Here is a 72,089-nt window from a genome sequence, read left to right on the forward strand (position 1 = left end):
TTATAGGGTTTTTTTGTTTTTTTTTTGTTGTTGTTGTTGGGGGTGGTTTGGGGGGGGGGGTTGGGGGAGGGTTATGGTGGTTTTCATATTTGTTTTGTGGCGGGTTGGGATTTTTATTGTTGTTTTTGTAATATATCTTTTCGTCTTTTTTTCCTTTCGTTTTTTTTTTCTCTCAAAAACTGGAGTTGTTTGCTGGGTTTTTTGTTTTTTTTTGGTGGGTTTGTTTTTTTTTTTTTTTTTTTTGGGGTTTTTTTTTTTTGTTTGTTGTTGTTTTGGGTTGGGGTTTTTTTGAGGGTTTTTTTGGGGGGAGGGTCTGTGAGGTTTTTTAATGGGGTTTTTTCATGGTTTTTCTTTTCATGGTTTTTCTTGTTGTTGGTGGTTTTTTGGGGAGGGTTTGGGGGGGGGGGTTGTATGCTTTTCTTTTTGACATTTTTCCACAAATGATACATTTCAATGTTTGTGCTTAGTTGGGCACTTAGATGCAAGTTGAAGTGATTGATATAAATACTAAAGTAATTTTGAAAAGAAAAAATGTCTGTGGTGTTATTGTTAATAACTATCATGTTCGTGGTCAATTTTCTGCACATCTGGTACGTCATATTTGATTTTTTCTTAATCATTGATTTTCGTTCTGTCAGCCTTGAAGCACTAAACATAGTTTTGTCTCTACATTTGACGGTAATGTTTCAGCAAAATGATAACTCTGTTCTCATGGGACTCAAGTGGGAAAGTATTTCAAATTACACGCAATATGCAAGACTCTTATGGCTAGATTATGGAATTAGCCATCTCCGCTGAAAATAGTCCATCAATTATTTATGGAAATGTTTTAAAATATTTAAAATAGGTTTTGCTTGGCCGCGCCATTTCTTCTACTCCAACATGCGCGTGCTAAAATCCAATGACGATTCTGCGTGAAAAGATCACGTGACCGCTTACCGAAGTCTCGCGTGAATTTCACGTCTGCGTTTATAGAAGAAGCCACTTGATGGTGTTCTGGAAATGCGCTGTTTCTTCATACATCTCGGCTTGAATAGTAAATATTGATGTTAGCAGAGAAATGTTTAAGGTGTCGCTCCACGACTTGGTTTGTAGTAATGATTTTTACCATACAAATGAACCGTACCGGGGACCTTTCAACAATTACGACACAGTACAATTTTGTTATTCCCTATCCTATATAATGTTTGTAACGTTTTGACAGACCCCCTCCCCCCACACCCACACCCACCTCAATTAGGTAATCGAAACAACACTCATATTACTGTCACCGTGACCGAATGTGACGACAATTATTGCGTTTTTTTTATTTGTTCTGGGTTTTTTGGGGGGGGGGTTTGGGGTTTTTTTTCACTTGAGAACTTTTCCTCCATTCTCTGTAACGTTCTCTTACGCAATTGTTGAACGGTTCCTTGTGATAGTGACGGGTCTGACGTTAAATATTGTTTAACGACACCAATAGAGCACATTGATTTATTAATCGGCTATTGGATGACAACCATATGGTGATTTTGACATATAGTCTTAGAGAGGAAACCCACTACATGTTTCCATTAGTAGCAAGGGATCTTTTATATGCACCATTCCATAGACAGGATAATACATGCCACAGCCTTTGATATACCAGTCATGGTACACTGGCTGGAGCGAGAAATAGCCCAATAGGCCCACCGACGGGGGTCGATCCCAAACTGACCGCGACATATTGTCTTATAGGAAACCATCTGCATTTTTCGATTAACAAAAAGGGCTCCTATGTTGGCACTTTCTCAAAGACAGGGCAACTTATATTTGGAAACTTTATAAACGATTTGATAGACCGACTGAGCTAGATCCCGTCTGCTGTGAAAGGTGTTGTTTTATATAATGTTCATGATAACCATGATGATGGTGATGATGATTATGATCTGTGATGATGATCATCATCATGATAAAAGTTATAGTTTGTTTTGTTTAACGACACCACTGAAGCACATTGATTAATTAATCATCGGCTATTGGATATCAAACGTTTGGTAATTCTGACTCGTAGTCATCAGAGGAAACCTGCTAAATTGTTTCTAATGCAGCAAGGGATCTTTTATATGCACTTTCCCACAGACAGGAAAGCACATACCACGGCCTTTTGTCCAGTTGCAGTGGCCTGGTTGGAAAGAGAAAAAACCCAATCAGCTGAATGGATCCATAGAGGTGGTGATCATGATAATGATGGCATTGGTCATAACATCATATCCCTCCCACTTCTATATTGTCATCAACCTTAACAATTATAATCGAAATGGTGTTTAAAAGGACTAACTTAAAGGTATATAAATCAAATCATACTCTAGAGTTTGTTACTATTAGTTGCAACGTGAAAACACGCCTTTAGACATATCTGAAATGTGCGAACACTTAGTGGTTTTCGTTTTGTCTTTCTTTTTTATTCTTCGTTTTAGCACAGTGGAGGGCTGAAGATACGTTTCAATCGAATACTTCAATTAACAAGTCACGCAAGACTTGCCCGGGCGTTGTGGAAGTATCCCTACACACCATCACGTTTAACAAGAACAACACCATTAGTGATCGCTGCCCGATATGCAAATTAACAACGTGACAGTTCGCTTTCTATCACTAACATAACCAATTACTTCACCAATTGCAACGTCCATTATTCAGCATTCAAATCAAAACGTGGTCACCATAAACCAATAAACGTAATATCGTAGTGAACTTCAAATCGACGGAATTACGCTAAACAAATTCGTGCATAATGTGGAAGAGTTTGCGTTATTGTTGAAGGAATTACAGCCTTGATGTTGCAGTGTTTATAACTTTAACTCTGTTTCCGCGACACAGTGCCATTATGGTGTCTTGAGGATTCGATTTCTTCGATTAAAATGACAAAGGAATAAAATACAATAGTTATTGACCTTATTTCGCAACCATCAATTTCTTACCGAGGCTTTGGAAAAAAAAATAGTCGATCATTGTTTACAAAATAAAACATTTCGTTTCTTTGGGCGTCTTCAGACAGACAAATGCATTAAAGGGACATTCCTAAGTTTTCTGCATTGTAAGATGTTTCCGACTAATAAAATAGTTCTACGATTACAATTACATATTAAATATATGTTCTTGTTTAGGATATCAGTGTGTATATTCAACGTGTTTCTGGTCGTCTTAATATTTGTATGAAGCCCAAAATGGATTTTGTCTTCAAATAATTTCGTACGTACGAAAAAATTATATTTTTGGAAATAAAATGAAATTTAATCTAGTACAAATATTAGAACGATCAGAAACACGTTTAATATACAGCCACTAATATTTTATGTTGAAAAATATATTTGATATGTATTTACAATCGTTACAAAGCCTCTGTTAGTCGATAACATCTTAAAAATTGCAGGAAACTCAGGAATGTCCCTTAAATAAATTAATTAATTGCTATTTGGGGTTGGGGGTGATGAGAGATGGTTATTTTAAGTATCTTTGTTATCAATAGTTCTGCTTCTTCTTGAGTTTCAACGCAAGATTAACCATTGTAAATTATAGTTTAGCTTTAATTCGCTATAAAACACTGACAAAATATTCTGGTTTGTTAATGTGAAAAAGACGATGGTGTTGAAATACTGGACACGTCAAAAAATTCGATACAGTTGTATTTTTTGTTTAAGTAATTCACTAAAATATTATAAATTTTAATTAACATAGCAAACATGTACTGTATTTGAATAACGTACAGCCCCCAGCGAGGTTATGAAGACGAAATATTGTTAATAGGGTAAAGCATAGCAGACTATAGTGGAAGTCCCGAGTCTTTCATGTCATGCTTATGTTCAAGCACGCTGTCCTGCCAAAACTCAGTTATTTGTGCTGTCTGGACAGGACAGTGAGTTAATTGTCAGTGTTTATTGATTAATGAGAGAGCGAAGGTCGTATGATGTGCGTACACTTCTAGATTAAGCGTTTTAAAACTCGCTCTGTACATGAACTCCATTGGAATTCAAATCGTGTACCTACCATCGTCAATTCTGATAGCTGAACCATAACGCCACTGGGTACCCCTAACGTGGAATCTTTCAAAAATATAGATCCATATACCATTGCATGTTTTGTTTGGTATAGTGTCCATTACTGGTTGGTTCTTAACATGGTCAACTTCAATTGGGAAAACGTCTTCCTTTGTAATTACAAATCAATGACCCCTCGTGTCGTACTGATAAAATCTTCCTCGGGAATTTATTTTGGGCACTTACGTAATTTTCACCGAGATAATGTCATCTCTTGCACGTGACCATTAATGAATGTCGGTGGTTTAAACAAAATAATTTATCAAACATAATGGAAATCAAAATCCATTGTGTTATTGTTCCTTGGAGTTGAAACTCCGCTACAAGACGTCACGCCGTGATGTAGAAGATCCATACTCGGGCTGAAGAAACGGTCTTTGTATCAACACATCACTTAAACAAAGCGATATAACGATGTATCGACTGTCTATGAAAATCGGAGGCTAAACTGAATTGGGACATTTAGATTTGTAGGGAGACTTAAATGGTATTTTATATGGCCTAAAGTGAAGATCAGATAGCGTTGATTTAAATGTTATTTTTGTCCTTTACTTATTTATAATCTCAAAGGAAACGAAATATTAAACGTTTCAAGACTTTCTGCACAAGACAGAGTCAAAAGGAAATTTTTACAATATCACTAGTAGGACTGCCATTTCCCTGGACGACACATCCTTCCTACAAATTATGTAAGAGGACTGCCACTTCCAAGTCTAAACTTCCACAACCGTAAGATCGCCACTGTGAAGAATATGAATGTATATAGCACTACGTGTGTATACCAATTTACAAAAATGTGATAAGCGTACGGAAGTTAAGTAGCAGTTCATTAAAAGTTATCTCCCCGAACATGTGTAAACCCATGTAGAGCCGCCATCGCCAATGACATAATTATTTAGGTAATTTTGTGTATACTGATACAAAATGAGATAAGCTTAGGACATTAAGCAGCACTTCAATAAGTATACCCCCTCCCTCCCAGTAAACTTTCAAAATTGAATTTGTGTTTAACGACACCGCTAGAGCACATTGATTTATTAATAATGGGCTACTGGATGTGAAACATTTGGTAAGAGGAAACCTGGAACATATTTTTACATTAACAGGAAGGTATATTTTATATGCACTTTTCCACAGACATAACATAGCATTTATTTAGTACGGAATGTATGCCAATCCAAAATGTCATAAATCGATGTTTTGTCGAATCAGTTGACATATTGATGCATTTGGTTGTGTTGGTTGTGTTGGGTGTATTTGGGTGTGTTGAAAACATGTTTTCATTTCAGCTTATTTTCGCGCTTATATCAATTAAGGTTCAAACACGCTGTCCTGGGCACACATCTCAGCTATCTGGGCTGTCTACACCAGGACAGTGAGTTAGTTGTTAGTGGTTAGTGAGAGAAAAGAGGGTGTAGTGGGCTTACACCTACCCACTGAATCGTTAAAACTCGCTCTGGGTGGGAGTCGGTACCAGGCTGAGAATCCAGTACCTACCAGCCTTATATGCGATGGCCTAACCATGACGCCGCCAAGGCCGGTGTTGAAAACAAGATACGTGTGTCCACCAGGTCGTGTGAACTCCGCGTAACCCGCCCGCCCCACATTTGTCACCTGTGTGTTTCAACATGTGTCCCAGGTCTTCTAGTGACGTCTGCTCGGTCCGCTGCCGCCGCGTGCCTCCGCCACCAGCAGACGGCACGACCAAACGACGGCTCGTGAGAACTCGGCTTTTGTTTTATTTGTTCCAGCTTGTTAAGGAAGAACTCTGATCCACAGTTCGTAGAATGGGGCAAACAAATTTGTTCTTTTGTGTTGGTAAATTGTCAAATGTTAAAAGTGAAGGCGAACTATTCCCAAACTTGTTTCATATGGAAAACTGAGTGTGAGAACCTTGTAAAGAGGCGTGGTAGTAGATAAGCACAGAGTTGTCAGATTTTGGATTCCAAAACTTTGGGAAACTAAGTGCCTGCTTTCGAAGTCATTAATGCAATGTTGAAAAGACCACCGAGATACAAATATCAATGACAATTCAGGTATCATAATCAAAACTGCATCTCCGTGCAAACATCCCTCCCCCCACCCAATTTTTTTTTTTTTTTTAAATTAAATTAAATTAAAAATAATAAATAATAATAATAATAAATAAATAAATAAATAAATAATAATAATAATAATAATAATAAACCCAAACAAAACAACACAAAACGTTTTGAAATGGTTGTTACTGTTCCTGTTAAATATAGTACACAAGAGTACCTTCTACACAACCCCCTTCCCCTCCATGGACGATATCTATTTCCTGTGTTACTGTTTAATCTTCCCCAGGCTTTTCTACATAATTATAGAACTATGCCCTTCCTACAGTCGCCCGTAAGGCAGTGTTAATATTGTGTTGTTTCTCCTATTTGTATTTATCTCGAGTTTATTCAAGATGATAATTTAACTGCAACATACACGGACGCGATTAGTAACTTCCAAGTATTGTTAAAAATAGAAATGTAACAAACTGGCACCGGAATCGTCACAGACGAAAAAAGAAACAGTCTTCGTTCGAGCACGCTAATAATATACCAGACTCTCTACAAGAGATAGACCGATCAAATTAGTGATAGAAACCAACTAACATACGTCATATAAAAATATCAAGATGTTGTCCATATAAGTAATACTATAAATAATAACAGTATATGCATATGTATATGTATATGTATATGTATATGTATATGTGTATATATATATATATATACATGTATATCTGAACAATAAAACTCACTGTGATTAATGTGTATATAACATATGCACACGACATAGTACAAGGTATGTTTAACCAAATCGTGACTGCATGATAGTACAAGATATTTACGAAAGGTGAGCGTATCATGCTATATTTGTATTTTTAGATTGGATGGAGTTGCATTATTCGGTATTATCATGTATCCTTCAAATAATCTATCACGAAAGGCAAGATTTAAGGATTTTTTTTATATCTAAACCTATTTTAGGACGATTTTATTAAACGATGGTGGTCGGTATGAGGGTCCTTAGTAATTACTATTACCATTGGTGCAATTTTGTAGGTTTTTGGGGTTTTTTTAATACACACCATTCCCAGTTTCTACATTTTACTTTAAAGGGTGTCTTCCATAAATGATTATTTCCCTAGTAGCTTTTAAACTGACAATTTGTACCATTTAGCCCTACCGCAATGGCATTCGAAATTATTTTACAAAGCTGGATCCGTTGCCTGTTATTACAGATGAATATAAAAAGACCTTCTCTTGCCGTGTCACTCTTCTTCAACAAAATCCTACTTTTTGTCCCTTTAGAATAAGCGTAATTTCTTTTGATTTGTTTGACTGGCATACAATTAATAAAAGAAAGCCTGGAAGTTGCATGATTTCTTCTCACATTGCCGTGGTGTCGTTCCCGCGCTGTCAGCTTCACACAAACATGACACTTTGATGTGCACGGAGCTACTTTCTGATCGCTAGTCCCCGGGGGTAGGCCCTGTCTAATTAGCATAGTTGCGTCGCGCACGAAGCCCGACACGTGTCCAATTTGGCCAAATTCCTGGAAGCTACTCACTGGTGACAAAACACAGAGACAAGCTAGACAAAAGGAAATGCGATTCTCAATTTATTCCGTCATTCTTAAAATGTAAAAACACACATGTTAAGGCAAAATAGTTTAATTCCTTGAACCAAGTAAATGCGTAACAGTTGGCTTTTTAAAGAGGACCATTAAAAAGAGTGCAATGAAGCCAAAATGTACTTGCATGTGCACAGGCATACGAGATAACATTTTACTTGGGGATGAGGTGCCCTGACATATTTGCGCATAAGCACTACATGTAGCATGATATAAAGAAGGTTATATAATATATTAGAAAACAGTTAACCCACATAACGCAATAGAAGCAGTACAAAGTATGTAACACTGTTACAGCAGAAGGACCTGATTCAAAATGTTCAGCGTTGTCCTTGAAACTATTTAGTTTCTCTTGTCTTGACGTTACCCCCAACCCCTCGTCTTATATGCCTATGAACATGTGCACGTTAGGCCGTTGTTAATTATTTCAACTCGAGCCAATTTTACAAAACATCGTGAGTTTACGTTTTAACATTTGCTACTGGCAGTTATATCTGTCATACGTTTACATATGTTGGCATGCAGAAAATTGTATCACTATAGAAGGTGGATCAGTGTAAGCAGAGAGAGAATGACCTGTCGTTTAATCTATTCAGTTTTACGTGTTAATGTAGGCTTACGATATTCTATGAAATTGGTTCCTGCTTTGTAAGTAACTATTTTACTCACTGCCAATTTGTTACCAGGATGAGACAAATAGTGACAAACAGACAACACATTGTATAAAAAGATCATGGTAGAAATATGAAATATGAAATAATAGCACTTTTAGCACCTGTATGATACATACCTATATACACCAACGTAATAATCACACAGTCACATCATTATATTATTGTCACATAACGCGCGTGTTAGATTGCATATCTCTATTTGCTGTTAACAGTGATAGTGAATCAACATTATTTTTGTTTTAATGTTAATATTATCGGTAATGGAAAATGATTTGGTGTTTAGGAACCTTGTTACAACAAGAAACTTCCCCAACTGACACCCATCAATTTTTATCTGACACCATTGCATGCGTAGCAAACGCAGTTACAAGTTGTTACAAAAAAAAGACAACATCGAACATTTGCATCCGTATCAGTGTGCGGGGTTTTAGACGTGATTCCAAATAAAAGTGACATATTAAGAAACCATGAACGAAGAATCGTTCTGGGTTTTATCGACATGCGTTGTTGATCCCCGCGTAACCGGAATGACCGGTCTCGGTGGTGTTGACGTCTGTAAAAAAAATTGTAGTTATCACACGACAGCTATAAGAATCACGATATGTAAACAACTTCCTCCCTCTCGCATCACGGCGATCAATCACGATGAAAATACAGAGGAACGTTTCGTGGGGAGATCGATAATAATATCAAGAGGGGTATACAAAACCTATAAAATAGCGGTAAAAATGTAAAGAATGAATGAACACATGATAACTAGCTCGTTGATAAATAGATATTAAATGATATAGCATTGGGTAAAAATTCCGCCCTGGGTTGGGTCTCTGGAGAACGCCAGACACCGTGTCCAGAGCGGACTTGCATCAACCATAATCGGATATTAAAGAGAACCTACCAACCTATACACTGGATAAAGTTTAATATCACGAAGATTAAATCAGGATAAGATATTTTGAAACTTTAAACATCTTGCTTCGTTAATAAACGACAATAGAACACATGGCGTGAAAAGAAATGCAGTTTTGATATACACATAGCATTCGTAAAATAAAATACATTTACAATAGGTCATAATATATTAAAATATCTTTAAAAATAAATACGTTTGCAGATAAGATTATCGTGAAGACAAGTGCTGATTCATTGCGGAAAGTATTCGATTTTGTAGCACAGGACAAAGAGTTAACTGAGCAGGTATATTTGTTACTAAGGCCAACGTCTTAAAGGGACATTCCTGAGTTTGCTGTAATGTTTAAGATGTTATCGACTAACAAAGACTTTTTAACGATTTTCTGATCGTTCTAATATTTGTACTAGGTTAAATTCCATTTTATCTCCTAAAATATGGGTGGTTTTTTTTCGTACGTACGAAATTATTTGAAGACAAAATAAAGTTTGAGCTTCTTACAAATATTAAGACGACCTGAAATACATAGAATATCTAGACACTGATATTCTAAACAAGAAAATATATTTAATGTGTAAGTTTAACAGTAGAAATATTTTATTAGTCGGAAACATCTTACAATGCAGCAAACTCAGGAATGTCCCTTTAATTAAACTCAAAAATACATTATAATTATATCATAAAATTGCATCTGCAACTTTATGTAACTGTTTTACAGGTTCTATTAGTTTGTTTTTAAAGACACGAGAAGAATACAAAATGGTCAACTCTTCAACATCGTATAATCCCCAGCGTCCGGCCTGAATCGGTCTTTGTCCGTACCACTAACTCCTAGACCAGTCTTAACAAACGTTACGTGTCGGTCTTTCGCTGGGTTCCTGTCAAAACCGACGTCTGAGAAGTCTGGCGGACACGGATCACGCTCCAGAGTGCCGCTCGAATATGCCTCGGGGTTGGTGTGGATGGACCGGAAGCAGGGACTCCTCTGCTTCTCCGCCATCTTGGGACTGGCAAAGGTCGTCAGTATGCTGGTTTGAGTGACGTGTGGAGGCGGGTCGACGTTAGTGGAGTATGAGTGGTACGTCCCTTTCAGTCCTGTTCAAAAACACAAAGATTCAATTTTAAAGACACCACTAAAGCATATTGAGTAATTAATCATCGGCTACTGCATGTCAAACATTTAATAATTCTAACATGTAGTATTAAGAGGAAATCTGTTACATGGGTGGGTTTCTTCATTATCAGCAAGGGATTTTGTATATGCACTTTCCCATAGATGTGACAGCACATACCACGGTCTTTGATATTCCGATCGGGAACACTGAACACAAAAGTCAGAGGATGGGTCCACTGAGGGGAGTCGTTGCTTGGACCCAAAAACTTCAGGCGAGCGTTCTACCAACTGAGCTAGGTTCCAACCCTTGTACAAGAACAAATAATACCTTTTAGAAGGATTACTAGATTGTATAGTACATTCAGTGGTAAAGTTAGCATCCGCCCTTTTGAAAAGAACTCACTGGCAACGTTGTACAGTTATTTGATAACAGCATCCTCAAAATCACAGATAATCACACACACACAACTCAAGGCTTCTAGAATTTTTATAAAATCCACTAGCCATGGGATCAATGATTTAAAAAACTGACTAGCCATGATTAAACATTTACTAGCCCTACTTTACTTTAAGTTAATACAATGTTACTAATAGTAATAATTAAATATATCACATAAAGAGGGAAATGGAACTTAAAATCACAAAGATGTGGGGGTGGGGCAGGATATTAATTTTTATAAAATAGACTTAAATGCAGCATTTGACAACTATTGTTTACTAGCCGTCGGACATGGCATTAGTAGTTATTTGGTAGCCCGATTTTGAACATTACTAGCCATGGGAGTAGGGCTACCATAATCTAGAAGCCCTACACAACTACTAGCTTACAACGAATTCAAATGAAAACCGATATAACAAAAACATTATTAAATTGAACGTCTAAGCAGAACTGATGCACCGTAGTTAACTTTGTTTAGAAATGTAAAATGTAGTAACAGCCTAAAGTAAAAACTATATATGTAAACCATATCAATTTATCACTGACTGGTGTCCGGTAATCTGCGAGTAATAATAAAGTTCTGCAGGTCACGGGCTCTGTAACCCCCTCTCCTCCTTTTAGCGACCTTGTCCATGGGAGCCTGATATAGCACCGCAGTTATAAGTCATCAGTATTGTGGTCACTGCCTCCACGTCGAGGTTCCGAGTGGAAAGTGGGGGTGAGACTAGCATGAGATGCGTACCATATCAAACTACAGTAAAAGACAAATTGATTCCACTTTATACCCATTTCTGTTCATCTTTTCCAAACTAATCTAAAAGGAATCAACATGTTTTATGCATATTGTTTTATCGTTCGCGATGCATTTTATATCAACTACACTGGATATAGATGATTATTGTTTGGCTACTCATTACCATTTCATCTGAAACACAAGCTCTTTCCATCCCGGATCGTTCTACGATTACCTCCGATGGAAACGAAGATATTTGCTGGTTTTATAAATAATTCATAAAGGTCTTCTATTCTTAAAAGCAAGTCTAACGTTTGCAACTGATATGTGCAGATATCATTACAAGGTAGCAGGGAAGTAAATGGACCAATTAGCGGTGTCTTACTGTCGAATGTACTACATTGCAGATAGAACCAATTTCTTCTTTTTACAAAGTTCTGTTAGTTTGCAAGCAAGTAAGGCACTTGATATTTCGCAGGACTATACCTGTATGTGATTCATGAGATTGTTAAATGAGATATCACTTCTCGTCGTCTATTTCTGTATAGCGAGTATGAATACAAATCAGGGGTCCAATTCACTAAACTCTCGTAACTTTGCGATCTTGCCGTAGTCCAATACAAAAAGACTGGCGAAGTTACTTAATAGAACTTTCTCAATTAGGTCCCTGGAGTGTAGTGATTTCTTAATAGCCGTGAAACGGCAAATTAGGAACTGTCTGCAGAATTGGAGTCCTGGGTTTTTTCCCAGATTTTGGTTGAACACCTAGGTCAGGTCTGGTCAGGTCATACGTTTTAACGTGCACATTCAGAACAAGCTGTTGTGGCACACGCCTGTCATGATTCCAGGTGTCAACTTTCGCCGGCTTCACCGTCTAGAACAGGAAAGGGTTTTTGTTCGGGGGAGGGTTCCCCCGTGCTGGCATGTGCAAGGGAGTGAGCACAAGCAGCCTGACCAGGGTCGGTAACGGGCGAGGGTTGGTTTTAGTTGCTATTTAATTTGCAAATGTCCCGTATGATTAAGTCAAGTAGAAAATGTTGCGTAATTTCGTGAAGGTAATTTTGACACATAATTTAGAACGGTTTATCGAAAATGGAGCTAATTGGTTGATTTGAACTAGTTGATCAAAGGTAGCTCCTTGCTGGAGCCTTGTTTCAGTTGAGGCCGTGTTCAGATACATTTGAAGCTATCATCACTATAGATGTGATTCACCCAGTATTCTTCTCTATTTTCTGCATTATGTTAGTATAGTGGGCGATCTTTCTTTCTTTCTTCAACTTATGTTCATGCTTATATCCAATTAAGGTTCAAGAACGATGTGCTGGGCACACACCTCAGCTATCTGGGTTGTTTGTTCAGGACAGTGGATCAGTTGTTAGAGGTTAGTGGTTAGTGAGACAGAATAGGGTGTAGTGATCTTACCAATACCCAGTGAGTCGTTAAAACTCGCTCTGGGTATGAGCCGGTACCGAACCCTGTACCTACCAGCGTAACCACTACATCACCGAGGCCGGTTTGGACGATCTATTATGATTTACTTCCCTGCCACCACTAGCCGTATTTATTGTGATTGTCTAAAGAGGATGTTGTTAACTGTTCAGGACTTTGCTTGAACACATTTTGTGTTTCAGGACTTGCTATCCAGGTTTCAAATGGGAATTACAACTAGAGCAGGGGCAAGACATAACCCAGTGGTAGATCGCCAGTATGCGCTACGATGGATACAAACAACAAAATAAACACGTTTTCCTATCAAGTTGGTTTGTAACAGTAATAATATTACCTTTCATTCTGGGTATCTGTACCAACTGAATATCGTCTTCACTACACCCACGACCACTGTCGCTCGCAGTTGTCTCCCCTGATGTGTCGCTACGGACGTCATCGATAGGGCTCGGGTTCTGTTTCTGAAATAAATTGTAACCAGCGATGACCATCTCACAAATTATTGTGTTTAGTTCTGTATAATTAAAGAAATTCATTAAAACGAATGCTTTTCTTCAATAAATTGCAGAAAAATTACGCTATTTATACAGTTGGTGACTGTTATTAACAGGGCCGTAGCTTGGGTTGTTTTGGGGTTTATTTTGTTTAGGTTTTTTGGGTGGTGGGGGTGTTGTTTTTGTTTGTTTGGGGTTGTTTTTTTTGGAGGAGCGGAGCAGATGAATTTTTGGAACGAATGGGCATGGAATGTGTAAAACACTAGGGGTCCGGGAGCATCCCTACCTTCCTCTCCTGGAAATGTTTAAACCTAAAAGGTAGGGTCAACTCAAACAAGAGCCTTATGTGTTAGAAAGATGCATACCCGGACCACCAACACATACTGACACTTTAGCAAATAAAAAACGCGTAATTTTAGAGTTAATAAAAAACCATGATTATTCCTGCTAACTGGGGGCAGCCATTTTGTTTCGTTTTTGTGACATCCGGTGGGATAGCTTGGGGCGAAGTGACGTCAGCTCCTGGCCATCTCCTGTATGTACAGTGTAAACAAAAGCAGTAGTTTTCGACAAGGCGCTTCTCTTTAATCAACCTGACTTGTAAAACAGCATAAATTACGTAATAATATAATAAACTATTTAACTAAATATATTTCAAGTTGCATTAACGGAACAAAATGGGGTTATAGTATTTTTCTCTGTTAAATAATCCAAAGGAAAAATGTACACTATTAGGCCTATTGATATGCTACGTTGGAGCAAAAACGACAACCCACGATACCCAAGTGATAATTTTCTTTTCTTTGGGACTACGTAATTGGTCAGTTCTGTGGTTTTAGATGGAAAAGTCTACTTAATCAATACCATTTAAGGGGCGACAGGTAATATTCCACAATACCGGTAAGTATTTTTGTGTCTAGACAGCGTCAATTAATTGGCTCGTCTGGTTACCAATCAAATACACACCTGCCAATCAGGAATCACAGGTAGAAGCAACTAACAGCATAGACCAATTAACTAAGAAAACACTCCGTGTAGCATTTCAATGCGTAGGTTAATGCATGGACAAAACATTGTTAATTATTTCAACTTGTTGTGTAGCCACTTTGACAATTGTATTTTATTTTGTATTGAAAAATAATATATATAGTGCTGGATATACTTATTGCTAGCTTACTGGGATGTGTATTATTACAGAACATTGCAATGTATGACTATTTATCATCCCGCAAAAACCAGGTAGATTGTGTTTCTCTACTTCTAAGGCTCATTCCTGACGTTACGCGTTAAGTATTACGTAACCACCAGCTCGCCAGAGGGCGTACTCACTGACATGGTACAAAATGGCTGCTCTCGTTATATATAATAGCCGTCACATTTAACCGTTTTATTAATTAACTATACGATTATACTTGTTGGTATTAAGCAATAATGTGCATTATATAGTGTTGAATATGCATGCCAGGCCAAATGCCTTAATTGTCCCTTCCTTTAAGGCTCTGAAATACAATTGTGCAGCCATTTCAGGGAGGTTACATTCTTAAAACGTCAATATCAATAACCAGTAGAAAAAAATTGCCTCCACCCACTCCCACCCCCTGTTAGCTACGGTCCTGAGTCTTAGTTATACATCTATATTTTTACACTAAAACTTACAAACAAATCTTACATACATTTACATTGATATCGAATGAATGCCTGGCTTATTACCGTTATTATCAACACCTACACTATACTGTGCGTCAGAGGGTTCAATAGGTCTTTACTTTACTTATTTATATGTATGGCTTCTCTATCTAGTGATTCCCTCCGGTGACCCCTTAATACACGGAGTAGCACGCGTCCATCTTGGCTTTATTTTGACCATGAGGAGTATGATGTATCCCCTTTATCTCCAGACATATCGTGTTGCTAATGACGCTGGTCTCCGTGCCCAATGAAGACTCGGTCAATATAAAACTGCAATGTCTTAGATCAGTTGTCCGTCTGTGGCGGGTGTAGTCAGTCTGATGGTTTAAATAACAATTATCAATGGTCTGTGTTCAACGAAAGCGAGTAGCCCTCACGTTAACACTGGCGAACGGTTTGTGTGTGTGTGTGTGTGTGTGTGTGCATTTGTGTGTGTGCGTGCGTGTGTGTGCGTGTGTACGTGTGTGTGTGTGTGTGTGTTTAATGGGTTTTTTGTGGTTTTGTTGTTATTATGCATGCGTGTGTGTATACGTGTGTGTGTGTGTGTGTGTGTGTGTGTGTGTGTGTGTGTGTGTGTGCGAGCGTTTGTGTGAGTGTATGTGCGTGTGTGGTGTGTTTTTTTTCTTTAAAAGAACCCCACATAAAACAACAAGAGTAGTACAATACAAATAAAACTATGACACAGTAATTTGGTGCACATCTAAACATTCAGGGTACTCTGTTATATGCTTTCGAGGGGAGGGGGCAGAAGTAAATTCAGAACTTGAACATAGTACTGTGCCGTCTGTAAACATTTCTGTGACTACTTTTACGTCGGTACCATTGTAACAAAAATACAAAAAGTATTATCATATATGAAATTGTATTCCTCTACAAAGCCATGGAGTCTTTATCAAAGACAACATATCATGTTTATCGTGTAGACAGAAACAGGAAGTCTGCTGAATCTTGTGCTAAGCACCTAAGGGCGTAATAAAGATGGTCATTAAAGAAAATGTCTGGTCAATATATTATTATTATTATTATTATTATTATTATTATTATTATTATTATTATACGATTGTGTTCAATGTTTAGGTGGTATTTCAAGATACATGACTTCTTAGCAGGTTAAGTGCTGATCTAATGCGCAGTTGGTCTGGGAACGATCCCCGTCGGTGGGCCTACTGGGCTATTTCCGGTTTTAGTCAGTGCACCACGACTGGTATATCAAAGGCCGTGGCATGTACTATCCCGTCTGTGGGATGGCATATATAAAAGATTCTTTGCTACTAATGGAAACATGTAGCGGGTTTCCTCTCTAAGTCTATATGTCAAAAGTACCTAATATCTCTAGGAGATCCTATACTGCACAATACATTCTGTTACAATCCATTAAATAGCCTCTATATCCTGTCCCACATGTGCAATATTTTCACTTTGCCAGACTTTCAACTCATACTGTTCGAGCATTCATTTTTCATTTTCTTTTAATAACAAGAAAGGTATATATTAATGTGATATTCTCATAATTATTACCGGCATTTATTGATGGAAATATAACAAAAGATATGAACGTAGTTAATATATACATGTACCAAAAATGTCAAAATAAACTAGAAATTATGTCTTTGCCACAATCGACAGACCAAGAGCCAGCATCCGTGTGTTTTGGGCCTAACATGCAGTCCCTAGAAAATCAATTACATTTTTGTATTCTTCCGCACTGGACTAATTACACAAGGGTCTGTGTAAGTGAGGTACAAACGAGGCACAAACTGTGCAGCAGACTGGTGCTAACTCTGATAAATTGGATAGGTCAACAACCCGTCGACGAGTTCTTCAATAAAAATGCATCGACATGAGAGTGCGAGTCTTCATTAATCAGTGGTCAGTCCGGACCGTGAGGTCAGGACACTGGACACAGATGGGCAGCGCTTATCTCTATACCAGTATGACACATAGTCTCTCTCTCTCTCTCTCTCTCTCTCTCTCTCTCTCTCTCTCTCTCTCTCTCTCTCTCTCTCTCTCTCTCTCTCTCTCTCTCTCTCTCTCTCTCTCTCTCTCTGTGGCGTAATAGGTAAGCCACTATGTATAACTGGTGGTTATTAATTTGGTAGATATTAATTAGTTCACAGCCCTGTACATCCTCCCACCCAGAGCGAGTGATATTCATATAATATTTACCTTTGTTTCACACCTAATAGCCGATGTCGTTTTTCGTGCTGGGGTGTCGTTTAACATTCATTTATGTTTATGTATTCATTCATTCATTCATTTATTGATGCCAGAGAGAGAGAGAGAGAGAGAGAGAGAGAGAGAGAGAGAGAGAGAGAGAGAGAGAGAGAGAGAGAGAGAGAGAGAGAGAGAGAGAGAATGAGTGCAAAGGACTCATGGGGGATGAGTAAGGCCATTAGACCAATCTGTCTCAATAACCAGTAAGAATAATCACTGGCACATTGTCGTGGATAGTTGAGATGTGCGTCTAAGTCAGCGTATTTGAATATTCATTAGACACAATTTAGACAAAATAACAGTAAATAAATAAATAGATAACCAACAAAAAATTGAGGTTAAAATGAAATGGAAGTTTTCACGCAGGCCATTCAGAACAGCAGTTCACCAATGAGACCAACTGTGTATTAGTTCCATTCATGATTTTAAACGGTTTTACACACACAAAAGGTTTTCATTTCTTGTCTTTCTTGTTCATTATAAATAAAACTATATCAATTTAGGCGATACTTTACATGTATTTTTTGTAATTTTCACTTCTGTCACACTTTCATTTTTGTTTGATCCCAGGTGACAGTTTCATTTAACTATTTCCCTTGATGGACGTAATTGGTTGGTCTCGCTACGGATGCTAAATGGCGCGACACGCGTGCAAAATAGGTTTCAGTCTGCAGAAAAACTCTGCTGTCAGACCTAATGGGTTCGCAGAGGGATCTGTCCGCAAAAGTTGCAAGGGCGCCAAATGATGTGCGCCGGTTCAATGGGCCGCTGTATCTTTTATTGACCCCGTCCACAATAGCGCTAATCAGGTTAGCAAACACTGCCGCCGAGCATTACACACCGCCAAACAGCAGCGACCGCTCGCCACCAGTGTGCGCATCAGATACCCAGTCCACGTAGTCCATCTGGCCGTGGTTATTTCCTCCTTACAATTCCACTCTCCATTGATCGTAAATCCGGCATTGATCATAATTTTTACAGTCTTTATGGAATTGTTTAACTTAATATTAACTTTGCGCTTGTGATGAACTCTATGAAACATACCCAAACACGCGGCCCTTTTAAGCCACTTCCTGTTGATTGATATTTATAGACTCTTGTTGTCTGAAATAAGGTCAGCCGGTGGGGATACTTTGATATATAAAGAAAGAAATGTTTTATTTAACGACACACTCAACACATTTTATTTACGGTTATATGGCGTCAGACATATGGTTTAGGACCACACCAGATTTTGAGAGGAAACTCGCTGTCGCCACTACATGAGCTACTCTTTCCGATTAGCAGCAAGGGATCTTTTAGTTGCGCTTCCCACAGGCAGGATAGCATAAATCATGGCCTTTGATGAACCAGTTATGGATCATTGGTCGGTGCAAGTGGTTTACACCTACCCATTGAGCCTTGCGGAGCACTCACTCAGAGTTTGGAGTCGGTGTCTGGATTAAAAATCCCATGCCTCGACTGGGATCCGAACCCAGCACCTACCAGCCTGTAGACCGATGGCCTAACCACGACGCCACTGAGGCCGGTACTTTGATATATAGCATAATGTCAACCAATTTCAACACGCTGTGATTTAATTTGAAAAGAAGACAGTAAGAAAACAACTAAAACACATGTACAAGAACAGTATATATATTTAATTTGATTTACTGATTTTTTTTAATGCAGAAAATATGAAAATCTAATATGGAATGACTATTGAAAAATCATACTGAATTGTGTGGAAGGTGGTGAATCACTCACTCATTCACTCACTCGCTCACTCACTGTCAGTCACCCATACCTCCAGCCATCCACCAATCCTGTCAACTGTTTCTCCAGCTTTGGAGCAATCTACTAAACCACTCCTTTAAATCTGCACCTTATTTCCCAATTAATTATGATATATCGGGTGATTCCAAAAACAAAACAAAACAAAAATGTACCACCTTGGAAGGTGAATAGCGAAAAAATGTATGCAATACGGAATATTAAAATTTTGCAAGAAACCAGTAAAAAATGTTTTTCATACATAGCTTGTTGTTAAAATCGTGTATAGTACAAATATTAATGTAAATTTGCAGTTGAATTGAGAAATTACTCGACATGTACTGTGTGCACTAAAAACCTTCATCTTCCATCACACACACCAGAACCACCCCCATCCCACCCCGAACCACATTACTTTGAGATCTCTTTATTTATGTTCCTCACGGAAGCTATTAATGATCACGTTTTTACAATATGGTTAGAGTTTATTGGTTTCCTTTTGGGGTTTGGGGGGTTGGGGGGTCGGTTGTGTGTGTTGGGGGGTGGTGTTGGGGGGGGGGGGGGGCTTTGTTGGTTTTTGTAATAGTTTTATTGGGTTTCCCCCCAAGTCAAATCAATAGAACATTTAAATCTTATTTTATTATATAACCGCTGCATGGTAGGTTCTTCCCTTTCGACGTGTCCTGTATCAAAAATACCGCGAATCAGTACTCCACTTAAGTTGTAAACTGCATACCGCGAATTATAAACGTTTAGCGTCCATTCATTTAAATACTCCGCAGTAATGTAACTTTATATTAACCCTAATTAATACTAATACACGTACATGGGTTGCCTGATTTATATTTTAGCGTTATGGAAGTGCAAGCTAACAAGCCGTGTTTTTGTAATGTGTTTTGGAAGCTCTCTGTAGTTATATTTCACTCGAAATATAGCCTTTGTGTCCAGTCTTGTGTAATTGCGACTAATGCGATATTTTAGGATTATTATCGTATAATGTGCCCGCTGCACTTACGGGATGCTAAGGATCGATTCGGAGAAACATTTGGCATTTGCCTTAACAATACCTTAATCTACTCATCATTACACGCTATACTACTTAATAGTTGTTAAACGACGAAAGTCCTTTAAGTATTCAATTTGTTAAAAGCAATAAAGATTTCCCTGAATTATTCATTCATGTTCCGGCAATCCGAGTTCGCGCCAAGTTCATGCCGATTCCACCAATGGGGTTACGGCTAGTAGGTTTAGTAAACACTAGCGCGCGTTATGACCGTGTCAAGCTCACAGTTTTAGAACAGTCCGCATTTACGTTTATTAATTTAGCATAATGGTATGGGCACCTGTTGTACGATTGCGTCTAGCTCGGTACTCACAGGAGAACAACAACATGTCACCGTGCTAACAAAATCGATATAACCGCATGCATAACATAGCATTTGATATGATTTTATTCCATAGAAAATCTATTTAGAAATTGCTTTTATATAATCCCAGTGGTGATGGCTAAAACACTGATGTGTGTAGCTCACTCACTGTTTGGCACAAAAGCAATAATAATATAAAAATGGTGAGCTTTTTAGCTGCAATTTGGAATATGTTTTTTTAATAATTTAAACATTCAACAGTTTTAATGAAATGACACCTCGTGGCTGGAAGCCACTACGGAATTCCTAAGTAAAAACAATCACTAAAATAACCGTGCACCTTGGGCTGAAACACTCACAAAAAAACAATATGCTTTTCACATGTTTACTAAATTACTATAGTCTTTCCCACGGGGAACGCCTTTTTTATACTATGGAATTACTACAAGTTATTTATTTCTGAGCCGATCGATTTCTACATTGCACACAGAGATAGTAGTTTTTATTATTTATTTCCAAAACACATTTACAAAAAACATTGTTCATGGAGGATGGGACGGATTATTGAATTTGTTTTTAATTAACATCTACATGTTGAAGAATGTGTGGGAGTCGAACACGTTTGGTATGCTTCCGTCAGATAATTCTCTAAGCATCACCGTCAAGCAGAAAGTAAGGGAGCTCTCTCTCTCTCTCTCTCTCTTCTCTCTCTCTCTCTCTCTCTCTCTCTCTCTCTCTCTCTCTCTCTCTCTCTCTCTCTCTCTCTCTCTCTGTGTGTGTGTATGTCTCTCTTACTTTCTACTTGACTCGCCTTTCTCACACGGGAGACATATATCACGAGAGAGAGAGAGAGAGAGAGAGAGAGAGAGAGAGAGAGAGAGAGAGAGAGAGAGAGAGAGAGAGCGAGACAGACAGACAGACAGACAGACAGACAGAGAAAGAAAGAGTCGGAATAGTTATGGGTGTTGATCTCTGTGTATGTGTATTACTGGACACACTCCTATGGTATTAAAATGCAGCAATACACCAGCTGAAGTAAGCGGCTGATCAAATATAGGGTTTTACATACAAACCGACTTATTAAGTGACACACGACACAACCAATCTGCCATACCCATACACATTGATAACAATCAGTCGCAGAGCATTCCTGCGAGTTATCTGAAACCACAACGGGTTCGTTTGTCCCGATCGATCCACAGACCTCTTCCCTACAAATTATGTTTGTCGCTCTGCCGCTCTTTGTCTCTTAATTTGCACTGTGACAGCTGTTTGCAGATTGCATTGTGTATTATTTAAAGAATGAAACAGAAACAGTATTGGACACGTTTACTAATAACCTGAAGAACCGCTTACACTGATGCACTTGCAGTGATGTTAAACTGCTGATGTCCGGAGATAACATGGGTATAACATGGACATGTAAATTAATCAAAAAACGTAACATCGATTCTGTTGGCTAATCATTTCGGTCCATCATGTCTAGCATTAATAGGATGCAAGACAGTAGGAAATAAGGTAAAAGCTGAGACAGGAAATTCATGTTTTAAATATTTCAGTAAGAAAAACATACTTCGACAAAGAATGAGTCTTATTTACCACAGCCTTCAGTCCTTCACCTGACAAAGAATGAGTCTTATTTACCACAGCCTTCAGCCCGACCTTCTCCTGACAAAGAACGAGTCTTATGTGCCACAGTCTTCAGCCCTACCGTCACCTGGCAAAGAATGAGCCTTATTTACCACAGTCTTCAGCCCGACCTTCACCTGACAAAGAATGAGTCTTATTTACCATAGCCTTCAGCCCGACCTTTATATTACAAGCAATGAGTCTTATTTACCACAGCCTTCAGCCCAACCTTCACCTGACAAGGAATGAGTCTTATTTACCACAGCCTTCAGCCCGACCTTCACCTGACAAAGAATGAGTCTTATTTACCACAGCCTTCAGCCCTACCGTCACCTGGCAAAGAATGGGTTTTATTTACCACAGCCTTCAGCCCTACCGTCACCTGGCAAAGAATGAGTCCTATTTACCACAGCCTTCAGCCCGACCTTCACCTGACAAAGAATGAGTCTTATTTACCAGTCTTCGGCCCGACCTTCACCTGACAAAGAATGAGTCTTATTTACCACAGCCTTCAGCCCTACCATCACCTGGCAAAGAATGAGTCTTATTTAACACATCCTTCAGCCCGACCTTCACCTGACAAAGAATGAGTCTTATTTATCACAGCCTTCAGCCCGACCTTCACCTGACAAAAAACGAGTCTTATTTACCACATCCTTCAGCCCGACCTTCACCTGACAAAGAATGAGTCTTCTTTACCACAACCTTCAGCCCGAATTTCACCTGAAAAAGAATGAGTCTTATTTACCACACCCTTCAGCCCGAATTTCACCTGACAAAGAATGAGTCTTATTTACCACAGCCTTCAGCCCGACCGTCACCTGACAAAGAATGAGTCTTATTTACCACAACCTTCAGCCCGAATTTCACCTGACAAAGAATGAGTCTTATTTACCACAGCCTTCAGCCCGACCGTCACCTGACAAAAAATGAGTCTTATTTACCACAGCCTTCAGCCCGACCTTCACCTGACAAAGAACGAGTCTTATTTATCACAGCCTTCAGCCCGACCTTCACCTGACAAAGAATGAGTCTTATTTACCACAGCCTTCACCTGACAAAGAATGAGTCTTATTTACCACAGCCTTCAGCCCGACCTTCTCTTGACAAAGAACGAGTCTTATGTGCCACAGTCTTCAGCCCTACCGTCACCTGGCAAAGAATGAGTCTTATTTACCACAGCCTTCACCTGACAAAGAATGAGTCTTATTTACCACAGCCTTCAGCCCGACCTTCTCCTGATAAAGAACGAGTCTTATGTGCCACAGTCTTCAGCCCTACCGTCACCTGGCAAAGAATGAGCCTTATTTACCACAGTCTTCAGCCCGACCTTCACGTGACAAAGAATGAGTCTTATTTACCACAGCCTTCAGCCCGACCTTCACCTGACAAAGAATGAGTCTTATTTACCATAGCCTTCAGCCCGACCTTTATATTACAAGGAATGAGTCTTATTTACCACAGCCTTCAGCCCAACCTTCACCTGACAAGGAATGAGTCTTATTTACCACAGCCTTCAGCCCGACCTTCACCTGACAAAGAATGAGTCTTATTTACCACAGCCTTCAGCCCTACCGTCACCTGGCAAAGAATGGGTTTTATTTACCACAGCCTTCAGCCCTACCGTCACCTGGCAAAGAATGAGTCCTATTTACCACAGCCTTCAGCCCGACCTTCACCTGACAAAGAATGAGTCTTATTTACCACAGCCTTCAGCCCTACCATCACCTGGCAAAGAATGAGTCTTATTTAACACATCCTTCAGCCCGACCTTCACCTGACAAAGAATGAGTCTTATTTATCACAGCCTTCAGCCCGACCTTCACCTGACAAAAAACGAGTCTTATTTACCACAGCCTTCAGCCCGACCTTCACCTGACAAAGGACGAGTCTTATTTGCCACGGCCTTCAGCCCGACCTTCACCTGACAAAAAAAGAGTCTTATTTACCACGGCCTTCAGCCCCACCTTCACCTGACAAAGAATGAGTCTTCTTTACCACAACCTTCAGCCCGAATTTCACCTGACAAAGAATGAGTCTTATTTACCACAACCTTCAGCCCGAATTTCACCTGACAAAGAATGAGTCTTATTTACCACAGCCTTCAGCCCGACCGTCACCTGACAAAGAATGAGTCTTATTTACCACAACCTTCAGCCCGAATTTCACCTGACAAAGAATGAGTCTTATTTACCACAGCATTCAGCCCGACCGTCACCTGACAAAAAATGAGTCTTATTTACCACAGCCTTCAGCCCGACCTTCACCTGACAAAGAACGAGTCTTATTTATCACAGCCTTCAGCCCGACCTTCACCTGACAAAAAACGAGTCTTATTTACCACAGCCTTCAGCCCGACCTTCACCTGACAAAGGACGAGTCTTATTTGCCACGGCCTTCAGCCCGACCTTCACCTGACAAAAAAAAGAGTCTTATTTACCACGGCCTTCAGCCCCACCTTCACTTGACAAAGAATGAGTCTTATTTACCACAGCCTTCAGCCCGACCTTCACCTGACAAAGAATGAGTCTTCTTTACCACAACTTTCAGCCCGAATTTCACCTGACAAAGAATGAGTCTTATTTACCACAACCTTCAGCCCGAATTTCACCTGACAAAGAATGAGTCTTATTTACCACAGCCTTCAGCCCGACCGTCACCTGACAAAGAATGAGTCTTATTTACCACAACCTTCAGCCCGAATTTCACCTGACAAAGAATGAGTCTTATTTACCACAGCCTTCAGCCCGACCGTCACCTGACAAAAAATGAGTCTTATTTACCACAGCCTTCAGCCCGACCTTCACCTGACAAAGAACGAGTCTTATTTATCACAGCCTTCAGCCCGACCTTCACCTGACAAAAAACGAGTCTTATTTACCACGGCCTTCAGCCCCACCTTCACTTGACAAAGAATGAGTCTTATTTACCACAGCCTTCAGCCCGACCTTCACCTGACAAAGAATGAGTCTTCTTTACCACAACCTTCAGCCCGAATTTCACCTGACAAAGAATGAGTCTTATTTACCACAACCTTCAGCCCGAATTTCACCTGACAAAGAATGAGTCTTATTTACCACAGCCTTCAGCCCGACCGTCACCTGACAAAGAATGAGTCTTATTTACCACAACCTTCAGCCCGAATTTCACCTGACAAAGAATGAGTCTTATTTACCACAGCCTTCAGCCCGACCGTCACCTGACAAAAAATGAGTCTTATTTACCACAGCCTTCAGCCCGACCTTCACCTGACAAAGAACGAGTCTTATTTATCACAGCCTTCAGCCCGACCTTCACCTGACAAAAAACGAGTCTTATTTACCACAGCCTTCAGCCCGACCTTCACCTGACAAAGGACGAGTCTTATTTGCCACGGCCTTCAGCCCGACCTTCACCTGACAAAGGACGAGTCTTATTTGCCACGGCCTTCAGCCCCACCTTCACTTGACAAAGAATGAGTCTTATTTACCACAGCCTTCAGCCCGACCTTCACCTGACAAAGAATGAGTCTTCTTTACCACAACCTTCAGCCCGAATTTCACCTGACAAAGAATGAGTCTTATTTACCACAACCTTCAGCCCGAATTTCATCTGACAAAGAATGAGTCTTATTTACCACAGCCTTCAGCCCGACCGTCACCTGACAAAAAATGAGTCTTATTTACCACAGCCTTCAGCCCGACCTTCACCTGACAAAGAACGAGTCTTATTTACCACAGCCTTCAGCCCGACCTTCACCTGACAAAGGACGAGTCTTATTTGCCACGGCCTTCAGCCCGACCTTCACCTGACAAAAAACGAGTCTTATTTTCCACGGCCTTCAGCCCCACCTTCACTTGGCAAAGAATGAGTCTTATTTACCACAGCCTTCAGCCCGACCTTCACCTGACAAAGAATGAGTCTTCTTTACCACAACCTTCAGCCCGAATTTCACCTGACAAAGAATGAGTCTTATTTACCACAACCTTCAGCCCGAATTTCACCTGACAAAGAATGAGTCTTATTTACCACAGCCTTCAGCCCGACCGTCACCTGACAAAGAATGAGTCTTATTTACCACAACCTTCAGCCCGAATTTCACCTGACAAAGAATGAGTCTTATTTACCACAGCCTTCAGCCCGACCGTCACCTGACAAAAAAATTAGTCTTATTTACCACAGCCTTAAGCAAACCAGTTTCTTTTGTCAATGTTCAATCAACTAGAAATTTTAGATATATAAATATCAGGAATCTGAACAAAACATGGCAAGACAGCAATGGGAAAAAGTAATATTGGGAGATAACCCACTAGACGTTAAATCGATGGCAACAGCATCGCACCTCCAGCAAACATCAAGAAGTCTATATACTGTTATACCATACATGTAATAGCTACGATGTATATTGTGTTATATTCCAGACTCTTTGGTTTGAAGAATAACCGAAACAGTCAGTCATGTGATGTGATGTCACGACCTTTAACAACAACAGAAAGACGTTTATCAAATTAGACTGATCCACGGTCGTTTGTACAGCATGCAGCTAGACGGTCTTCGAGTGAGCTGCATCCGGTTCCAGAGCATCAGCAAACAGAAATCCTCGGACGTCCAGGACAAAGAGGAAGGGCAAACAGTTATTCTTTGATGAGCTACTCGCCGTCAATACATGTATATAAAAGCTTTTTCAGGAGCTTTGGGTATAAACACGAAATTGTTTTAGATCATCATTGTAGTTTGACCTCTTTTCTGAAATATGATTTCTTGAATTACGACTTGACATGATTGAAACCTTGAACAGAATAATATACCATTCCGTCCATATTCCTGATATGTCATAGGCAAGCCACGGGACCGTATGGTGTTAATCAGCAGGCGCGGATGCAGGATTTCTGAAGGGGGGTGGGGGGGGAGGGGTACAAATGTGATGACTGATCTCTCCCTTTACACAGCGCGCCTCTTGCAGCTGAACACATCATGTTCGAATTTATGGTCGGTTTTCAAAAAGGGGGTCAGTAACCATAGATTGAGTTCTTTTTTATTTTTGTTTGGTTGTTGTTGTTGTTGTTGTTGTTTTGGTTGTTTGAGGTGGGGTTTTCCCAGTGTAATTAGATTTTTTTCCAAATTACGTGTCACAACAACTATTATTATTATTATTACTATTATTATTATTATTATTATTATTATTAAAATAGTTTAGTTATTTGTTTCATTGACGACTGATATGTATTTTCCTGTATGTGCTAAATGTTCGCATCTCTGCACAATACAGAGTCGAATGGGCATTTGTCAAATAGTGGTTGATTTCATGAATCTCTATCTAGTACCTCGTCTATAGGACAGCCACTCCCGAGGCTTTAGTGGATAGTTTATCCTTCTTACTCCGTCCAAAAGAGGATTGAGGTGTGGTGAAACAAGCCTTCCCTTCATGCGTATCATATAATTCTAACATTTTACTGTGTTAAAAAAAAAAACAGTCGTAACCAGGGGATAATTGTTTATGACTAACTCTATGATGTATACATTAATTTACAAATCATTATTAAAGAAAATTGCTGTTATAATGTTATATATTTAGCAGGGCTAGGGAATTCAGATGCAGTAGCACGGCATCTGGGATTTAGTTTTAAAATAATACCGAACACGTCATAATACATGGCATTTAGGTCGTCTGCGACTGCGTATTAGTCTAGACGTGTATCAGCCACAGGGACGTTTTGTTAAAGGTACTTGTTCTCCTTGCAACATGTTTTGTTAAAGGTACATTAGACCCTTTACCACATTGGGTGTTTTTTTTTTTTTTTTTGGGGGGGGGGGGGGGTGGGGGGGGGGTTGTTGGGGGGGTTGTTGTTTTTGTTTTGTTTTTTGGTTAAAGTTACTTGTTCTCTTTACAACATGATTTTTGTTAAATCACTTGGTCCACTTTCATCATGTTTGTTTTTTTAAGAGACTTTGTTGACTTTGCTGTCATGGCTTTTTTGATGTAAGGAATATGTCTTTCTAAGGTAATAAAGTATTGTATTTTATTGTATTGGTATATTATTTCTGGCAAAAAAAAAAAAGAGAAGGTTTTTTGTTAAGATAATATCGTCACATGTAAAATGTATACATTAATTCACAAATCATTGTTAACGAAAATTGCTGCTGTTATATATTTAGCAGGAATTCAGATGTTCGATATCGCATCAGTTTTTATCTGGGATTTAGTTTGAAAACAATACTGAAAATGTCATAACAGTTACAGTACATGGCATTTACGTTGTCTGCGAGTGCTGATTAGTTTAGACGTGTATCAGCCACGGGGACGTTTTGTTAAAGGTACTTGTTCTCCTTGCAACATGTTTTTTTAAAGGTACTAGTTCTTCTTACAACATGTTTTTGTTAAAGGCACTTGTTATTATGGCAACATGTTTTTGTTAAAGGTACTTGTTCTTGCAACATGTTTTTGTTAAAGGTACTTGTTCTCATTGCAACATGTTTTGTTAAAGATATTTGTTTCCTCACAACATGTTTTTGTTAAAGGTACTTGTTCTCATTGCAACATGTTTATTTTTAAAAGGTGCTTAGTCTCCTTACATGTTTTTGTTAAAGACACTTGCTCCCATTTTTGTTAAAGACACTTAGTTCTCTAGCAACAGGTTTTTGTTAAAATCACTTGGTCAACTTATAATATGTTTTTTGTTAAAGGCACTTGGTCAACTTACAACCTGGTTTTTGTTAAAGGTACTTGGTTCAGTTTGCCGCCATGTTTTTTTTTTATGTAAGACAAAATTATTTTTAGGATAATAAAGTATTGTATTGTATTGTACTGTATCGGCAAAAACGTAGTTTCGTGGCTGAAATAATCGTGTCAAATAGTATATAATCATCTAGAGATCCGTCCCGCAGTTCACGACTCAACTTTCTGAAATAGTATTTGGGGACCAGTAAATATTTACGTTCGATCTTATTCAAAGAGTTTTGTATTGTAATTTATCATAACTATTTACTAGGATATCTTTTTTATTATTTCTGTAACGTGTTTAAAACACCTTAATGACATTACAATTTTGGCTCTGAACTAAGAGTCACGCCAACATAGTATTTAACCGTCATGGGTCTGTCGTTCAGATTCTACAGACATTAGCTTAACCAAGTTCAAAAATGAATAAATTATTCTAAGAGACTACAAGTTCAACCAGAAGTAGTGCCCATTGTCATAAGAGGACTTTAATACCATGGTTTAGCTATCATTATACTCCTGTCCTTGATCAGTGTTTTACCTCTCATTACAACCGTGTCGTCGACACATTATCCAGACGTCCACCCGATCCGGGTTAAACGATGGGACGTGTGTCCCTCGAGTCGCAGGTGTTCTCCAGGAAGAGTATAAAGACTTCATTAAGAATATATTAATATGGTAAACCGTTAGTCGATTTCCAGTTAGAGCACGTTTACCGTTAATCACTGTTACCGATGTTTATTGATCGCTGTCACGACACGAGACAGATTCGCAATTAAGCTAGGTTTTAATGGATAAACAACCCAGCCATACTGAACGTCATGCTTTCTAGTGTACATCCATGGCTTTCCAGGCTATTCTGTTGTCAGGCTTATTAATGTGAAGGCCGTCGCATTTGATACCTGTTTAAAGTGTTAAATATTTGCACTGTGTTAGACGGTTAGTTCGGTGGCGCAATCACCATTTGATCACATGTATTGATCTTAAGCCCGCGAGGGTGTCAGCATGATAAACAATTGTTAATACACGATGTGTCATGCGGTTGCGTGTTTGAGGAAGTGTCATTTTTATTTTCACCAATAAATATTAATGATCCAAATATTAAAATAGCTTCAGTAAATCTGTAGCATTCATACTAGCTGAACCAACTAACACGGCAGTCTAAAACCTTTGATCAACAAAAAAACCCTACCTTTTCTCGATTTTTAATGTAATGTCTAATATTCTGAAGAATACAAAGCTTAGTTTAAAACAAATATTCACGATAGAAGTTTACATATATAAATTCTGTTCGAGTTAATGTAAGCATAAATAAAACAAAGAAGGAAGAAATGGAAGGAATGGTTTGTGGTACCTCAGCTTAAGAGAGAAAACAACAACAACAAACAAACAAAATCCATCGGCGAATGTGTGCCATAGAGTGTGCTGACCTTACATGAGTTACAAACTAAATCGAACAATGTAGAATAACGAAAACTTACCATTTTAAATGTTAAAAACTCCTGTTTCCCAAAATTGTTTACGTCTGTCTTCTTTAGAAAGGAATCGGACGCATTGCTGTCTGGTTCAAACTGCAGTTTCTTCTCCGGGGGTCTTCTGTTGCGTTCCACCCTCTTTTCGCCGAACCCAGCCTTGATGTCCTCGGGACTTACATCCACCCACACTCTGTGTGGTTCGTCTGGCGTGTCCCCTTCTTCCTGCACCCCTGTCTTCACCATCTCCACGGGCCGCCTCCGGTTATCGGTCCTTCTGATGAGGACGATCACGGACACGATGATGACGATGGCAACTATTGTAACGCCAGCGACGATGCCAGCGATAACCATGAAGTTGTGAGCTCCAGGCAGCAGCTCCGAGCTCGCCCCGGCTGTACCATTGCCTGGAGCAGTGCCTGGTGCTCCCGTGTGTAACACTTTCGGGATGACCGCCGGCTCCAGGATGATGTACACTTCAGTCCTTGCTTCTCGTTCCGGTTTCCCGCCATCGTGCACCGATATCGTGAGCTTGTACCGCTTCTCATCCTCCAAGGTAATCCTTCTCTGAATGTAAAGCACGCCCGTAGAGTTGTCTAGTCCAAACAAGTTGCCTTCATTTCCGTCTGCGATGCCGTATGTCAGTTTACCGTTTGGACCATCGTCTTTGTCAGTTGCAACAATACGGGAAAGGTTAGATCCAACTTCAGCGTCTGTGGTGATTCGAACTGAGTAGGTGGGATGGGTGGGAAACACAATGACGGGGGAGTTCTTGTTCACCTCAGTGATGATAATTGTAACATTGCCATACGAACTAAGAGGTGGTCTGCCTTTGTCAAACACGACCACCTTCAGCAAGTATTCGGTAGCATTCTCAATCAGGATCACTCTGTTTGTTTTGATCACTCCATTAGAGAAGACAACGAATGGAATATCAACACCGGGATTGTCTAACATAAATTCCATCTCGGCGTTCCTCCCTTTGTCTTCGTCGGTAGCTGATAGCTTCCCAACATTTGTTCCAGGAGGAGTCAGTTCAGGAACTCGTATCGTTTGCTGTTTGTTAACAAACTCTGGAACTCTATCATTCCTGTCAGCAATTATAACGATGACAGTAGCTGTGCCAGTATTGGGGTTGGTGCCATGATCAACAGCCTTGACAATAAATTTCATTTCTGATATGGTTTCACGGTCAAACACTGCATTGGATTTTATTATACCAGTAACAGAACTTATAGTAAACATAGACCCAGCGTCCATGTTTAATCTATAACTGATGTCTCCATTTACTCCCAAATCGTCGTCTTGAGCCGACACCTTGACGATGAATTGATTGACAGGTGCGTTTTCAGCCAGACGAGTGTAGTAAACGGGTCTGGAGAAGACGGGATTGTTGTCGTTAATGTCCGTGACGATAACAAGAAAGGAGACAGACGATTTCAGACTGGGGCTTCCGGAATCGTAACAAACAACGGTGACGTTGTGCTGCTGAATCACCTCCCTGTCGAGTTGTCTACTCACCAGGATAGCGTATCCCTTCCCTTCCAGCTCATTTAACGAGAAGTGCGTGCTGTAAATCGTACACGAAACAATACCATTGAGACCAGAATCATTATCCTCCACTTTAACATGGCCAACGAAAGTGTCAATTGGCGATCCTTCAGAGAGGAGTATCGTGTCACTGTAAACCGTTTTCTTGAGCACCAGGTTCACTTTGGGAGGAGTGTTCCCTACATCTAACACACGAATAAACACCTTGGCTTGAGATGTCAGTGGGGGTACTCCTCTATCAACGGCCTCAACAACCGTTTCATATATCTGACCCGACTCATATTGCAGAGGCGACATAACACGCAGCTCTCCAGAATACTCGTCCAAAGAAAACAATTCGTCCAGCTTGGACGGTCGGACAGAGCTGTATCTGTAAAACGTTTGAGCATTCCTTCCCATATCCACGTCACTGGCAGAGATCTGCCCAATAACAGAATTCAGCGGTAGGGTCTCCGCAGCACTGAAATTGTATTCGGTTTGTGTGAACACTGGAGCATTATCATTGTAATCCTTAACCTTGACATGGACTGTTAAAGTCCCCGTCCTACGAGGTGAGCCGCCGTCGCTGGCTTCGATTTTAAACGTGTATTTGTCTTGCTTTTCTCTGTCCAGAGGCTTCAGAATGACAATCTTTAGATCCGAACTACCGTCCAGCTTGTTCTCTACCTCTGTGTCAAACATGTTGGTGTGTGACATTATTCTGTAAGTCTTCACGCCATTCCCAGCACCGGTGTCCATATCGTGAGCGCTGTGGATGGAAAGCTTTCTGTTGAGTATGTCCGACTCCACGACATACTTGGTCACCTCGGAGGGCTGGAATATTGGCTGGTTGTCGTTGATGTCGTCTATGACGACCTTCACGGACAGGATCTTCAGGTAGGAGCTGACGTTGGACTGCACCATGACGTCGAACTGTTTCTCACAGACGAGAGACAGGTCGCAGATTCTCTCCCTGTCGATTTTCGACGTGGTGTACACGGCTCCGTTCCGCTTGTTGATGCTGAACATGGACGCCGTCTCCAGGGTGTTGGGATTGAGGAAGGTGTAGACGAGGCTCCGGAACACGTCCCCGGAGACGGCGTGCACGATGCCGCTGGAGTTGGACACGCTGCCGACAAACGTCCCCGCCGGCTGCTCCTCGACCAGGCGGAACACGAGGTCGTCCTGTTTAGAAGACACGATGTGGTACAAGGCGATGTTAAAGACCAGGAGGAGCAGAATCCGCTGAGCATTCCAGGACACAGCAGGTCGGAAATCCATCTTCTCTGGGTTCACAAGTGGTTGACAGTCATGTAGACATCGTCATCTAGACACAAGTAGAAAGGAAATAATTATTATATGTACTCTAGGAATATTTGCTGAACGTTCCAGGACACAGCAGGGAGGAAATCCATCTTCACTGGGTTCACAAGTGGTTGACCGTCATGCAGACATCGTCATCTAGATACAAACAGAAAGGAAATGATTATTACATGTAGTCTAGCAGTATTCGCTGGGGATTCCAGCACACAGCAGGGAGGAAGTCCATCTTCACTAAGTAGAGAATGACAGATCAATTTATTCAGGCTATGTTTGCTGTATTTAATAATTCTCCAAAGTGTCTCCTATACAAATTCATTGTTAATAATTTTTGTCTACAACCTTACCTTCAGAAACCTATCGCCCTGAAATATAAACGTATTTTGAGTAAATTTAGACTTTCTGCACATATTCTCTCCATAGAAACGGGCAGATACCAGCATATCGATAGAAGTAATAGGATATGTAATCTCTGCAACATGAATGTACTAGAAAGCTAATATCACTTTGCTCTAGTTTGTCCGTTCTACTATACTATAAGAGATAAATATATTAAAACTTATTATTATAATAAACCATCAACTCTGAAATTAACACAACTACTGTCCACCGATAACTCAAGAGAGTTAATTAAACTGTGTAAATACTTGATAACTGCTACCACACATAGAACAGACAACCTTGATTTATGAGTATGTTTTTATTTATGTATTTATTTCATTACTGTATTTTACTATCGACTGTGATAACTTTTAAAAGGTCTATCCTGTAGACCTCACCATTCCCCGCAATGTGTACAATGTATTATTTTATTGTAAATATGTTGACATCGTCATCTAGATACAAGCAGAAAGGAAATATTTATTATAAGTACTCTAGGAATATCAGCTTAGGATTCCAGCACACAACAGGACGAACGGCCATCGTTATTTGGTTCACAGGTGGAGGACCGTCATGTAGCCATCGTCATCTAGATACAAGCAGAAAGAAAATAATTATTATATGTTCTCTAGCAATATCTCATAGTTATCAATCTACTAGGAACCAAAGTTTCAAAGAATGATGTCTGTATGACAGTTCGAATTGGCAGGAAGGTAGGCGAGCATGTAGGTGCTTGTGTTGGTTGGTTGACTGACTGTCTGCTTGGCAGCCTGACTGACTGGATGAATGAAAAGAAATAATGAATGAATGGATTAATGAGTGTACTGGATGACTAACTGACTGACTGAATAAACAGATGGATGGATGGATGGATGGATGGATGGATGGATGGATGAACTGACTGAATGGATTGAATGAATGTATGAATGAATGAATGAATGGACATACTGGCTGAATTACTGATTGATTGAATGAATGAATGAATGAACGAATGAGTGAGCGAACGAATGGATAACTGAAAGAAAGAATGAATGAATGAATGAGTGAACGAATGTATGAATGAAGTGAGGAATGGCAATTTACGAACTAACAGGCAGAAAGAGAGAGAGAGAGAGAGAGAGAGAGAGAGAGAGAGAGAGAGAGAGAGAGAGAGAGAGAGAGAGAGAGAGAGAGAGAGAGAGAGAGAGAGAGAGAGAGAGAGAGAGAGAGACAGACAGACAGACAGACAGACAGAGAGACAGACATAGACAGATAATATTTCGCTCTATTTCGCAATTTCTAGGTGTATTTGTTAATCTACTACCATAACAAAGTGTTATATATTTATTGCAAGTGTAGGTATGTCAATCAAGCACGATCAATCATGACACCTATATGCACGGACCGGCCTCGGTGGCGTCGTGGCAGGCCATCGGTCTACAGGCTGGTAGGTACTGGGTTCGGATCCCAGTCGAGGCATGGGATTTTTAATCCAGATACCGACTCCAAACCCTGAGTGAGTGCTCCGTAAGGCTCAATGGGTAGGTGTAAACCACTTGCACCGACCAGTGATCCATAAATGGTTCAACAAAGGCCATGGTTTGTGCTATCCTGCCTGTGGGAAGCGCAAATAAAAGATCCCTTGCTGCCAATCGGAAGAGTATCCCATGTAGTGGCGACAGCGGGTTTCCTCTCAAAATCTGTGTGGTCCTGAACCATATGTCTGACGTCATATAACCGTAAATAAAATGTGTTGAGTGCGTCGTTAAATAAAACACTTCTTTCTTTTTCCTATATGCACGGGTTACATATTCAATGCATAATTTACACGAACAAAAACAATATTGTTTCAGAGAAAACAAAAGAAAACGATTGTTTGCGTATGTTACGGTTCACTATTGATTATTATCAAACCGCCAAAGCAGTTCATAAAATATGTAATTGTTGCTACAAACTAAATGCACCGTCATGAAACATGAAATAATAATGAGGCAATAACGACACATAGGCAGAAATTATGTTGGAATAATGACGCGTTTGTTGCCCGATTATTGATTATGAATGTTTCGTGTCTTGTCACAGAAAATTAAGTTCTCAAACTCGGAACCGCGGTCAAAGAAAAATAAAAAATCCAACAACGCATTCCCTATAATATGATTGTCATATGTGATGTAGTATTTACTCTAATACCTGCATTTGTAAGACAGAAGTAGCCCAAACGAGAAACTGCTGTGGAACATATGGTTAGACTTGACAACACGGGTCTACATATATGACGTCAATCAGATAAAGAGATAGCAATGGGTTGGTCACATAAAATGTGTTTTGTTTAACGACACCACTAGAGCATATTGATTTATTAATCATTGGCTATTGGATGTCAAACATTTGGTGATTTTGACATATAGTCTTAGAGTGGAAACCCGCTACATTTTTCAATCAGTAGCTAGGGATCTTTTATATGCACCATCCACAGACATAATAACACATACCACGGCCTTTGATATAGCAGTTGTGGTGCACTGGCTGGAACGAGAAATAGCCCAATGGGACCACCGACGGGGATTGATTCCAAACCGACGGCGCACCAAGCGAGCGCTTTACGACTGGGCTACGTCCCATCCCTTGGTCACATAAGGTCACAAGACAATAATTGAAGACATATTGCTTCCCTGCAATGCATACAGCGTCTTATTAGTGTGCTGTGTTAAATATGATTTATTTAACATGTGATTCCCCTAACAATTACATCAGAATAAAACAAAAGTAAAATGAAACGAAAAACAAAGAAAACTAACAAAATTAAGGTAAAAAACACGTTATTATGATTTGTTATCAAATGGTCGAATATTAAGTTAGTTTTTCCATCCATTGTGCTGCTCTTCGTATAAAATTAGTAAACATGTTGCTAAGGATCTATAGAAAAATAATCAAGAAAGAAACGTCTTTGGTGATGATGATGATGGAAAGCTACTCTTGTAGAAAGCTATCTATTTATAATCCGTTTTAATTGTTACTGGGCCCTTTGGCCAATTGGACATTCCGTCGTGTAGCTATAACGAGTTATTCCCAGCAATCACTCACATCATGGCAAATAGCAAAAATAGTATCAAATTAATTCCCCATTTGTGCTGCTACCCGAACCGTAGGTCCGGTCCCTGTTAGACAATAAGACAACGAGCAGTGGGCATATTGGATTTCCTTCAAATCGTCGACTGAAAGATGTTTTCATGATTTCCCTCGATGGACCATTGATGACATCCGCAATGATCATACAGGGATTAAGAAGTGTCTTGAGTTATTAGTTGCTGATATTTACACCCCAGGAGATAATGGTTTCGCTAATCACCATTGATCATGACTTCCTGAAACCATAGGAGGAAAGGACGTGACAACGAACTGTATCTCTGGACCACAAAGGACCACAAAGAACCCCACTCCACCTCGACTAGGACTGACACTCAAAAGTCATGTGTTACAGCGCATGCTCCTAATTATCATGCGATCGATTTTATTTAATTTTATGGTTTGTTCCGCATCGCTGAATTTCATTAAGATCCCTTGGTAGATGAGATCAAAACAAGTCTGTCCTTGATGTGAATTGAACTAACAGCCCCCACAGCGTGCAGTCTAACGGTGGTGGTGCTTCCGCTTGTGAAGCGATAGGTCGTAAGATCAATCCATCACTGGGCTATACTATATGACTAGTGTGTTTGGAAAAGGTATATGTAAAATATATTTGCTGCTAATAACAAACAGCGAGGAAGAGATGAACATGCTCTTTACAATATATCTGAACGACAAAACCGTTATCCACGATCAAGACCATATCTCTACAACATGAAGTCGAATGGGCATTTGGCAAAACAGTGTTGATTTGCCAGTCGTGGTGTATAGCCTAGAACTAAAATAGTCGAATGGGCCTAAGATTTTAAAATATTGTGCACCCGAATAACTAAGATGAGAGACAACCTGCTCAGGAGAGATTCCACGAATCTCTATGTAGTGCCTCGTCTATAGGAGGACAGTCACTCATCCTTTCTGCAACGCTCAAAGAGGACTGCCACTCCCAGATTTGGTTACTAAATCAAAACTAGCACAGGACAGAGCTTATTGGAATAAATACAGCTGTGATGGCATGCACTCATGAATCACTGTCAAAACAGTAATTATACCAGGTGTTGGCGAAAGATGAGCACATCATCCTGCCCCACCTATGGCGCCCGTCATGAGTACTGCCACCACAGCTGTCACGTTCGTCATTTCCCCGTCCTGGGCAGGCTCAAACTAGTTAGTTACACTATACCACACTAGGAGACACATATGAGCTACCAGAGAGTTTATACTGCACGGTGTCACGATACCTCGGCAAAATTTTAAACTGTGACTAGTCGGTGTCTGAAAATAAAATACAGCTATTTCGACACTGTCTAGATATTGAGAGAAGAAACGTTCTACCGCCACCTAGGCTATTCCTACCGAAAAGCAATAAGAGATAAGGTTTTTTTCTCTCATCCTCAGGTATATGGGACTATAACACACCATCTTATGTGGTCGTGTGGGACATAAAAAGTACACACGAGGTGGTGGAAATGGCAACCTGAGACCTTTTTTTAATCCGATATAATATTTATTTTCCTACATACTAGACGATAATGTAGCTCAGTCGATAGAGCGCTCGCCTGAGGTGGTGGGATCAAACCACCTCAGTGGACCAACGACTGGTATATCAAAGGCCGTGGTATGTGCTGTACTGTCTGTGGGAAAGTATATATAAAATATATTTTGCTGCTAATGGACAAGTCAAGAGTACCAAGTGATTGACATCCAATAGCTGATGATTAATAAACCAGTGTGCTGTTGTTGTATCGTTAAACAAAACACAAACTTTAACTTTAAACTTTAAACTTCATAATTTGAAAGACACAATTGTTATAGGTGATTAAAATCGTACCTCCACACATGACCGAGTCGAAAGTATGTATACAAGGTTGTGATTGTTTCTACAAACATGATTCCACTGAAGGGGATCGATCTCACTACATAGAGCACCAAGGCGCGCACTCTACCACTGAGCTAATACCCACACCTAATATATGAGAAACCTCACATTTTTGTGTAAATAGCATTTACAAATAGTAAGACTACAACAAATAGACATACGCAAAGCATATAACATAAATGTTTCTAAATGAACCTTGTCCGGTTAAAAATGATAACAGATGGTCGCATTAGCATAATCGCGTAAACCTATACAACTATTAATTATAGACATAAAATGATAAATACCGTGAAGGATGTTTTCGTATCGTCAAAAATAATCCACGAAGAACGATCGTTCCATGCAATACACGTGTAACTCTAACTACACAGTTATAGTCCCGCTGATATAGTAATACTTTAAATTGTACTATTCGTGTAATTCTAACTACACAGTTATAGTTCCGCTGATATAGTAATACTTTTAATATGCGAATGAGTCTATATTCCAGTCCCCTATAATAACTATTTTAATAATATTTCAGTTAATACCGAACAAATGAATTCAGATGCACAATTTACAATAATGCCAACTCAATGTCATGTCCAGTAATTAGACCCATATTAATCATTAATAGCAAAACTACTGTACCTGAATCACGAAGAAGAATGTTGCAATATCCATAATAATTAGATTATTCCATATATGGAACACCAAGCACGCAGCAGCTGTTGACGTCACGACATACGGGTATATTAGGACAGCAATGTCAACACTGGAACTGATGATCCAGCGTTTCTGTAATGACAAATAATAGATGTTCAAAGCGACTCTTCTTGTATGAGAATTTTTATATAACACGCTGTCTAAATAGTCCTCGCTTTAAAGTAAACTCTTGCAGGCGGCCGCTTCTGACAGTGTGAAATGTTGTACATCGTTAGTTCTAGACAGTCCCCAGGGAGAAGGTATTAGAGCGAAGTGGGCAGTGAAGCAAAAACTCGTGGCTTTTGATAATCAATTTTATATAAATAATTAGTTTTCAAATTCCCATAAGAAGCTCCCTAGACATTTGAAGCCGGTTGCGCTCTGAACTGAATGGTGAAATGGATATTAAAATGGTCATTTCTATGCGGCGTTTGTTTGGCCTACCAAACGAATCATAGCGTGACTCCGGGTATTAAGTCGCGGACGTATAAACAAAGTTAACCAGAATGAACCAAGTTATTATCAGCCGCATTATCATATTGCGTGGCATTAACAATAAACAGATAATAGAATGCGAAACACAGACTTTGGCAACTGTATAATCTTACGTCCAGTTTTGTTTACTATTGCTATTGTCATTGTACTGATATTCGCAAATAAAAAAGATCAAAGACAACAAAAGAACAAAAAGGAAGGAAGTGTCTCAACAGACGCTGATTAAAACTAGGTCGTGTCAGAGTCCAACTGCTAGATTAAAACGTGTTTTACGCTAATGATTCATCCATACTTTGAATTTAAATACTCACAATTAATCTCGGAAACAAAGTCTCACAGGAATAGACTCCTTTTTTTGCGTTTTGTTTTCTCGTCAGATTTTGTGGCAGTCAGACAGTGCAGTGCGCCTGTCGTCTGTGACAGATTTAACTTGGAGCTGATGTTGATTGTAATACAGTTTGTCTGGTTTCGAATGCCGGTCAGATGATCACGAAACAAAACAGTAGTCCATGATGACTAAGATCTAGTTAATGAGATGTGTGATGAACTGACGTTTCCTGATGGGTGGGTTCAAGGGTGGATTGAGGGTTTGGCAGAGGTGGGCTGATGGGTTGACTGAAGGGTTGGTTAAGTATACGCGGGGTAAGGTGAGGTGAGATGGTGGGTTGATTGAAGGGTAGGTTGAAGGTAGGCGGGGTAAGTTGAGGTGGGATGCTGGGTTGACTCAAGGGTGAGTAGAAGGTAGGCGGGGGTAAGATGAGGTGGGCTGATGAGTTGACAAAAGAGTGGGTTAAGTATAGGCGAAGTAAGATGAGGTGGGATAGTGGGTTGACTGAAGGGTGGGTTGGGGATAGGCGGGGTAAGTTGAGGTGGAAGGGTGGGTTGAATATAGGCGGGCGTAAGTTGAGGTAGTCTGATGGGTGTGGTGAAGGGTGTGTTGAGGGTAGGCAGATATGGGCTGATGGGTTGACTAAAGGGTGGGTTGAAGGTAGGCAGGGTAAGTTGAGGTGGGATGATGGGTTGACTGAAGTGGGGGTTGAAGGTAGACGGGGGTAAATTAAGATGGGCTGATGGGTTGATTGAAGGTTGGGTTCAGGTGGTCTGATATGTGGGGTTACGGTTGTGTTGAGGGTGCGGGGGGGGGGGGTAATTTCAGATGGGCTGGGGCATTGATAGGAATATACCCAACACAATTATTGGTTGAGGTTTGTTAATGTAAACATTAAAACATTATATGACTTGTTCTGGAGCTTATATTGATTTGTCTTTCCGTTATTTTCTCTATTGCTATAGCTTTTTAACTGCAAATAACTACAAACAATCACAGGAATTTAAATAATGTTTTCCCAGTTGTCTTTCTTTTTTTCAAGATGTCATATTGTTCTATATATTTCAATAGGTTTAAATACACGAAGAGATATTTTCTATAAAAAAAAAGTATACTGGTATAATACATTTGTAAACAGAATAAATGACGTGACTACACGTTATTTCCGATATTTCGTTTTCACAACCGACAGGCAGTTAATTGATTTTGTATATAGCACAAATAGAAAACTAGAAACGTTATATTATAATTTACTGTGTCACAGTTTGGTTAGTTTTATTGTGTGCAAACCGATGTGGTCGTCAATTCATTAAATGCCAGTTATTGAGTATACACCTTTAACACACGTTTCTGTATTAAATATCCAACACGTGATCTTTACGTTAGCTAAAGGAGTCCATGTTTCAATACAGTTTGTTTTGTTTAACGACACAACTAGAGTACATTGGTTTATTAATCATTGACTACTGGATGTCAAACATTTGGTAATTTTGACATATAGTCTTATAGAGGAAACCCGTTACATGTTTCCATTAGTAGCAAGGGGTCTTTTATATGCACCATCACACAGACAGGATAGCACATACCACGGCTTCTGATATACCAGTCGTGGTGCACTGGCTGGAACGAGAAATAGCCCAATGGATCCACCGACTGGGATCGATCCTAAACCGAAAGCGCATCAGACGAACGCTGTACCACTGAACTATGTCCCGCCCCCATGTTTCAAATAAATCATGAAAACGATACTGGATTCTGTGTTGTACATTCTTGTCCGTTTTACAATTTCAAAAAGTAGGACATTTTAGTTTCTCCCCCCCCCCCCCCCCCCCCTTTCCCCACACACCTTGTTTTTTTGAGAATCACTAGTATATGATGTTATTTTTAGTGTTATGAATCCCAAAAGAATTTAACGAATTGTGAGAATTTTCTCTAATTCAGACCTGGATCTACAGAGACCAGTTCAGTAATCGAAGAATGTTCCGTGCACTCTGTCTCACTATCCTAAAACGAATTAGACAAAAGAAGACTGGCTATATACACTAATGTAATTTGGTTTCTCTTCACAGGTCGAAAACCTGTCAGAGAGAAGATGGTTAAATGAGTTTCGGACATACGGGGCAAAACGCGTATCTGACGGCCAGCCAGACAAAAAAAAACACAAAGGACCGGCCATTTAATCTGTAAGCCGACTACTTTAAATTGCACGACAATTTGCCAGACTTCTTAATTTATTCCCCGTCATCGCTACATCCGCTAATTGTATCCCTGATCTTTGGCCAAAGATGTTTTATTTTGACATCGTCACAAAGGGCACTACACCATGATAGATCGGCTGAGGTTAGCGCAGTTTATTTCGGACAGATTAAATATAAATTGACCAGGAGTCGATCCGTCTAACTGTGAATTGCGAAATTATGGCAGGAGTTGTTCCAGAGCCCAATCCCGAACCATAAACCATCATGCAATGGTCATTATAGAGAAGTGGAAAAGAGTTCTTATTGATATTTCACTGCGGATTCAGACAATAAAGGATTTATATTGACGCATTCTGATTGTGACTTTCTTTTGAATGTTTTACTGCTGGAAATGAGGTGGTATAATTTGTGATGGTGCAAAAATAATGATGTTTTATGGAAGCGTTTCTTCCATCTTTTTTAAAAACAAAATTTGGTTTTAAACAGTATTACTACTATTAATATTACTACTACTACTACTGTTGTCGTCACCATCATCATCATCATTATCATTAACATCATCATCATCATCATCACCATCATTATCATCATCATCACCACCATCATTATTATCATCAAGAACACCATTATCATCATCACCATCATCATCACCACCACCATCATTGTCATCATCAAGAACATCATTATCATCATCATCACCATCATTATCATCATCATCTATATCACCATTATCATCACCAAGAACATCATTATCATCATCATCATTACCATCACCATTATCATCACCAAGAACATCAATATCATCATCATCATCACCATTATCATCATCACGAACATCATTATCGTCATCATCATCATTACCATCACCATTATCATCACCAAGAACATCATTATCATCATCATCACCATTATCATCATCAAGAATATCATTATCATCATCATCATTACCATCACCATTATCATCATCAAGAACATCATTATCATCATCATCATCATCATCATCACCATTATCATTATTATTATGCAATATCATCGTACAACTGAGCATATGCTAACGACCATCTATAATGACCACCTATCCATATCGCACATCCATTCTATTAATAACTCATGCTTACACGGATCAAAGTTTTAAGCACTAATGTCGTGGGCACAGGTTACTCACATTACCGAATACCAGTAAGGGTCTTTGACAGGACAGCACGTACCACTACTTTTGCTTTACCAGCCAAGAGCCAATGATTAATACTGGAAAGAGCCCAGAGGGTACACTGTGGGGCATCGATCCTACAACCATCTACACCTGACGCAGACATGACCATGGATTTTAACCCAGCTCCGTGACGACAGCTGGAGGAATGTTAATAGAGTTGGAATAGACTTCCGTGACTCCGCCGTGTTTCCTTCTGATTCCGAACATAAAAGATAGCCACCGGCCAAAGTTCACGCCCGCACCTCAGTCCCGCAGAAAGTAATTCACAGTCTTGTCGTGTCCCGCCTGCACTTCACCAATATAAATATTGACTTCATTTCCACAATGATAGTTTTACCGTCCACACGTTAGACGTGTGCCTCACTATCGAAAGTAGCAGACGATGTATTGGAAAGTAAAGAGTGTTTGTTAACGACACTCCAGAAAATATTAAACCATGGCTGTTGGTTGCCTAGCATATGACATTAGCAACCAGTGATTTTGGAGTGTGCGAGAAGAAACTCACTACAATTAAATAGTAGCAAAAGATCTTTCAAATGTATATACTTTCCAAAAATATCCTTTGTTAATATCCTGAGCACCTAATAACCGTAGTGGGGTCATACGCGTATTTCAGCGAATATAGTTCCTCTGAAAAAGAGTTCCCCTTTTTGTTAACAATCTGAACGGAATGCAGTGAAATAAAGGGTCCAACTACCATAATTATGGTGTAAAAACAGGCTTGATTCTTGCAACTAGAACTGAATGCCATGTCATGCAGTGTGTTGCCTGTTCTGAGCTTTAATGAAAGTTACTTCCCATTGTGTACCCCCAAAGTAAAGAGTGGTAATATAAACTTAACGATATAAACAACAAAATGTCGCTACAGGACCATAAGCGTACGGGCTGCCATTTTTGTACGGTTGTAAAGGGAGGGGGGGGGGGGGGGGCAGGCCGGCTTTTGCCCGAATTAACGAAAATTCCCGAACAAGGATAACAACATTTATTCATATCAGCGTTACTACCAAACAGCTATATAGGGTTGCAAACGAATCACTGTGCATATTTACATGGATTACAGCTAATTTTGAGGGTAGAACGATGGAAATACATGGTAATAAAGTTCCCAGGTTAGCATATTTTGCATGAATATCTGTACAATAGTTGCCTGAATTTGAGGTGTTGCTCCCCTGTCTGGTACGCTTATGTACAAGACTGTTTAGAAATCTACGATTCGCGTGGTCATGCAGTATAGATTTATTTCGTGTGGGCTTACGTATAGAATGCGTCTGTTTTGCATAGCTGGTAACAGAGAAAACTACTTTTCACATCCACATATTCTATAGTGGAAATGAATAGTGATAATCAAGATACTTCACTTCTTAGATAACATTGTATGCAAGATATACGCCTGTTTCAACTATACGCCTGTTTATACTAACTTCATATTAGTCTAACTGGTGTCTAATATGGTTATTTTCACACCTGGTCTATATAGTGTTCAAAGAGAAAATTAAAGGTTTTTTAACGACACAACTAGAGCACTGATTTGTTAACCATCGGCTACTGGATGTCAAACATTTGGTAATTTTGACATATAGTCTTAGAGAGGAAACCCGCTACAGTTTCCATTAGTAGCAATGGACGTTTTATAAGCACCCTTTCATAGACAGGATAGTACATACCACGGGCTTTGATATACCAGTCGTGGTGCACTGGGTGGGACGAGAAATGTCAAAGAGAAAATCCTAAGCCTAGGCTACTTCTACCAAATTACAGCGAGAGATCTTTTGTAAGAAAGACAATTTTTATTAGACAGAACAGCACATACCACGGCCTTTATATACGGGTTATAAATGAGCGTACACGATGTTTGGATATTCCGCTATTTGAGGACTGGTTGTAACAAGACAAGACAAGACTTTATTAACACTCGGACGGATGCCCAACGGATATATGACATCGGACATATGGTGAAGGACCACACATATTGAAGGAGGAAACCGCTGTCGCCACTTCATGGGCTACTCTTTTCGATTAGCAGCAACGGATTTTATACGCGCCATCCCATAGACACGATAGCACATACCACGGCTTTTGATGTACCAGTCGTGGAGTACTGGCTGGAGCGAGAAATAGTCCAAATGGCCCACTGGCGGGGATCGATCCCAAATAGATCGCGCATCAGGCGAACGTTTTACCACTGGGCCCCAACGGCATAGGATGAATATATACATAAAATAGTGTAATATACACGTTACAAGATGGTTGACAGTAAATGCATTAATTGCAATACATATACATAGACACATTCAAAAACTAATAATTAAATTTTCTTTGCGTCTATACACTTTACGGTAATCTGATTGGTCCAGAAGTGCTTTTTTCCCGTTCATATCTCGATGAACCCCCAAATATTAAGCCACGCCTACTCGCACTACTTTAGTGCAACAAGCCGGATTATTCTGGCAATCATATTTAGATATTTTGAAGAAAACACACGTGAAAGCTACAAAAAATGTATACGATAAATTAATGGAAAATGCTATAGCAGAGTAGACATATGGATCTATACGCATTGATTAAAAAAAAAAAAAAAAACCTCTTCGCTAATCATGACATGATACATGTAGTCAAGATTACTGATATCCATTACTAGCGCCCTCTATTGGAAGAAAATTTGTAACACCGATTATGTCCCTTACACGATGACATCGCTGCCCAATCACAGCATCAGTAACATGTGACAATCTTGAAAGCAATATCAAAAGTTAACCGCCGAAACCTTTTTTTTAACATATCGTGACAAACACGACACGTGTTTACAATAACAAGGGAATCTATAAGGAGCGTTGCGATTCGTTGCAATCAGATCCATCGCATCCAATGAAATTAAAGCATTTTGTGGCACGAACTCTTGACGACATGTATCAAGGCTGAATACGAGGAACGAATATTAGCCTTGATTTATGAAGATGGTAACTTACTTGTAAGCGATGTTCAACAGCTGTTGGCGAAAATTAAACGGTTCCACCGACAGCATAAATGTTAGACACGTTCCCTTCATTCACTTTCATAAAATATAAACTAGACACGAATAGGACAATTCCTTCCAATATAGGCCTAACTAAATAATCCGTAAAAATGCACAGCAGCTAGAGGAAATGACGTCATTTACAAAAAAAAATCACCTGATTCAAATAATAGTGAATGAACGTTCGCATTCTTACGCGACATAAGTATCAATAAAGTTTACACAAACAATACTACAGGTATATTTAAAGCTAAACAAAATAAATTCAGTTATGTATTGTTAAAGTATGTATATAAATTTAATTATAAGATTTGACCGCAATTATTTTTTGGTTCATGCAAGTATGAACCAAAAAAACGATGTGCACACTATTGTATGACCCTCTACGCGGGATCATACAGTGTGCAAATCGTTTTTTCGGTTCATACTTGCATGAACCAAAAAATAATTGCGGTCAATTCTTAAATAAACCTGTATGGTATAGTACATAATAATAATAATTTAGTAAATATTAACTGCTGAAGAATTTGAACACTGGCTAAATCCCAGTCATTAGCACACAAAGCAAGGTTACTAACTGCTGGACTAAATCCCAGTCCTCCATCGGTGGGCCCATTGGGCTATTTCTCGTTCCAGCCAGTGCACCACGACTGGTATACCAAAGGCCGTGGTATGTGTTATTATGTCTGTGGATGGTGCATATAAAAGATCCCTAGCTACTGAGGGGGGGGGAGGGGAGGGGGGAGGGGGGGTTTAAGAAACTAAAATGTCCTACTTTTTGAAATTGTAAAACGGACAAGAATGTACAACACAGAATCCAGTATCGTTTTCATGATTTATTTGAAACATGGGGGCAGGACATAGTTCAGTGGTACAGCGTTCGTCTGATGCGATTTCGGTTTAGGATCGATCCCAGTCGGTGGATCCATTGGGCTATTTCTCGTTCCAGCCAGTGCACCACGACTGGTATATCAGAAGCCGTGATATGTGCTATCCTGTATGTGGGTTGGTGCATATAAAAGATCCCTTACTAATGGAAACATGTGACGGGTTTCCTCTCTAAGACTATATGTCAAAATTAACAAACATTTGACATCCAATAGCCGATGATTAATTAATCAGTGTGTTCTAGTGGTGTCGTTAAACAAACCAAACTTAAAAATTCCAGTCTGTATTTGCTTGATGACACAGTGTCATAGCAATTCGAGCGTACGTCTTTCTTTCAAACATATATCTGTATAGGAAAAAACTAACTCGTGAAATATTTATTAATCAGGGGAATTAACCATCTTTTGTTTCCCTTTCAGACCGGGTATGCTGGCCGTGACACGGTTCGAAAAATCGATCGCGTGAAAACGCGGAGAGAAAATAACAATCTGTCCAAATTTACATTCTTTCAAAATGTGCTGCAGCATGAGAAATAGTGTACATTCGGAAGAATACAAAGTAAACAATGACATCTTTATGGTGATGTTCAGCAATAGGTCTCCAGCTGGGACCCCGTTCACGCCGTAACCAAATCAACCAGCCGCAACGTTGCCGTCGTGGTTAAAAGCATAACAAACGAGTATAAAATATTCACGAGATACCCGGCTGGTGTTTTCGAAAGCATTTGGCAGCAGACAGAAACGCACCTAATTGGTATATTGGTGTTGCGGTGCCGTGATGGTTCTATCCGCGAAGACACCCTTGAGGATCGTATTGTTAACACTGGCAGAAATGTATTCCCAATAAGCCGCGTCTGAAAGACTCCAAGGAATCGGTTACAAAAACATCTGTCCAGGTGTTTTTATTTACAAAATGGGAATCAACAGAAGACGGTTTTAAGGAGTAGTACATTATTCTTATACCATTCCTTAACCTGCCCTGCTATGTATGTAATACGTACTGTGCCATATACGGTATGCCCTACTATGTCCTATCATACCATGTGTGCCCTATCTCGCCATGTATGTTCTACTTTTTCAGGTTCTGTCCTACCATGTCATGTCATGTTCTCTCTGAGGTGCTGTTGGTCGAGGGATCGATCTACATATGTGGACTCGATGGCTTTTTCCCAGTTCCAACCAGTGTGTACAAAGGTCGTAGTGTGTTTTCTGGTTAGAAAAGATGTGTGGACAAGAAATACCTTGCTGCTTTTGGTATGATTAGTATATATGGCGGAAACGAGAGAGAGAGAGAGAGAGAGAGAGAGAGAGAGAGAGAGAGAGAGAGAGAGAGAGAGAGAGAGAGAGAAATAGAGAGAGAGAGAGAGAAAGAGAGAGACAGAGACAGACAGACAGTGTGTGTGTGTGTGTGTGTGTGTGTGTGAGAGAGAGAGAGAGAGAGAGAGAGAGAGAGAGAGAGAGAGAGAGAGAGAGAGAGAGAGAAAGAGAGAGAGAGACAGACAGACAGACAGACAGACAGACGAGCAGGAAGACAGATATACAGAGAGGGAGATACATAGATACAGACAGAGATACAAAGTGAGCGAGAAAGAAAGAAACAAAGAGACCGACAGACAGATACCCTGACAGACAGACAGATAGAAACAAAACAAACCCCACTGTATGGGCGCATGATATATGTCAGCATTGTAAGCGATATTTCCTCATGAGATTGAGAATATTGTGAAGATTTTTCAGAATGCTGAATATTGAATGCTAATATAATTTATTATTCAGTAATGAAATATCCTAATTTTATTACCCATAATTTAGCGACGATGATTGAGATTAGTATAAATAAGCTATAAAACAGATCAGTCCCGTGATCTCAGGGCTTATTTGTTTTGCAGATGAGTCTGAAGGCTGTCGTGGCCAGATGATGGATGAGTGCACGGCTCATTCAAATATCGCCATCATCTGGAGCGGGACATAGACCAGTGGTAAAGCGCTCGCTTCATGCACGATTGGTATAGGATCAATCCCCATCCGTGGGCCCATTGGGCTATTTCTCGTTCCAACCAGTGTACTGTCCCGGCTATGGCAAAATGTATATAAAAGATCTCTTGCTGCTTAGAATATAGATGTAGCCTATGTGACAGCATCGGGTTTTCTGTCTGATTTACTCTCATGGATTATACATGGTGTTGTAACTATCGCATAACATCCGTAGGATAACTGTTTGATATATACCCGTTATAGGTAATACTGTGTGAAATGTACGGTATCATATAATGATATCACACGTGTGGGTGATCCATTTATAATCGTGATTGGCTCCTCCACAGTGATGACATGAACAGTAAGGCCACATCATCTAACGAAATGAACACTGATGAAACTGAATGTTCTGTGACGTATAATGAACTGTGCAAACTTTGCCAAATGCGAATGCGACGGAAATAAGTCAAATGTTTGTTGTGAAAGGGTTACGTCTTGGTTGACAGCAAAAACATCTGCTCAGTTAAACAAACTTCCAAACATTCTACTACGCTTAATGCGTGAATATATTATCATTTGGTCGACATTATTGTTATTTTCAGCTGATTGTCCTGCCGGACAAGTTGCTAGTACACTTGTCTTGTCCTACACCCAAAACTAATTTAGCACGGGCGTTTGAACAAGCCTTAACATAGAGGCTCGTAAACCCTAGCTATATGGTGGCAATGGTTTTACACATCAAGTATCGCAGTTACCATATGTCAGACATTTGACAAAACAAGGTGCTGGGGTGTTGGTAAACAAGCATCCCTTGCCTCCGGATAAAACGTTCATATTAGTCGAACATATAAATGTCTTTTTAGGCTTCCAAGAGGAATAATACAATTGATAAAATGAGTCATAAATATCGTACAGCATGCATGCGAGTGTGGTTATTTATTACCTAACGCATACAGGATGAAGACAGAAAATAATATATCTTTCTGTGACCGGGAAAACTCTCGTAGGTTGTCAAGTTCATCAAATAAAATAATACGACCGTCTTATAGAGAGATGTGTTTTTACATTGGTAACTCATGGTATTTTTATTATATCACGGGTTATACACATTTACAATATCACGTATTTTGCACAAACTTGCACAATAATAATATATAGTTACAGCATACACCGACGCTGACATGTGTCGCATCAGGGAGGAAAATATATTTTCGAAAGTCAGTTGGGAGTTCAATTGCTGTCTACATATATCAAATCGGTTGATAGTTTATTAGGATTCGGGAAACAAATGTTGACGTTGCGCTAAATTAGATTTCTCGAGGATGATTCAAGCTTCGTTATGCCTTTGCGGAAATCAAAGATTAAACGCGATAGATATTTGTTTTTTTTATTCATTTTCATTCCACATTTGTTTTTCTAGTCCTGCATGTTCAAAATAGAAAATATCCTATATCTCATGAAACATAAGTATTGATCCTCTTTTCACTCTTAGCAACTCCATTAAATGTGACTTTCGTTATACCCAGCGCTTCTTATATCTGAACGACAAAAAAATTAAGTTTGTTTTATTTAACGACGCCACTAGAGGACATTGATTTATTTTATTTTATCATCGGCTATTGGACGTCAAACATATGCTGAACGACAAAACCTTAATACATAATTAGGGTCGTATCTCTGCACAATGCAGAGTCGAATGGGCGTATAACAAAATTGTGGTTGAGTCTACGAATCTCTGCCTTGTCTATAGGACAGCCACTCCCAAGATCCTTTACTGGAGATTTCGTCCCTCTTGCACTGCCAAAAAGAGGACTGCCACTCTCATTCGTATCGTGGCATATTCTACCACATCTCATACAAATACATATAGAACACCTCCTTTCCACTAATGACAAATAAATGGTGAAACAGCAGTCAAACCCCACACAAAAAGAAGCATATACATCCTACCACCTCATATTTCAAAATTAACTGCAGTAATTCGTTGCATATTGGCTGCAAAATCAATATTTTGATCAACGTTCAAAAGATAATGTTGAACTTTTGGCCACATGGCTTTTGAACTTATGTGATGAAGTCTAGAAACTGCTAAAGCTTTCAATCTGGACTTCAGTGTTTTATTAGTCTTAGCAAAGAGGAACTCTGTTCGAGTGATTTTTTACTCAGGTAACACAAACTTTATTGTATAGTGACTAACGTTCTGGTGATTTTTAAGTTTGTACTTGCAATTTTACAATGTAACATGTCATCATGTAACTGACTGACTACTGACTGACTGCGAACACGTGAAATATTGTGCACTGGTATCTTAATCTCTAGACACTCTTTATTTTCGTGTTTGTATCCAATTTAGGTTCAAGCACGCTGCCCTGGGCACACACCTCGGATATCTGGGCTTTCTGTCCAGGACAATGAGTTAGTTTGTTAGTGGTTAGTGAGAGAGAAGAGGGTGTAGTGGTCTTACACCTACCCATTGAGTTGTTAAAACTCGCTCTGGGTGGGAGCCGGTACCGTGCTGCGAACCCTGTATCTACCAGTCTAATATTATATCCGATGGCTTAACCATGACACCATCGAGGTCGGTTTTCCGCCCTGATTCCTGCCATATCTAGAAGGGGAGGTCATCTGTTCTAAAATCAACCACCGAATAGGATAGAACAGGACATAGGATTTAACGTGCACATTCAGAACATGTTGTTGTAGAGCACGCCTTTCATGGGCGCAGGAGTTGACTCTCGCCTACGTGTCCGCCCAGAACAGGACAGCTTTTCCTGATAGAGTCGCAGGCTGGGGTGGGCCGGCGCTGGCGTGTGCATGGAGCACAAGCAGCCTGACCAGGGTCGGTAGCGGGTGAGGGATTTTGTTTCGGTGCTATTGAATTTGCAAATGTCCCGTAGGATTAAAGTCAAATAGAAATTGTTGCGTAATTTCTTAAAGGTAATTTGACGCATAACCTAGAATGGTTCGCCGAAATTGTAATGGAGCTAATTTGGTTGATTTGACTTGGTTGATCGAAGGGAAGCTCCACAACCATCTGCACAATGAAGAGAATTGGAAGTATTGACTTGTGACGTCAGAGGGGTACGAGTGAACAGAAAGACTATTCTCCCCATCCCAACCTGCGACTCTATCGGGAAAAGCTGTCAGCAGAAAGGCCGGAAGCAAGTATCGGGATGTATAACAGTGTAGTAAAGGACTAGCAGGAGGTACGAAGATCGATCCTTACAAAACCCTCTCAGGTGTTGTCTTTTCCAATCAATGTTCCAGATAAAAGGCCTTGACATGTGCTGTGCTTAAAGTGTATACACAAGAGATTTTCCTGCTAAATGAAAAATGGTAACATGCGTAAAGCCTTACTTAGTGAGACGGCAATGTGTGATACCTGCCATTCAAACAAATAAGTGGGAAATGTGCCTTTTCAGCTAATAAGTAGCTTTTTGTCTAGGAGACTGTATATCATTGTACCCTGATTCTTGTTGTTTTGTTTTGATTTTGTTGTTGTAGGTGGTGGTTGTGGTGGTGGTGATGTATTTGTTGTTGTTAATATTGTTGCTATTTTGAATTTGGCTTCTTCTCTCTCTCTCTCTCTCTCTCTCTCTCTCTCTCTCTCTCTCTCTCTCTCTCTCTCTCTCTCTCTCTCTCTCTTGTGTGTATGTGTGTATTTTTGTGTTTTGTTGTTTGATTGACAAAACATTTAATTGGATATAATCAGGCACGGCGTAAGCAAGAAGACATTAGGGGGCTGAGTGAAATCGAGGGCGCAACGCAAAGTTTCTAGGGGATTCATGGGTATACTCTACCGATTTTTTTTTTAACTGAACCGAAATGCAATTTCCTGCATTCTACAAGTAAAATTCATCTCTGCCTTAAGATTTACTAACAATAATATTTTTGATTCAGAATTACTGGGGTCTACAGCCTCTCCCCACTCTCCCTGCTCCACCATGCCTTTAAAATGTGTATATAGAAAAGGACTGGGCACAGATTATCCATCCATACGAGGCTCTCTCCGTTTACAAACATAAAATTTTACAGTAACTGCGACCGCAGTTTTTCAATAATATAAGTACATAAAGTAAACGTTTGTTAGAAACGATTGAATAAACTGAAATAACGGGAAAGATTTAGAAATAATCGATGGTTTAACAGTATTCATTACTGACATTTTATTTTCTTAGACGGCCCAACTGGTAAATAATAACAATAATAATAGTAACAAATTAATGATTCCGTACCATGAGATAAAAGTTTTTTTAGTCCAATCGTTGTGTCTGTTTAATGTATTTGTGAACATGCTCAAATAGTTGTTTATTGATATTGTCATTTAATGTGTCTCAACCGTTTAATATAAAATTACAGATTAATTGGTTCAAAACTGCTTAGAGATGTTACACGAATTCGTTTTTTGCTGGTTATAAAATTGACATTCAACGACATAATATATGCTCTCAAAGTAATGTCCACAATTACGTGAGGGATACATAGATAGTCCATAGGGATATAGGTTTGCATCTAAAGTACTACAGAAATGTCTTAATCTAGTATGTCAAACGTTTCCTTTTCCATTTCCGCATGTGTTGTTGTTGTTGTTTTTGTTTTGTTTGTTTTGTGTCGATTTTTTGTGGGGTTTTTTGTTTTTTTGTTTTTTTGTTTTTTGTTTTGTTTTGTTTTATTTTGTTCCATAGTGATGTTAACCTGGTATGGAAGTGATCTTGCTATCAACTCAGACTAAACATTTAATAGCAGTGGAGATCTTTTCCAGAAATTATATGCGTGGGAGGTGCGTTCGAATTATTATTCAATTATAGATTCTGCGTCTCCGAATTATTTTTGTTTTGCAAATTATACCTAATTATTTCATTATTTTCAATTACTTTTATATCTAGCCCCGTGTGGTCATTTTTGGAGGAATAATTCTAATTAAGCAATGTGCTGGGGTGTCATTAAAACTATTTGATTTCTCTTCTAAACACGAGATCGTTACAGTATTAACATCATCAAGCGAGGGCGATACACCAACTAAGCGCGGCATGCGGTCGGATTGAAGCACGAAACATTTTTCATGGTCGTTCTCAGAAGTGCATTATTCTTAAAACAACAAGTATTTTAGCGCAAGCTCATGGACGATTGTTAATTCATAATTGAACACTTCAGCAAGCAGTGCCTGTGGCGCAATTACCCTGTTGTGCTGCGAAATTAAACAAATGCATCGCAGGAAATTACTGCACGCACGAGATAACGGCTCTGTATGTTTCATGAAGATGGACGCGTGTTGAGGAAATGGTGTTTTTTCCAATCCACTCTTTCTTTCCTCTCAAGAGCACAAAGCTGAACCCGATATGTACAGCCCGTATTCAAAAACAAGGCACTGAAGAATTCATATTGAACATCTAAATGGATTCGTTATTCATCGAACATTTGCTACAAAAGAATTGTAAAAATATACGTAGGTCCTGCTAGACGTGGAGTAATTGTCTGAGTTAAGCTAGCGACATGCCGGCTGTCAGTGATTACAATGGCGCAAAATTTGTTATCGAACTTCTGAACATCGCCCGAAGTAATATTACATGGATTTTAGTTGTGTTTAAAGCAATATCGGTTATTGAGAAAATATGTCCCGCATTTTACGTTTAATTAACTCATTGATTTAGCATCAAGGTCTGTATTATGTCCATAATAGGTTTCCATAAGGTTGACCTGTTACATTCAGATGGTCTCGGCATTTCTGATTTCATTATCAACACTAGCATAATCGAGGGCAAAATGGATAATGCACGTTTGAATGATATCAATATATCTGTGTACGTATGCAAACAGTATGTGTGTGTGTATGTATGTATGTTTCTTTGTTTTTGTTTGTATGTATGTATTGATGTGTGTATTTGTGTGTGTGTGTGTGTGTGTGTGTGTGTGTGTGTGTGTGTGTGTGCATTGATGTATGAATATCTATATATTGTATGTATGTGTGTAGGTAGGTAGGTAGGTATTATGTATGTGTGTGTGTGTGTGTGTGTGTGTGTGTGTGTGTGTGTGTATTGATGTATGTATGCGTGTTCGTGTGTGTGGATGTGTATATTATATGTTTAACCATCTGCCTGTATATAATACATATGGAGCGGGATTAGTTCAGGCGGCAGGGCGCTCGTCTGGGGTGTTTGGTCGTAGCAGCCAACCTCCTAGGCCGACTTATTAGATTTCACCCATCCAAACCAGTATATCAAAGGCCGTGATATGTATTATCTTGTCTATGGAAAAGCGCATATAAAATATCTCTTTCAACTAGAGAAAAGATGTAGCGCGCTTCCTCTGAAACTACGTGTCAGAATTACCAAATATTTGACATCCAATAACCGATGATGATTAATAAATCGAGGCACATTAGTGGTGTCGTTAACTTTTGTGTAAATTTTAACATCCCCCCCCCCTCTCTCTCTCTCTCTCTCTCTCTCTCTCTCTCTCTCTCTCTCTCTCTCTCTCTCTCTCTCTCTCTCTCCTGTATCTCCGTCTCTCTCTCTCTCTCTCTCTCTCTCTCTCTCTCTCTCTCTTTATCTCCGTGTGTGTCTCTCTCGTCTCCTCTCTCTCTCCTCGTCTGTCTCCTCCTCTCTCTGTCTCCTCTCTGTCTCTCTCTCTGTCTCTGTCTCTCTCTCTGTCTCTCTCTCTCTCTCTGTCTGTCTCTCTCTCTCTCTCTCTCTCTCTCTCTCTCTCTCTCTCTCTCTCTCTCTCTCTCTCTCTCTCTCTCTCTCAGAGATAGGTGTTAAAATTTAAACAAAATATATATATATATATATATATATATATATATATATATATATATATAAACCTTGTATTCATGACTCCTTGTTACCGTCCTCGGTGTTAATACCAATGTTAATACCATTGATTTTAAGTCTGGCTGGTGCTGTGTTCGTATCCCAGTATCGATTCTAACCCACTACCCTGGTAGAAAATCCTAATAAGTGATCTATGTACCCATGGCATATATAGTTCTTGAACGTTTAAGTGCCTCTAAGCAAGAAAATAAATTAAACAGAAATTTAAAGTGGGCAACTCGAATAATTAAAAGCAACCCTCTGTTACTAATCACAGATGCAAATATGCTTTTAGTTTTTAGTTGTACTGCAACGCAATGTCATATCGACCTATGTACAGATTAAGTTAATAACATCTCATTTTAAATGGAAATGTGTTCAACACTAAGTCGGTCTATAGTGCCCGATCACGTGTCCTCGCACGCAAAACAATGAGCGATCACTCGGCACGCAAATCGTACTATGGATTGGAACTTAGCGTGAAGACGTAGTTTAAAAGTATTGTACTCACCTCGCCGGCTCCGTCGTGTTTCTCTGATACTGCGGGTCGGTTGTCGAGGCAAAAAGATAGATAAATTATCAAGTGGTAAGAAGTGCTGTGCTGTCAGCCCGTAATGCGATGCTAGTGAGTCGTACGAAGACAATTGACCACGTGCTACTGCTGTCACCGTTATCAACGCGATGACAAACATTATCGCAACGTTCAAAATAATGAACCAACCAGAGGCGGACGGCGGCGGTGATTGGCGGGTACGGAAGAAGAAAAAGTTCTGTTAATGAATTTACTTGTTCGGCGTTGGTTCACGTATTTGTGAATAATGGCCAAACAGAATGGATTACCTGACCGGCGCGATGTCCGCTAACTTGTCGTTAATCACTGGCCACGGGCGGCCCGATTTCTTAGTTGTCCAAACAAATTGGATTAACTGGCGGCCTTTTGTGGTGCTTTCTGGTATTGCGTCGTCATAGGATTCCATCAGTATCCAGCAAACTGGTGCCAATCAATGCCAGTGGCGGTACTGGGGAAAGGTCCTGAGGGGAAGTTATTGCTCTTTGCCGCCAGGGTGCGTCGTGTAGAGATGATTCTGCTATGGCTTCTGTGTTATAATGTTCATCCTCTTCTTCTTCTTCTTCTTCTTTCTTTCCTTGTTTCTTAATTCTGGTATAAGATAGAGACTTCTTGTTTTCAGTAAAAGAAAGATAAAAAGTATGATTCGTTTAACGACACCACTGGATCACATTAATTAATTAATCATCAGCTGTTGGATGTCAAATTTGGTACCGACTCACGTCGCCAAGGACAAATGCACCCAAGACACTACACTGTCTATATAATAGAGCTATGCATAAGCATAGTCACAGAACATTAAGAAATCTAAACCATGGCTGCACGTTTCAGGTTTCGTTATTCGAACATTGATTTGTGATATATAACTATACATTAATGAATATCAAAATTAATATGCACTGTAGGTTCCGTGTATCCCGGGATCGGGTGATATCGAGATAGATCAACTGGAGCACGGACCTGTCAAGTAGTCCCATATCGAAATGGAAATACTGCGGCGTCATCTCATCATCATCCATGTTTGTAATGTCCATATATATATATATATTTGTTTGTTTCTGTGTTAAATGTTTGTGGCGTTTAAACAAAAACAACAAAATATTATCTAGTCTACCCGTACACGATAAGAGTGACAATACTTGGTTGTAACTTTTATGGACATGAAACTCAATGTGCACTCTTTACATTTCATATTAGGCAATTTGGGCATTAAGTACATTTGATGCTGTCCCTTTATACCCGGACATGCGCGTATATCAAGTAAATAAATATATTGTTTTTAATTCCATTGCCTAAGAACAAAAAACTGTAAATAACCTATTGTGAAAACAGTCAAATCAACAGAAATAGAGCTAATTTCACAAAACATCGTAAGTTTACGTCTGCAGTTATGGCGCGCATACATTTGCACGTGTTTTGGCATCTATTTCACAAAGAAAAATACATCATTACCAAAATGGAGCATTTTAAGGACGAAGGGAAATGAAATATGTATACTTCTAACTATATTTATTGTGCTATAACAATAATAAGAATTATGGTTTAGTCATATATTTACGTTTACGTGCAGAGAGAGAGAGAGAGAGAGAGAGAGAGAGAGAGAGAGAGAGAGAGAGAGAGAGAGAGAGAGAGAGAATACCTTTAACATGCCCATGTACCACTAAGGTTTCAGGCATGTCTGTCACGGGCCAAGTCTCTGGATAGCCAGTGGCCAGGGCCCCATTTCACAAAACATCGTAAGCCTAGTTTTGCACGTAAACATAAATCTACAATTCTTATTACTATTATAGTAGTTCAACAAATATAGTTAGAGTAACACATATTTCATTTTCTTCTGTTTTTAAAATACTCCAGCTTCTGTAATTATGTAATTTTGTGCGTGAAATTGATGCCAAACACGTGTAAACGCACGACTGGTATAACTGCTACTAGCAGATGTAAACTTACGATGTTTAGTGAAATTGGGCCCTGGTTTACATTTTGTGATTTCTTTTTAGAAGTTGTTTATAGGTCTATTAGCAATATATCACACACAGAGCAATATTTTATGTTTTATTGAGAGGGTACATACTAAATTAATGTGTGCTTAGATATTGTTTTCAGACATGAAAGCCAAAAACACATACCTTATCAAGTGAAGAATACACTACAATTTTATCTACTGCATATTCTACTTGTTCTGATTGTTGATATGCTCAGCACGTTTAGATACGCACATTGTAAGTTTATTATGTAGCAAACACCATCAATATTTCATAAAACACGAATGCATTTGTCCCAAGAAGCATAAATATTAACTTGATACATCGCTTTATCAGAATGACGATAACATCATTGGTGAAACCTTACACAAACAAAAGAGCTCATCTGACTTGTACATTATTAATTTGCCCCTGACGAGGTGGCCAGGCACGGTGCATCCATTGTGGCTTGCGAAGACCGCGTTTAGCGAGCGTGACTTTTTACCAGTTTACACCGGCTCGTCACATTTGCCGCGGAATTCTTAAGTGCTACTTGAAGGAGTATAACAGCGGTGTGAATGTTAAGTGATTTAATTTTAATCTCTCGTAGGCAACTCAAAGACAAAACTTCGGTGTGAGACCCTCTGCCGCAGAGCATGTCTTATTTTTGGTAACATTAATCAGACGACGGGGCATTTAACCCGAGCCGTTCAAAATTGACTTCAGGTAATGGTCTAAATACCAGCTAAAGAAAATATTTTCCTTTCTAGTACGGGGTGTGTGTCAGTGTGCTTTAGTTTCGAAGCACAACGATGCATCTCACTCCAATGTAACAGGGATGAACATGGTAGGATACAGCAAGCCAAGATACCGAAATGGTGCTTTGGCTTAAGAAGATGGGTACACGAATGAAATTAAAAATAGGGATTCAAAATGACACTTAAGCACATTTTCAAATACAGCTATAATCTGGGTCTCACATATTAAATACTAGTGACATTGTATTTTCAACACTTGAGAAAGCAAACAGTTCCGCCACAAAAGAGCAAGACATTTTATATGTATTCTCTCATAGACAGTGGTCTTGAAGCGTTAAAATTACTTTGAATAAAAGCCGGCATTGGGATGCGAACACGGTACCTGCTAGCTTTGAGGCCTATGGTTTAACACTACAAAACTTAAAGTTTGTTTTGTTTAACGAGACCACTAGAGCACATTGATTATTAATCATTGGCTACTGAATGTCAAATATTTGGTAATTAGAGAGGAAACCCGCTACGTTTTTCCATTAGTAGCAAGAGATTTTTTTATATGTACCACCCCACAGACAGGATAGCACATACCACGGCCTTTGATATACCAGTTGTGGTACACTCGCTTGAATGAGATATAGCCCAATGGGCACACCAACGGGGATCGAACCCAGACCCATCGCGCATCAGGCGAGTGCTTTACCAACGAGCTACGTCCCGTTCCCTTTAACCATTGAAGCACCGAGGCCGGGTTTGACCTTTCAATAGCATTGTGACTATAAAAGTATAATAAACATTGTGGGGAGATAATCGTGTAATCACTATTAACAACAGCGTGTGACAAACGTGTGGCTGTATTTCCTGGCCAAACCGTCTGAGTCAGTATTAGCCGTTATTGACGACCCACTTGACACAACAATCAATGTTTACTCGCCGAAAGAAACAATGATTATTAATCGATACTGCTCATATACCCAGCCGCTTGGTTGTTTAACCACTTCGATCGTCGATTGATGTCGACAGGATTCCAAACAGCCGGCACAATGCGACATGATTAGTGGTTCCAGACTAGTTTTTTTTATTCTCTTGGCTTTTTTTACGTGTCATGATTTCGGAACAGACTTATGCCCTTAAGTTTAATCTAGGACTATTTCTTCTACAAATATATATATCACATTTCAGAGATTAAGTAAAGAAAAAAAATATTTAAATATTTCAATGATGAATGAATGTTTTACGATACCGCAGCAAATTTTAAAAATAATATACCGTCTATTGGTTGTCTAATAATGGTAAATATATAAAATGAATTGATTATCAACATCAGTAATTTTTTTTCTTCTAAAATTAAAATTCAAACGCAATGTAAATAGCTGTGAAAAAGTATAAGTATCACAGACAAGGACATTAACATTTTGAATAAAAATCGACATCTTGTAGAAACTTCAAGATAAATCCAAGGTGGAATCGTATAAAACTCCATAATATGCGGTCATGTGGGATAGAAAAAGTACACCCGAGGTGGTGAAAATTTCGAGCTGGGACGAGGCTTGCCGAGTCCCATGGCCGAAATTTTTACCACCGAGTGTGTACTTTTTCTATCCCACATAACCACATATGATGGAGTCTTTTTCTCTCATTCATTCGGTAAATAAACCATTATTTTACACGGACAGACAAAGATGGCTGAACAAGTAACTTTTTTATTTGACCATTTTGTCATAAATAAACTACACTATCGTATTTATCGTGTTTGTTTCATGTGTTAAATGAATAACAAAATATTAATTTAAAACTGTGTCTAATGACCTCACGTCACCACCTCACATTAATATGACGTCATATATTACCAACGACGTCATGTTAAACACAAGCGCGTGATATCCCATGTAAGATACAAATTTCTTACATGGCTTTCTTTCATGGGGTAGCTCTGTCCCATATACCTGAGGATGAGAGAAAAAGGATTCTATCACATTTCGTCAGCCATATATATCTTTCCTTGTCGGTCCACAATGGTTATACTCCAGCAAAATGAGGTGAACCGATCATACTTCAAAGATTAAGTAAAGAAAATATATTCGTATGGCCTGGATTAAAATCGGGTAGGTACTGGCTTCGTATACCAGTACTAATTCCTACCGGGGATGAGATCACGGCTCACAGAGGATGTAGCACAACGTATTACACTATTTCTCTTTGACGAGCCATTAAAGGTACTTCGTCCTACAATAATAAAAGCAATGAATGTAATATATATATATGCTTACAGGTTTGTGCTTGAACTATTATTTTATGTGTTATCACGTCTTCCGACGTCCCTTTGGATATGGCAGTTGTAGAAAACGTTTTAGTACCAGTACTGGCGCGCGATTTAGTTAAGAATTTCTCCTACAGACGCAGTTGGAACCATATATATTGTTCAAGGTCAGCTCTCCTTTATAGGCAACGCACCTGGCAGTGAACCACGGCTGCATACCCTCACGATCTAATCATAACGTCTTTTGGAATCAGTTATGTAGAGAGATAGGGTACTGAATATGTTAATGGTTAATTCGTAATCGTCATGTATCTTACAGTTTCTGTCACACTTTTAAAAGTTTCCATTGTGTGTGTGTGTGTGTGTGTGTGTGTGTGTGTGTGTGTGTGTGTTACTGATGGGTATGCATATTGTTGTCAATTTTCTTGAAGGACAAAGTATATACTACTATGTACCTTTACCCGATAAACAGCGACCTTAATCATACACAGACAGCGTGCTTGAACCTCACATGGATACAAATACGAAAATGAAAAAGAATAATAACGGAATCGTCTTTCGATTTTAGATTATAATCTGGTTTTATTTTGTATACTAGTGTATACACGTGTTAGCCAATGTTAAGGATTTGGTTTTTAAAAAAGCGCACAACCTTTTAATATATGTGTAAACAAAATTAGTGGAAAATGAAAATGTTATTGAAATATATAACCGATATACATGTAATAGGCTTTAGTGAAAGGTAAAATGGTTGAAACAGTAATGGTAGACACACTGGCGTAATGCTATTTGCCAAACAACCATGTACTAGATTGTATTCTATGTGATAGTTTGTAAACGTGAAACACTGTCAAGACAATTGTTTAAAGTTTCTCTGTGATCTCCGGTAAAGGACCGGCCTCGGTGGCGTCGTGGTTAGGCCATCGGTCTACAGGCTGGTAGGTACTGGGTTCGGATTTTTAATCCAGATACCGACTCCAAACCCTGAATGAGTGCTCCGCAAGGCTCATTGGGTAGGTGTAAACCACTTGCACCAGCCAGTGATCCATAACCGGTTCAACAAAGGTCATGGTTTGTGTTATCCTGCCTGTGGGAAGCGCAAATAAAAGATCCCTTGCTGCTAATCAGAAAGAGTAGCCCATGTAGTGGCGACAGCGGGTTTCCTCTCAAAATATGTGTGGTCCTTAACCATATGTTTGACGCCATATAACCGTAAAAAAATGTGTTGAGTGCGTCGTTAAATAAAATATTTCTTTCTTTCTTTCCAGAAAAGATACGAACAAGTGTCCTGGAAGTTGTGCAGAAGAAGACCATTATATTATATTAGCATTGATTTTTTTGGACGGCGGGGGCTGAATGAGGTTCTTCCTTGAACATCCCAACAACTGTTCGCTGGGCACGGCCATGGAATATGTACACGGAGTAAACCAGCCATTTGACGATCCTCTACATTTTAGTTCCAAATGTGTGTAAACATGTTTACAAATTAATGCCCGTGTTCCTGGTGGGTGTCAGGGGCGGGTCTGCTAGTCAGGATAGAAAGTACGTTCATCTGGCACCAAGATCAAGTAGCTTTCTTGGTTTTCACTCTGATATACGACAGAATGCCAACGTGTGTCTCTCTCGTGCTGGTTAAACACCGTGTTTAAAGTCTCCGATTGATTAACACAAAACGCCCATGTTAAAGTCTCTCCCGGCATTTAACGTTTACGACAAGATGAAAAACAATGTAATAAAAACACAGAAAGACAAGAAAGAAGGAAATGTTTTGTTTAACGACACTCTCTACACATTGCAATTACAGGTATGTGGCTTCGGACATATGGCTAAGGACCGTAGATATAATTAGAGAGGAAACCCACTATTTCCACTCTATAGCTACTACTTACGATTATTTAGATGCATTATTTCACAGACATGATATTACATACCACCGCGTTTGTTACACCAGTTGCGGACACTGGCTGGAACACAAAATAACCAAATGGACTCCCTCATTGGGATAACTCTTAAAAAAACACGCATCAGGCGAGCGCTTTACCCCTGGACTACGTCCCACCCCTAACAACACAGAGTATAACAGTATAGACAGACGCCCTGGGATCAGTCTCTGGCGATGTCAGAGTCCGGGCCCAGGGAGGACATGCTTGAACCTTGAATGCACATGGGCATGATAAATTTGTTTGAACTGGAATTCCACCTAGAATTGGAATCCCGACAGAAAACATAGCGTTGTCGAATTACGAATTAGGTTGTCTTGGATAGCAATAGGCTTTAAAGACGTAACATTAATTACATTTATTTGGAACAACACTCAACTGACTATGGCTACTAAGGACTTTAAACATCTAGAGCGTGATTTGTGTAGGAACATTAAGGTCGTTTTGCCTAAAACGAGGAAATATACCGGAGCAACAGGAAATAACACGCATATACTAATCAAATTTTCTGATAGCATCTGATCAAATTAGAGGAACGGGGAATATCGATTGAAATTCTAACATTAAGAGAGGCATAACATGAAAAAGTACTACTGTAAAGTTTGCTTTATTTAACGACACCACTAGAGCACATTGGTTTTTTCTCTTATCATCGGCTATTGGACGTCAAACATATGGTCATTCTGACACTGCTTTTAAGAGGAAACCCGCTGTCGCCACATAGGCTACTCTTTTTACGACAGGCAGCAAGGGATCTTTTTTTTGCGCTTCCCACAGGCAGGGTAGCACAAACCATGGCCTTTGTTGAACCAGTTATGGATCAATGGTTGGTGCAAGTGGTTTACACCTACCCATTGAGCCTTGCGGACACTCACTCAGGGTTTGGAGTCTGTATCTGGATTAAAAATTCCATGCCTCGACTGGGATCCGAACCCAGTACCTACCAGGCTGTAGACCGATGGCCTAACCACGACGCCACCGAGACCGGTAAGTACTACTGTGAAAAACAAGAATGGTTTTGGCTCATCTGACCTTAACAACTAAACTATCATCGTATTCAAGTCCATATCTCTGCACAAGACAGAATCCAAAAAATCTAAATTGGAGTCATTATCATTTTAAAATTAAAGGGACATTCCTGAGTTTGCTGCATTGTTAGATGATTCCAACTAATAAAATATTTCTACGATTAAACTTACATATTAAATATATTTTCTTGTTTAGAATATCACAGTCTGTATATTTAATGTGTTTCTGGGCGTCTTAATATTTGTTAGAAGCCCAAACTGGATTTTGTCTTCAAATAATGTCGTACGTATGAAAAATATTTTTTTTAGGAAATAAAATGAAATTTAACCTAGTACAAATATTAGAACGACCAGAAACACGTTTAATATACTGCCACTAATATTTTATGTAAAACAAAATATATTTGATATGTAATTACAATCGTTAAAAAGTCTCTGTTAGTCGATAACATGTTTAAAAGTACAGCAAACTCAGGAATGTCCTTTTAAAGGGTTCGTTGTTATTTTTGACAACAAGTAGGAAAACATTCATTATGCATTCATTCATTCATTCATTTCAACTTATTTTCGTGCTTATATCCAATTAAGGTTCAAGCAAGTTGTCCTGGGCACACACCTCAGCATTGTCCAGGACAGTGGTTTAGTTGTAAGAGGTTAGTAAGAGAGAAGAGGGTGTAGTGTTCTTACACCTACCCATTGAGTCGTTAAAACTCGCTCTGGGTGGGAACCGGTACCGAGCTAATAGGAAAACAATCCAAGTCAAACATATATATATACGTCCCTGTTCGTAAACTTATCAAGTTTGGTACACGATCGCTGTCTACGTGAATACACCAATTATAATACTGTATGCAACGTCACGTTACGTCTGTGGTATTGATTCACGATTTGTTCCCAGTACAAATCATACATTGTCGGCATTCAAATCAAATTGTGCTCGAATAATCTGAAACGTAGCTGTATATACCAGGACGACTCTGCCTCGCATCCTTCTAAAGATAATACTAATAGCCGGGTAAAGACTTCGTTCATTGGGGCCGTTCAGCCTATTTAGAAGCCATAATAGAGTGAATCGATTTGACTGTGACGCGTGTGTCTCGATGGCAAGTGCTAACATTATCAGTTTCAAATCGGGTTCTCGAAAGTCAATCCCAGTGGCTGACGGTCGGGTGTAGATGCTTCTAATGCTGAGGTTAATGGGCGTGGAGAAGCTCTTGTTTTTCCCAGAGAGCCCTTAACATTTGGCTGGTAACACGAGAGATTTTCACTTGTCTTCTCGAGATGCTCTCGACTCGCGAATCGTCCTCTCTCTCACCAGCCTCTGGCGACGTGGTCGCTCCCGGGCCCGACGTCTCTGATGACACTTCTTCTTCTGGCTGTCGGGATCAGCGAATCAAACTCTTATCACTGCACGTGTCACCGGGCTATGAAATAACTCTATTTTAGATTTGTCTTTCTTCCTTCTGTTGTTGCCGATCTGTTTCCTCGCTATTAAATTTCTATTTTTTATTACGTTTCTTTGCTATGAAATAAATCTATTTTAGATATTGTTTTTCTTCTGTTGTTGTCGGTTTGTTTCTTCGCTATAAAAACAAACAAACACTTTATTTTATTTTGTTGTTGTTACTGTTCTTTTTTCTCTCTATTAAATAGCTCTATTTGAGAAATATATATATATATATATATACATGCAAGGTTCATTCATCTAACGATTACCGCAGTACCATTGTCTGTACTTAAAAGATAATTACTGATAGGTGCTAAATAAACAACACAATAAGCCGGCATATGATCTAGGATTAATGCGTTTCACTTAAAGATTTAATTCCGAATTTTATAATGTCTTACTTTGTGACTGACGGGAAAGGATCGATGAAAAATTCCTACATATTTTTTTTTTATTTCTTTGTATAGACTTAGCCGTTCGAGCTAAATATGTTTAATTTCACAGTTCGGACCAATGAACTGGTTCAAGAAAAAGTTCTGTTCGACCGTAGGGGTATTCGACCAATCAGCACCAAAATAAAAGACTTTTTTCTTGGTTCGAGAATACCGGTAGGTTCGACCGTTGGGCGTTCGAGCCAATGAGATTCTACTGTAAAACAGTGTGTATATATATATATATATATATATATATATATATATATATATATGATTGTATTTTTTTTTTTTTTTGTTTTTTTTTTTTTTTTGTTTCAGCACTATAAAATATTTATATTTTATAAATAATTTTTGTTGCTATTGGGTGTTTCTACTCTATAAAATAGCTATTTGTTAGAAATCTTTGTTTCTGTTTCACTGTTATTGTTTATTCGTGTGTTTTACTCTTTGACACATATGTCTTGCGTTTCCGTCGTTCGGTAAATGTCGGGTTGTTGGCGCCGATAAATCGGAAGACTTAATATCTCTGAGTGGGCGCAAACCTGAGGCATGGTCTGGAGATCGCAGTCGCTTGTTAGACTGGTTTTTGTAACTAAAGTTTAAAACAAATTAATGCGATATGACAGAAGATGATAGTGTTAGTCAAATTGTTCGCCAGCGAGTTTCCTCTCTCAATATCTGTGTGGTCAGTAACCATATGTCTGACGCCATATAACCGTAAATAAAATGTGTTGAGTGCGTCGTTAAATGAAACATTTCCTTCTTTTCCATCGTTCGACAGCCCCTACTCCGAAGAAAATCGGATCGTAAGATATCTCACAATATCTCACATCGGCTGTTAAAACTGATTTCATCGGATGACATTTATCGTACAACGGAATCGTAAACAATCAGAGATATGCGCCTTGCTTTACTGACAACCGGCAGTTCGTGTACTATTTTGATACATTGTTTTATTCATTGCATTATTCAAGCGAAGCCTCTGAACGGTTCGCTTCCAATCCTCAGAGGTAGAATAAACCGCCGTGTCTATTAAATTATGAATACAGTTTGGGTAGCATGTGCGGCTCATATTTTGTTTTATTTTAAATTAATCACAAAATCGCTTTTTGTCGCTCGTCTGTAAGCAGGTATAGACTTTGGCATGAAACTGGAATTAAAATAGCATAGTGTTAAAGTTATACATGTATTTGTTCACAAAGTTACTCAAGTCTTTGTTTTTATTTTTCAAAAACCGTTTTGAATACAGTTTTATTTTAAAAACAAGAAATAAATTGTTATATTTCATAACTATTTTGCTTTGTTGTATAGATATTGTAAACGACAAGGCGTTGAACACATATGGACGACATACTGCTCTGGAAAACGGTAAAATAAAACGGTTTATTTCATTAATGTTTCGTTTAAAGACATACTGTCACGGACCTTATTTCTCTAAAAATAGATAATAAATAAAAATTACATTAATGATTGGAAACCAAATCAAGCTATCGCGTCACCTAAACTGAACCATGTTAGAGTAAAATCCATGTCATCCATCTCGGACATTTTAGTTTTTGAATTATGGACCATAATTCACTTATTTTTACAAAATGTCATTAATAAATGGAGTATGGTGATTATGAAGATGGTTGAATAAAGTACATTTAGGGACAAATCAAATTATTTTTGTTCAGGTAATACTTTGTTAGACCATTAAATAGGTCAGTGGTATGTGACAATATGCCTTTAATGTGGATTGCAGGATAAATAAAGTAACTGGTTAATGTCATCTGTAGAGCCTCGCCGCATTCGCCTTTCTAACCTTCGTAGGATAAAGCCGATATCTTAAGACAATAACAAATTATTACATGTATCTCTATATGTATATTTTTTACATTGTGGTTTTACATTAATGTGTATAAATGATATTTTCACGTACTTACCATCTGTGACACCCAATAGCCGATGTGTATTTTTGTGCTGGGGTGTCTTTAAACATTCATTCATCATATACACTTCGTTCACACGCGATTTTGGAAGACATCCAACAGCCGATGATAAATATATCAATGCGCTCTGCAGCTGGTGATTTCGTTAAACAAAACAAACTGTAACTTTGGTATGTATGTGTGTTGTTGTTATTGTTATTGTTGTGTTTATTTTTGTTGCGTTGTTTCTGGGGATTTTTTTTAAATCTCTATGTAAAAGTGCTTACAAAAAATTATTAACCCTTGCTTCTTGACTTGGTACGAAATCGGGTTTCCTATCTCAGTCTCTCTACTCAGTATTAAAACAGCCAGATGTTAGACACCGAATAGCTATAATCTAAATCTGTCGAGGCATCAGTAAATATTCTCTTTGTATTTCTCCCTTACACATCGATGCTGGCCTCCCCTAAAGGCACTGCACACACGGTTTAACTTCTCGTCCTGTGATAACACAATTGTCTTAGTCCGCCTGTCCCTAGATCCTGTGTTAATAAAAGAGATCCGCACACCCCTGAAGTCTAATGAGTTGACGGCGAGAGTGTTAACTGGATTTCAAATCGATATTTGACATCATTACAGATACATACACCAGATGTGGGTCGGGCCGTGGAGGGGCGGGGACGGCACGATATAACCAGATTAATCCTTCTCAGTTTGTGATACGACGGCGCTATTAGCAGCTATTTAGCCTTCTCAGTCGTCTACAGTGACAGTTGGATCACAAGCACCAATTAAATCTTTTTTCTTCTTTAACTCTATTTACCTTTTTTATATCTGTACAGATCGAAATACAACTGTTAATTCCAACAAACACTGCTCGCGTATTTCTTCTTCTTATTGTTGTTGTTGTTTGTTGTTGTTTGTTATTTTTGTTGTTGTCAATATTGTTATTATTTGTTTAGATTGTCCGTTTGTGATTTATTTTCCTCCAAATTTTCTTCACATATTTATAAGCGACAGACTGCAAAGTTTTTCACATTCATTAATTACTACTCATTCCATCTTAGGTCTTGTTCTATGCCTTGTAAATAAAAACAAAACTTGTTTTTAATCAGAGAATGTCTACAAATGACTTAAGTAAATGACACAAATGGATGGGAAGCTCAATACACATCGTATTTCCAAACTTTATATTTTTGAAAGCCGATTGTTGCTACATAATACTGAAATATGTTTACATGTTGTGTTGAGATTTTTTCCATTGCTTTATTTATTTATATATTTATTTATTTATGTATTATCTTCTTTTTATTCTTTTTTCTTTTCTTTTTTACATTTCCTGGTTTTGTTTTGCCTTGGAGAACTAATTATAAGCTCTTTTGTATGCATGCACAAGATGTAGCCAATAACTTCCAAAATGAAGTCCAAAACATTTGTACCACTGGACATTCGCAGAAAAGATAAGTAAGTATATTTTTCTTGTGTGTTAACGCGTACCAGCCTGACGTTAACGCGTGTGTACCAATGGACATTCGCAGAAAAGATAAGTATGTTTTTCTTCTGTATTATTGTATACCAGAGTAAAGTTAAAGCGTGTCTGCACTCGTGAGTGATGTTAAATACCTCCAACTTGATATTCTTTGAATTTACATTCATTGATAAAATTCCATTTCATGTCTAATAATAATCGGTTAACTATATTTGTTTAGTCAACGATAGAACTGTACATCTTAGAATCATTGAAAAGTTTAAATACGCAATTGTTACTTAAAATATTCATTTTACCTATGCCTACATCAGTATTTTAAAAATATTCTAGATGAATGTAATTATTTTACAATCGATCCTGTAGGGCTGTTTCACATCTTAAAATAATAAAACAAATTCTAGATTCGTGACAAATATTACACGTGACAAATATTACAGACTTGTAGAATAATGTGGTTAAGTCAATCTTTCAAAAACCAGACATGTTATATTGGCACTCTGATGTTGAAATTCATGATTCATTAATGAAATGTCTCACTCTCAGTTTTCATGTTGCCACGTCTCCCTCAGTAGCGTTGGGACAAGACAGTTGAAGTTTATTTTGTTTAACGACACCACTAGAACACATTCATTGGCGTAGGGAGCGGGGGGGGGTCAAGGGGGACATGTGCCCCCCACACACATTTTGTGGGAGCAGCGATGTTTAAAAAATATACATTTATACATATTTATATATATATGTGTGTGTGTGTGTGTGTGCCCCCCCCCCACCCCCCTTTGGCACCTTCCTACGCCCGTAACATTGATTTATTAATCAGAGGCTATTGGATGTCAAACATTTGGTAATTTTGACATAGTCTTAGAGAGGAAACCCGCTATATATATTTGTTCCATTAATAGCACGAGTTCAGTGGTAAAGCACTTGCCTTATGACCGATCGGTCTGAGATCAATCCTCGTCAGTGGTCTATTTCTTCTTCCAGCCACTGCTCCACAACTGGTGTCAGTGCTGGATTTATAAGGGGGCAATTGCCCCGGGACTCCCTGCCAAAGGGGCCCCCAGACTAAGGACTTCCTTTATTTAAAAAAAGGTAATAATTATAAATTAGTTCTTCTTTTTTTATTATTTGTCATGTAATTTAATTTCTATGTTGAGGGCCCCCCGAACCTGAAGTGTCCTGGGCCCCCAAGGTCTAAATCCGGCCCTGATTGGTGTAACAATATTTTTAACGACATCACTGGAACATATTGATTACGCTAATAAATCATCGGCCATTGGGTGTCAAACATTTGGTAATTCTAACACGTAGTCAACAGACGGAACCCTCTAAATGTTTCCTCATGCAGCAAGGCATCTTTTATATCCACAGATAGGAAAGCACATACCACGGCCTTTGTCCAGTTGTGGTGCAATGTATGAACGAGACGGGTGTAACAAAGACCATGGTATGTATTATCCTGTGTGATTAGCCCATGTAGTGGCTACAGCGGGTTTCCTATCTCAGTATCTGTGTGGTCCTTAACCATATGTCCGACGCCATATAACCGTGGCTGAAAAAACCACGATTTAAAAACATTTCTTTCTTTTTCTCAGGGGCGGGACGTAGCCCTGTTGAAAAATGCTGGCTCTAGGATTGATCTCAATCTCTAGGATGGCAATTTGGGCTACTTATCGTTCCAGCCAGAGCTCCTTGCTGCTAATTAAAAAGATTAGCCCACTGCTTGGCGGTAGCGGGTTTCCTCTCATTATCTGTGTTGTCCTTATAGGGACATTCCTGAGTTTGTTGTTTTGTAAGACGTTTCCGACTAATAAAATATTTCTACGATTAATCTTACATATTAAATATATTTTCTTGTTTAGAATATCAGTGTCTGTATATTCAATATGTTTCTGGTCGTCTTAATATTTTAGGAAATAAAATGAAATTGAACCTAGTACAAATATTAGAACGATCAGAAACACATTTAATATACAGCCACTAATATTCTATGCAGAAAAATATATTTGATATGTAATTACAGTCGTTAAAAAATCTCTGTTAGTCGATGGCATCTTAAACAGTGCAGCAAAGCCAGGAATGTCTCTTTAACCATATATCTGATGTAACTATAATTAAAATGTGTTGAGTGCGTCGTTAAATAGATCATTCATT

The 72,089-nt window shown here is 39.1% G+C and overlaps 1 protein-coding gene across 1 annotated transcript; it reads right to left on the reverse strand.

Moving 5' to 3' along the window:
- Positions 1–9,847: 9,847 nt before the first annotated feature.
- LOC121375982 (putative protocadherin beta-18) lies at positions 9,848–56,799 on the reverse strand. Its single transcript, XM_041503730.1, has 5 exons — positions 56,661–56,799; positions 39,176–39,322; positions 30,343–33,190; positions 13,357–13,480; positions 9,848–10,382 (listed from the first exon to the last, which is right to left on the reverse strand). The coding sequence occupies exons 3-5, from the start codon at positions 33,142–33,144 to the stop codon at positions 10,051–10,053; spliced, it is 3,258 nt and encodes a 1,085-aa protein (XP_041359664.1). The 5' UTR covers positions 33,145–33,190; positions 39,176–39,322; positions 56,661–56,799; the 3' UTR covers positions 9,848–10,050.
- Positions 56,800–72,089: the final 15,290 nt, after the last annotated feature.

Source organism: Gigantopelta aegis, chromosome 6, assembly GCF_016097555.1.
Source record: "Gigantopelta aegis isolate Gae_Host chromosome 6, Gae_host_genome, whole genome shotgun sequence".
NCBI lineage: Eukaryota > Metazoa > Mollusca > Gastropoda > Neomphalida > Peltospiridae > Gigantopelta > Gigantopelta aegis.

Excerpts from the sequence above, each read along its gene's own strand:
- LOC121375982 (XM_041503730.1), bottom strand. The coding sequence starts at position 33,144 with ATGGATTTCCGACCTGCTGTGTCCTGGAATGCTCAGCGGATTCTGCTC. Across the intron at positions 13,481-30,342 it reads AGTTTTTAACATTTAAAATG|AAACAGAACCCGAGCCCTAT; the intron begins GTAAGTTTTCGT and ends AATTTATTTCAG. Across the intron at positions 10,383-13,356 it reads ACAGATACCCAGAATGAAAG|GACTGAAAGGGACGTACCAC; the intron begins GTAATATTATTA and ends GTTTTTGAACAG.